Here is a 70,000-nt window from a genome sequence, read left to right on the forward strand (position 1 = left end):
GTACTAAGATCAAACAAAAACCACCGCCCTCTCGTTCACCGATGATGTCTGTTGTCATTCGAGGCGTTCTGCCAGAAATAACTGACGAAGAAGTATTAGAGGAGCTTAAAGCCGAGGGCATAGAGGTAGCAAAATGTCTTCGAATCAAAAATAACAGTGGTCCAACTTATATGGTTCGGGTTTTGACCATGTCTCAAATATCAATCGATACTTTGTTGCAAGATGGTGCTTACATCTTTAAAAAACGACATCGTGTTGAGCCATCTCGTACCAGTTCTCCTCTTCCACTTAGATGTGAGAAATGTCAAATCTACAATGACCATGTTACTTCCAAGTGTCCAAATGTCCCCAAATGTGGGTACTGTGCAGGACAACATGAAACAAAGGACTGCTCAAATACAGGGAAGCCACCACATTGTTCAACATGTTCAAGTAATGCACATCCTACTTACAGTTATAAATGCAAATCTAAGCCAGCAGCCAAACCAGATCACCCGGAAATGACTGTTCCGCTCCGTACAACAGACGCTTCTGTTCCTTTTTCGCAATCTATTGCTTCTCCTCTCACCGTTGAGAATTTCCTGCGCTATATTACTCTTATCTTGCAAAATATATTTCCATTTCAACGACAGCTAATTCTTGACCATGTTATTGCGGCGGCCTCAGTTATATTTCAAGTTAATCTCTATGCTACCTATTCTGGTCCGTATGTTCATTTCCATATTGTACCACGTGATACCGCAGTTTAAACCCAAAGCTTTCTGTCTCAGTATGGCTCTCACTATTCTTTTTATGAATATTCGGTCGTTATCTCAACACCGAATACTATTTGAGCAGCTACTCTTAGAACAACATGTTGATATATTTGCTTTGAATGAGACAGCCCTTAAGCCCACAACATCTATACGCCTTCCTAGGTATCAGTTACTAAGACATGATTACGCAGATACTAACGCTCGAGCACAAGGCGGCGCTCCTATTGGAATCTACCATAAACTAACTTACAGAGCTCATTCTATTCCATCACTTGTCCCCTTGCCTGAACATTTGGTGGCAACCATATATCTACCAAATATGGCTCTAACCGTAGCTACAATCTATGTCCGTCCAGGGCATGATATTCCGCTCGATTTCTTCCAGTACCTATTCTCGCAGTATCGTCAATTATTAATACTAGCGGATATCAATATTCACAGTCGATCCACCAGGGAGAAAACTCAGTTTTCTGATTATATTTCCCTAGGTCTGCATGGCCATATATATCAACTACCCAAACATACCAGGCCGAGTAGTCAGACTACTCCTGACGTTATCATTAGCACAGCTTCAATAGTTGCTAAAACTTCTATCACGGTTCTTGACTGTATCGGCAGCGATCATCTACCAGTAAAAGCGATAATTAACCATGCACGACCACCATCGTCTCCACAATTAACAATAACTATTTTCTTATATGATAAGGCTAACTGGGAACAATATCGGACTGATATCAATACCGCAATAGATCAGTTACAACCGCCAACCTCTGAAGCTGATCTGAACAATGTCGTTCATAGCATTACAACTGCTCTTAACGACAGTGCTGCATAGAATATCCCTACATACCATGGGAAAACATATCAGCCAATATTACCACCGCAATATCTTACACTTGTACGAAAATCCAGGCAGTATTTTCGTGAATATGAGAAGACAAGAAACCCAGAATATTTAGCCCAAGCACGTCGATGGCAACGCACAGTTCACAATTATATAGTTTCCCATAAAAGACTTACGTGGACTAAAACGTGCAACAAGTTGAACACCGAAACACACCCCACAAGATACTGGAAACAGTTTCACCTGTTAACTGGGCAGAAAGTCACTACTTCGTACCCTCTTGTCCAGGACGATCAGCCTTTGCACACTGATCAGGCGAAAGCGGATGCTTTCGCATCTCACTTACAAACAGTCTTTACGCCGCCTCTATCTACACATCGTTTAAGTCCCCGCATATCTGAACCAGCAATCAACCAACTGCTCCAACCATCAATCACTCATGAGTTGGATACAACACATCCTTTAAATCACGAAATTACCTCAGATGACATAAGAGATGCTTTAAAGCGTAAACGTAATACAGCACCTGGCTTTGATCATATATCTTATCGAATCCTCAAAGAGTGCTCACTAAAGTTTTTTCTCTTCTTGGCAACGATTTATACGTTTATTTTAAGAACTGGATATTATCCACACGACTGGAAGATGTCTAAAGTTTGCATGTTCTTAAAACCAAACAAACCACCTCACTCCGTGAAGTCATATCGGCCCATACAACTGACATCTACTTTGGGAAAATTATTTGAGAAAATACTGGTGCACCGTCTCCATCCATATCTCAATGATCATCACCTTTTACCTTCTCATCAGACAGGATTTCGTCCATGTTACAGTCAATGATCAATTACTCCGTCTTACCACTATTATCACAAATCATTATAACAAAGCACTACCGTCCTGCCTCATACTCATGGACCTTGAGAAAGCATTTGATCGTATATGGCATTATGGGTTATTCTATAAGTTGCTGAAGCTCGGTGTTCCTCTAAATTATCTTCGAGTTATCTACTCTTTTATATTAAACCGTATTGCCTATGTTAATATCAACGGCTCTCTATCACATCCGATTTTCCCCTATACGGGAGTGCCACAAGGGTCAAGTTTATCACCTCTTCTGTATATCCTATATGCCTCCGATTTACCATCTCCGGCACCTCATACATATCTCTTCCAATATGCGGATGACACTGCTTTTCTTACACTCGGTAGAACAATTCAGCAGATTAACGTTAATTTGCAGGTTACAATTACGGACTTTCTTCGCTGGTGCAATAAGTGGAGACTTACTGTGAACGAAGAAAAAACACAAACTTTAGTTATTTTACCGCCCAATTGCCGTAGTAAAGTCCATCGTAATCCGAATTTGCTTGAGATACGTGTTGGCGATCATCTTCTCCGACCAACTAAAACTGTTACTTATTTAGGTGTCATTTTCGATGATAAATTGAGATGGTCAGCACAACTACAGAAGCTTATTACAAAAGGCAAAAATAGACTTCAACTTCTTCGTCGCCTTGTAGGTCAAACCTGGGGTTTAAATTCAACATTGCTACTGAACACTTATAAAGCATTTATGCGGAGTATTCTCACTTTTGGTCATGTCGCCTGGTGTTCAGCCCCTCAAAAGTTTTATAACAGATTAGAGATACTCGAGCGTCATGCCTTTCGGCTAGCATTTCGTATCAAACTACCTTACCATAATCAAGATCTTTACGACAAGATAAACTTTCCGCCGCTTGTACAACACATTGCACACTTACGTAGAAAATATATAGCTAAATGCCTTCACAACTACAAGGATATTTTTCTAGACACGATATTTATAGATTTGGAGCAAGAATCGCAGTTCAGATACTTTTATACGCCACTAAGCATCTTACTTTCCATTTATGCTCGCACTCTACCGGATGATCAGCATCATGTCAGATTTTTCCAACGACAACTCATTCATCATGATATTCCTCATCTTTTTCCATTATAGCACTGTTTATTTATCACACCACTAACAAGGGCTTCCCAGTGTTTTCTCATTAGTCTTGAGCCGCCCCAAGACAGAAGACTAACCGGCATTCGTCATACTTACAACTTTAATCGTTTTGTGTTGTGATGTCAAGTGCACTGCATTCATCATCATCATCATCGACTGTCGTTCTTCCAATTCGACGCTATTTGAATACCATTATTGCTTTATATATTTGTACATTCATTTCGTCGCATTCTTAGTACCTTCACTGTTCTTTATCACTTCACTTCATTATATATTTCATATATATTAGTTACTTATATTTTTCTTGACTTCATTATATATTTCTTATATATTAGTTAGTTATATTTATCTTTCCTATGTTAATTTTTCTTTATATTTATGTTTTCTCTTAACTTATCAATATATATGTTGCTGTAATGTATTAGTGTCTTTGATATTTATTAATTATTAATCACCTGTATATTTCTTTACAGCTCAATGCCCAACTATAAGTAAAATAAAGGCACAATTGATGCAAACACACCCCATGCCAAGAGAGAGGGCGAAACCCTCTAGTGGCAGATTAATCTCATCCTCTGCTTTTGAAACAATAAAGATGTTCCCCAAACCTGCCTCCCTAAAAAAAAAAAAGCGTTGCTTGTCACAACTAAAATGTAATAATTATGCTTATTTTGGTGTTTTGCGAAAGCGGATCCGAGACTTGGGTGTTTTCACGGTTGTGCATTTGCTTCAATAATTGGGAAGGGAAGGGAAGGGAAAAACATATTGTAGCATAGATTTAGTCAGACAGTTAAATTATACTGTTTTATCTATTTTCGCTTACTGAAATATTCCATATAACTTGTTTGGCGTGTTTTCGCTTCCAATAAGCTTAATAAAGCTTGCCATTGATGAGAATACGCTTATACTTGGATTGCGTTTGAGATAATTTGACTTGTGTTTAACTTGTGAAGACAAGCTTGTGCAAGCCTTGCCCAGATGTAACTAACTACCTTGCCACAAGCTTGCAGCAAGCTAATTGGCTTGCATAGTATAGCTTGCGGCAAGTTAATTGACCTTGCCACAGCAAGCTTGTGGCAACTTGCAGCAAGCTTAAATTGCTGTCTGGGTTGGAGAAAATCTGTCAATAAAAGCAATGAGTTACAAATATTTATTTCCAGCAGTTTTTCTACATTTGATATTTTCATCAACTTTCAAGTATTTTCTGATTCATGCGTGGTCGATATTTTCATTTCTCTCAACACATAGTATATAATGAAATAATACATTACATACACAGCAATATTGATGTTAATATATGGTGTTCATTGGACAACACGATCCGAACCATAGAGATTCATCTTAGACTGGAGAACTGTTTCATTAATCACCTACTTTACAATTTTGCCTACATAAACACCTGCCTGAGTGCTACCAACTGCTGTCAGTGCCGAGAAAATTTTTGTGTAAGTTGGGTTGCATTGCCCAGGCGTTCTCACAGCTGCAAATGATCTGGACCCCATGTAATGGAATTTGAGCCGTCATGGTGGAGACAATTTTATTGGTTGCTCTACAAGTCATCAGTTGGAAATATTGTTCAAACGATAACGTCTGGAAGCGCAGAGCAGATCAAAGAAATTACAGTTAGGTTATGGTCTTCACTGAGTAGTTTTGCATATTACATGGAGCCGATATGGTGACAGACTGGATGATTGGTTTCAGAATCAAGGCTATATGAGACATGTTTCAGAATCAAAGCTATATGAGACATGATTCACTTACTAAGACAATAGACTTATTGGAATCGCTAGTGAGATTTGTGTTCTAAGAATGTATCCTCACCGAGAAATGAACCTGGAAGCATGCTCATACGAAGCATGTCTGTTAGGCACTACGTAACAAATTATGGTAAACGTTTTAGATATACGTAAGAATATTAAACTGCCTGTTAATCCACCTTACCCCACTTGGTTATACCTTCGGTGATTTCTTGTTGTTTCTAAACCTGAAAGGTTTTTGTTCAAGCAGTTTTCTACTGTGAAATGGAGTTCATGTTTAAATGAGATCCCTCAAAAGTATTCTCATAGCTCTTTGACAGTTGAGTTAAGACGAAGACTACAAATTTAGTGTAGAAGTAGACTGAAATTATGTTGAAAAGTAACAGAAAAACATCACTCATAAAATAAGAAGCCTGTGTGATACATGGGGAAACAAAATCTATTTTTCGTACATATACTGTATACCTCAATTTACTGTATATGAAAATATAAATACAATCCTTAGGGTGGAGTGAGTTACAAAGATTGTATTTTTTTAATTTCAAGGTTGTATTTTTATTTTTAACTTTGATATAAAAAATATTCTTACATTTAGTCAAACAGCGCTAGATTCAACTTCAACTCAACTAGATTCAAAAGTATTCTACGAAGCTGTGAGGACATAAATAAACTCGTCATTTTAAACAATTCTCTTACCTGCTGTTTCAATCACTGTTATTTATCATTGACTATTAATTGTTTAATCAATTTCTTGACTTAGCCGCTCCCGCTCCCACTGAATCTGAAACATAAAAACTTTATGGTCACTACTAGTTTTTGATGAGAGTAAGGGAGGATCTTAACAACTTTAAACGTAACATATATTTATATAATTCTTCAAGAGTAGAAGTAAACAAGAATATCGACTTTCCACTTTCAGACGGACTTGGACCCCGAACGACTACCATATTTATTATCTTCTAGATGGATGGTACCTACAGCGTCTAATTTTCCTATCAATAAGTTTCGAAGCCGTAGAAAGAATCGTTTCTAAGGAATCTGAACTGTGTAGAACAATAATATCTGGCAACATTGTGCACAAGAATTGCACCATCATGATACAATCATACATGTCAGAAAAAAGAACTTCTTGCAGCATCAGCAAAATAGCATCACATGCGTTTATGCTGTATATATCATTATTCTCGTTAAGAAGTGTCGTTCAACATAGTATCCATCATAACGTCATCATGGCTACTTGTTTCCAATTTCTATATTCATGTGATCTTTTGAAATCCTTTTAAAATAATTTCTACTTTATATCAGAATGCACCTTATAAAATTATATACTTCCAAGTCATTTGTATAAAGTTTGGATCCAGATTACTTATAACTCTGGAAGATGATAAATATGTTATTTTGTCTCGAAAATACCTATCAATGGAATCTGAAAAACAACAGGAAGTATTGAGGTTTTTTAATACCAGTATCATTTACCTATTGAACAAAGGGCCCGTTGAAAGATGCCTTCAATTTAGATTTTGTGCACAAACACTTAAAACGCAAATACTTGTTGAAATTGAAAAATAATGCTTAGTGGATCTGTTTGTGTAAGTTAACTAGGATGGTGAATATTACTAGGTCATCATAACATAGAGTACTTGGTGATAAAACGATACTTCTTCGAAAAGAAAATACAGTGCACGTACAGCGAAATAATGTGTACCTATCACAAACTAAGTGCATCAAATTTAAAAGTGCATTGCCATGTGTGAAACAATCTGTTGCAAGAGAAGTGTGTCAGGCTCATATACAAGGGGGACATGGTTGGCCGGCCCACTAAAGTTTTTCTGGCTCCCTAAAATTTTCACGTAGGTTTGCAAATGAACTATAAAATGATGATGAGCTTTAATATGTTTGGGTCGCGCTCTCCCAAACCCCTACTGCCCTCCCTACATTAGCGGGCTCGCTACAGACCTGAGTGTATTTCTGAAAGAAAAAAAAAATCATAAATACTGTTTTGAAAACTGTATAGTGCATCACGTGAGCATTTGTGCAGATGTATGAAACTTATCGTTATCATTCGTGGATACATGCATGTGTTAATAAATAGTTCCTTTATGACAATAAAGACACTGACTTTCTATCTATAGACATTGGCATAGACTTGAGAAGGTTTCAGCTTAAATTAGAATTATACTGTAGAGAAAAACCGTTAAAAGGAGTACAAAATGAACTGAATAAACAATATATAATTTTTTTGTACAACATGGATGTTTGCGGTTAGCAAGAACAATAATCAACTAGTGTATTCATTAGAAAGTAAAAATAGAACTATAATTTTAGAAAATGTGTATTTTTTTTTATTTCAGTACAACCTAAATGTATTAAAAGCAATAATAAATGTGTGTAGTTCAATTCTGCTAAGGTTGCAAAAACATGTCCTGGCATGTGTGACTGAACCATGATAATGCGTTGCTTGTGTACAGTGTCACCAGCTCCTTTTTGTTTTGTTTCAATTCTTTAGAAACGATTTTCTTCGACTAGGTCTGCGATACAAATTTTCAAGTATGATTTAGAATAGGCAAGAAAGGACAAAAGAAATGTCATCTGGTGATTGAAGTAATGCCAGATATAAGGAAGGTATTAATAAACAAAAACAGAGTATACGTGGACTATGAGTCACACAAAGTCAAACATTTCATCGTAGTACAACAGCGCTATGTTTGTCAGAATTTTTGGCAATGTAATGAAGCACTGTGATGCTAAGGATAGAAAAGTGTGCAGATACTGTGGCTCAAAAAGAGACAATAACTTAGAGTGTGAAGATAAGAATAAAAATATATGCGTACCGTGCAGACTGAGAGACAAGGAATGTCAAACACCTAACACGGAAGAATGTGTATCGTACAGGATGGCACGAGAACGGATAATAAGCAAGATAAATTATGGATAAAAGAGCACAACTAAAAAATAAGAAATGCAACAAACCGCCCAGTAAGAAAAAATGGCATAAACAAAGATCATAAAATTTTTTAAACAGAAAGAGAAAACAAACTTCAACAAAGGACAAATTTATTCAAACTGACATAAAAGAAGAAAAATAATTAAAAGAGTCAATTAGGAAGACTAACATGGAAATGCAAGCTGAAAGTAGAATAAAGAACACAAACTTCACACCAACTGAGAAAGGAGATACAAAGAAGAAAACATTAATCTCATTCACAGAAGGAGAACAGAAATATCTCTTTCCACCAAAAGAGAAAAGGATACAAGACAACACGATAACATCTACTGAAGAAGAAGAAAACACAATATTTAAAGAGCCTAAAATGTTGTACCCCAATATGAACCATTATACAGATTAGCCAAGCTTGAAGACAAAAACGTACTAAACATAGCATTTAGACAACTAGTAAGAGAGATCCATGAAAAAGGAAGAACGATTACATATCCGGTCTTAGAAGAAATAGATTGATTGGAATTAAGAACGTTTGATCTGCCAGCTAATGAGTGGAAGTTGCTAGATCTAATAGATAAAATATACGAAAGAAGGGGCATCCACTGGGATCTGGAGAATGTATAAACAATTGGTAAATGTGCATGGCACTATTTGTTTTGACTATAGTAAAACGGGGATGGATGCCTACGTTTATACCAAATATGCATAACACGATAACAAAAATCAAAATAGTACAAAACAACTCGCACAAATCAAAAATAGCAACAATGGAATGACGAAGATTTATAGAAACAAAGAACAGATATCTTAGCCATACAGGATCCATTCTACATAACAACAAGTTAACAACTTTGTCTGTAACAAGTAAAATCATATACGGAAAAATGAAATGAAATCTTTAAGTTTAACGGCCCACGGTTATGCCGGTTAGGCTAAAAGAGACGGTGAAAAATGAATGAAATGGTGGAATGAAGAAAGTGGGAAGAAACGGGAGAACCCCAAGAAAACCCACGAGCACGGTGTTTGTCCACCACAAAGTCCACTCGGCGCGAGCTGAGATCGAACCAGGGACCCCAAGCACCGGAGGTAAACGCTCTGCCACTGAGCCACCGCGCTCCCCCCGAAATCATATACGGAGGTGAAGAACTCCAAGCAGTTACAGTAATAATGAACAAGAACATTGAAGCTTTAAAACTTTCACAATATTGTGACAACTGGATAATCTGTATAGAAACAACAAAAGGAACAGACACCTTTTGGATAGTTAATTCATATTTCCAGTATAGCAAAGACATTGAAATATTTATAGATAAACTTCAACAAGTCATTTGGCAGAACCCTGAAAAGAAAATATTGTTTGTTTTGGACTCGAACGCCAGGAGCACTGCTTGGGAATCACCCTTTACATATACTAGAGGAGAAATTATGAAAGACTTTATAGCCCAGAATGGATTGATAATCGTAAACACTGAAAACAAAAAAAAAAAAAAAAAAAAAAAAAACGTTTTTGAGCTCCCGAGGAGAATCTTATATTGATATAACACTCTGTATCCCCAAACTTAGCTGATAACATTACAAATTGGCATACATGGGATCGAGAACAACAAGCGATCGCGAAATAATAACATTTAACGTGGAACTAAATACACCCAGTAAGAGCAAAGAAAGTCTAAACATTAAAAAGATAAACTGAGAAAATTTTAAAAAGAAGCTTACCGTACCACAATTGGACTAGATATAAGCAGTGACGAATTGATGCAAACAATTAAACTGTTTACTAAATTGGCAATACAGGCATTTACCCCTAAAACCATGCAGAGAGTAAGATACGGCAATTTTTGGTCACCTAAATTGGAAAAATTAAGAATAATCGTGCGAGAAAAAAAAAAAGTTACCAAGCCACAAAAATTCCAAATTTCAAAGAAAGAAAACTCTTAGTATACCCTATATAGAAATGCCAAAGAAGAGTATGAGACAGAAATCATAATCACACATAAATCATAAGAAATCATTAGCTCGCCTGTGATGTGTTGCTTCCAAGCGGAGAGGAAAGAAGCTACTACCTCACGTCCCCATGATGCTCTACAGTCAGTCTCCATGTGATTGTGACATTCGTTCTGTTGGTAGACGTGAAAATCTGATTTCTTATTCAGGAATACTTTTACAGGTAAGTGGTTTACAACCTGTATTTTCCTATTGAAATGTAATAGAACAACAATTCTTTATTTACTATTACGTTGAATATACAGAGTGGTAGTTTGATAAGCGCCATTATCCTATACGCCTTCGAATGCGTTTAACAGCTCTTTCGTTTCCAAGCTGGCCTGGAGGACAATATATAATACCCGCAAGAAAAGCATGGTATTCCGTATTCCGTATGGTATTCCGATTACAAAAATATCTATCGGTATTGGGCAATTAAACATACATTTATGATGACAACAATGCTAAGTGTATTTTTTATTACAGCGAATTGTCTGATGATACAAGGGGTGAGCTTGGGTCCAGCGTTCATCATGTTTAATGTGAGCACACAATGACTGTGCCGATCCTGAAGCAGAGTATTATATTTATGACTTTTGCAAGTAATCACAATCAGTTATGGGTTGGCATTCAGAATTTTCATATATTGTCACTATATTCATTGTATGTTCAACAGAAAACTTTTTTTCTTTTCTATATAGCATTTGTATTCCATATTACCCGACTATTTCATATTACCCTCCAAAGTGGTTTCTTTACAAATTATAAATTTTCCCCACCTCCGTAATGAAACTTCTTTATCAAGATATACATAAATAAAGCCAAATATGTAAGGCGTACACTTGTTTTCCTTTTTGTTTCAATGTGCAACTATTAACTGAGTTACAAGCGAAACAAAAATAGTATTCCATAATACCCGAACTTCCTCTATATATACCTAGGTATAAAATACTTTAAAAATGTATTGCGTCATTCCTATTTAGCCTAGAGTCATGGTTCAAACGCCATTTTCTTTAATATAATAAGCCCTTTCCAACGGTATCACTCACATGTCCGTATCATACACCTAAACCAGATAATTAGGGAAAAACTTGGAAGTATTTTTACAAATCCAACCAAAATATTTTACCCCTCTGGCCTAGGCCTGAGTTGACGTAGGGATCTGAATTTTTTTCTAAAAATACATTGTCATGTACATAATACGTGCGCAAAATTCCAATCTTGTACCTTAAAAACAAAGGGCAGAAAAATTGTTGAAAGTCTGAATTTAGGCTCTCTCTTTATACACACACATACGTATATACTAATTAGAAAAATTTACTGCGTCATTACTATTTAGGCTAGAGTCATGGCGTAAACGTTATTTTCTTTAGTATAACAAGCCCTTTCCAACGGCGCCACACACATGTACGTATCGTATTCCTGAACCGGAACGTATTCTAAAAAAATCAGCCCCTCGGAACATTTGCGGCCCTCGTACGCGGACTCGGCTTCATGTAGAGATCTCAGAACATTTGAGAAATATCCAAAGGTACATACAATTCCAATCTGATATCGTGGAAACTACAGGCGTGAAAAGTTTTTAAAATTTGCCTTATGAAAAAGTAAAAAGTCACACCCTTCCGCACCCACTTGGCGCAGCCAAGTTGATCATCTGGTTCCAAAACGCATATGGGGCGTTCTTTGGTCCATCCTTGACTTGACTAATAAAAAAATGACTTAAGTACCTGTTGTAGAACCTAAATTAGAGGTCAAAGACCATAGTACGCTATGGTAACAAAAGTTACCAAAAATCCTAAAAGAGTTAATAGAGCACTGAAGCTTCAACCAACACTATTGTAACACTGATATGAGAAGTGAAGATCAATGTGGTGCAGTGAAGTTCCTAGAATTTGAACCTGAATTTGTTTTAATGCGTTCGCACAAATTTGACTTAGGTCATGAATTTAGCAGCGCAGCGGATGCAACAGACCGAGATCTGGAGGGATGGGGCCTTTATTCAGCAGTTGATAGAAAACGGGTGAATATGATTATATATTTATTCATTGTTTTGCCCCCCCCCCAATATTTTCCTGAAGTCGGCGCCTATGATCAGGGAAACAAAAAACAATAAACTTTTAACTCGAGAAGCAAAGTTGTCGAACCTAGAACCATTGGAGTTCGAAATTAGAATTCCTTAATAAACCTATCCAACAGATTAAAACATATCTCAAAATATAAAACCTATTTAATGCATATCCCCACGTCCCCGCCGTGATTAAAATTCAAGACCTAACAAAAGAATTCTCATCAGAAAACGATTCTTTAGTTATCTAGCAAAAGCTCCTATTCCCTATCCCCGGTCATTCCGAAAGACCATCCTACTCTGCCAGCCTTAAACAGCATAGTTTTAAAAAATATGGTTGATCCAACAGACATTAGGACTTTTGGACGAACGTAACCATGTAGTCCAGAATGTCAGAAGAACCTCGACCGAGCGAATCAGCTCGGTTTATATACGGTTCTGCTCACAAGTGGCAGCATCCATGAAATATATATATATATATATATATATATATATATATATATATATATATATATATATATATGCATTTAAATAATTATCCAGGCCTTGAATTAATGAACCTTAAACTATTAGATTATATATATTTAACCCAGATATCTTTATACAGTTAGCTTATTACAAGTAAGTGGAACGAAAATGTCCACTTACAGAGTAATAATTGATGAAAACCTGAACTATGGTAAACACAAGAAACCGTTACGAGAGAAAACAAGGTGACCAAGAAATTGATAACCCTGGGTAAAACTAGATATAAACTGTCTAACAAAATACTGTATTAAAATTGTACCACGAAATCCTGCTATGCGCTACAATTACTTACGGATCTAGCATATGGGTGCACAGACTGCTTCAAAACAAAAGAATAAAAGAAAACTTTATTTTTAGACCATTAAGAAACCTTCTGATGAGATTAAGTGGTGCATATAGCAACACCTGCAACAATGTCCTGTGTTTGTTACTTGATGTCAAACCTTTGAACTTAATAGCAGTACAAAGAGAGGCAAATTATTGGATGAAGAGGAATAATAAAAGAAGAGGTAAGAGCATTGTTGGGAGACGTTTTTGAAAGAACCCAAGAGATTGAAGAAATAATTAAAATTATGTGGAATATTGAATCGACACACTCTGATAAGCCACAAAGACTTAGAAATATTATACGAACGGTAGAAATCAGAGAAAAAATAAAGTTTCTTGACCCAGGCCCAGGACTCATTCATTTCTTAACGGGACATGGTCCATATGAAACCTACCTACAAAAAGTACAGGCCAAAGACGATTCAAATTGTGAATATGTGAAACAGGGACACCGGAGCATCATATTCTCTGGTGCTCCTTGCTCAAGGAGTTATTTAAGGAAAGAGTGGACATAAGACAGAGGACGATAGCTGATATAATGAGAAACGAGAAAAATTACAATATCCTAAAGAAAATAACATACCTTTACTCGGAATTAAAGAAAGAACAATTCTATAGAGACAAACATAAGAAAAACAAGAGCAGAATGAATGTGGAAGGATGAATGGAATCCAGTTTCTCCTCTTGACCGGAGAACTCAGGATGTCTCGTGGAAGATGCAGGAACTTCGTATTTGCCAGGGGGAATGAGTGTGATTATGCTAGTGCTTCCCCAGGCATAGGTGCCTTGTAGCGAAACTCCGGACGCACTAGAGTGTGTTTTCGGAAGTGTCTTTCCTTCGGGTGGCGGGTTCATCTGGTGTGAACGTGTGCATGTTGGTTGTGACTGTGTCCCCATATTTCACAAGTTTGACTTTGTGAATGTCTCAATTACGGCATGTTAATAAAGATTGATCCCTACATCGGCAGAGGTGGAAGGATACCTCGGACCAGGGTCCACACTAAGTACTTTGAGTGGGTCCTAGACCTCAAACCTGTGTTACCAGGGCAAAAATCTATTCCAACCACGACAAGATTCAATAAACAAAGACCCAAAGAACTATCAAGAGGAACGTGTTAATGATAAGTGTAGACTAGTGTGGTTTAATGTGGTTTGGTGAATGTGGGTTAAGTGTCAAGTTAGTGTTCTTAGTGCTTTTAGTGTGCAAAATGGGCAAAATTAAATAAAACACACAGGAGAAAACCAGTGTATAAATAATGAAAGAATTAAATATGATCACAGGAGAGAAATCTGAAATAGTAGTTGAAAACCAAGCTCATACAGGGAAAACCTGAAGGTAGAAGAAGAAGTCCACCAAAATAAATAAAATTATACATTAATAAAAAATAAACACTAAATAAACATCTAATCAAAACATAAACAAAATAAATAAGAAACAGAATAAATAAATGAAGCATAAGAAAATTTAAAGAAGAATTAAAACATAACAATCATAGCCAATAAACATGGACTCAACCAAGTTAAATCAAAAAATAACGTATAAATAGTTTTAAAAATAGTAATAATAATAATAATAATAATAATAATAATAATAATAATAATAATAATAATAATAACAGAGACATATAAATACCAAAAATAGAAGCAACTAGATAGTTAGAAGTGTCTAACTAAATATTTCTAGGATTAGGATTAAATAAATAAAAATAGCAAACAGAGGTAGGAAATGATAGGGTAGATCAAATGGAATTTAGATAACTTTGATTTGATTAGTAATCAATTTAGTATTAGAATCTGCTAGGGTCATTGGATATCGTATTAGTCGATAGTTGAGTTTTGCATAGTTTATTCTTTGTTTTGTTTGCTTTGTCTTGTCTTTTTGTTTCCTGTTCGTAGTTTTGTTTCCTTTTCTTTATCCAAATCTCCTTTTACCAATACCAAAATGAAAAAAAATAAAGGAAAGAAATAAAAGGCAATAATGATAACTCATACCGGTTTTAATTTTCAGATACCGGCTCTGAAAGACGGGCCTGAGTCTAAAAAAAAAAAAAAACTACTCTCAAGCTCCCCCTCCGCGTTTATTCAAAGTCCCGTTGGAAAAAGTCTTCTGAAACCATAATTGATTATCACACTTGAGTGATATGTACTCAGCAGATTGGTTCTCCTCACAATTAGTGCTGGCTTTCTAGATCGGAGTGCGCTACTTCCTTTTTCAAAGCAGCTCACCAATTGTCCTCACAACAGGCTAGATGGATGCCGCAATGCCAATGTTATCTAGCGAATATCTGGGTTTCTAGAGCCACCAAAATAGTGTTGTCTGTGCTAGGCTCTTTACTACTGGGACTTTATCTAATACAGTTAAGTAGATTTAACTTGAAAATAAACTATTGAAATTTATTTAAAATTATAATGTACTTAAAAATTAGTATTACACCATTGAATATTTTGCGGTGATCCTGGATTTTGCTGAAGAAAGTTTAGGAACAGCTGTTATAACCTAATAATGTAACTTTAAAATTTATTGAGATTAGTGTCCTCAAACAGTTCTACACAGTAGTGCTAAAAGGAAGCACTATAGAGTTGTAGTTGTACATTCCTTTTAGAACTGGCGCAAATTTAAAATTTGAGGAAAGTAATAAAATTAATCTTTTAAAGCTAATTCTCGTTGATAAAATTAAGTTTTATAAGAAAGCAATAACGACAGTAAGAAATGAGAGAAAATAAAACAGCCGTAAAACACTTAAAAATAAGCTAGAAACATGGTTGTTTCACTTATATTCTCAGATATATATTCGTTACTGTCTTACGTCCGAAACGTCACATTTCTATCTTAGTTTCAGCCGAAGCAGTCTTCCACTTCATTGCGCTGGTAATGTCATTGCAACTAGGTTGGTCAACATGAGAGCAACGCTCAGGGTCATACGCCAGTAGGGGTGCCGCGTACTATAACATTACAATTCTTATTATAATAGCTCTTAGAGTGATTCTAATCCAATTGCATATAATGAAATAACTACGTATTAATAGAATGAAAACAACTATTTCGGAAAGAAAGAAACGGATTCACATGTACATACCCTCCTTAGTCTTAGATCAGAGACCAGTGCAAGTCTTCTCTTAAGTTCGTCCATTTCCTTTTCTTCATTTTTAATCATACGCACAAGCTTTTTCTTGTCTGATAAAAGTTGTAAAATCTGATCTTCCAGTTCTATCTAAATAGGTATACAAAAACACAAATTATATTGAAGTAGTTATTGAAGAGTAACAAAAACAAATATTAATTACTCTATACAATGAAATAATAAAAGACTTAAGGGGGCAGACTACTAAATATTTTTTCAAAAGCTAACAACTTTTCTTATTTTGTATTTATTTTGTAATAACTTACATAAGATTTTACAAAATAAATTATTTCCAAATAAATACAAATAATATTTAAAAAGTAGTTAACAAGGAACACAGATATCATGATAAGTCATCAATTACCGTTCAGTTTATTTTTCTAGTCTCTGACTTAACCAAGATTTTTGGGTACTTCAAATTTTGGCCACACTGTCATTTCTATGGATGGCAACACTGATTATTGTTCCGATTCGTATTTTCAGGTGTAAAATAACATTATCTATTATTGTGGTAAGTTACCTTTCATTTTCTCTTTTCACCTACGAAAAACGGGCAAAATATTTGGTAGTCTGCCCCCTTAAGGAATTTACGTCTGAACTGCGGAGAAATGTTAAAAGGCGAAGATATATTAAAATGAAATGAAATTAATAGAAAGTTGGCAAAAGTTTACGGGGACTCTGCCCCTTCCATGTCAACCGTTAAAAGGTGGGCAGCTGAATTTAAACGTGGTTGTACATCCCTCGAAGTTGACTCACGTGAAGGAAGGCCGAAAACCGCAGCCACACCGGAAACAATCGAAAAACAGGCGAGTGAAGGTGGGTGAGATAGCTGAGAGTGTGGGAATATCGGAGGAACGGGTGCGAAACATCTTGCACAAAGAACTAGGGATGCGAAAGCTTTGCGCAAGATGGGTGCCGCATTTGCTGACTGCTGACCAAAAGCAAATGCGAAAACGATTTTCGCAGCAATCTTTCGACCGATTCAAAAGGGATTCGACCGATTTTGTGCAGTGATTTGTGACAATGGATGAGACGTGGGTTCACCACTACACGCCAGAAATGAAACAGCAGTCCAAGCAGTGGGTGTAAGCTGGTGGTGCAGCGCCGAAGAAAGCGAAGATGATCGTATCGGCCGGAAAGGTCATGGCCAGCGTGTTTTGGGATGCGAAAGGATCCTGTTAATTGATTACCTTGCAAAAGGAAGAGCAATTATTGGCGAATATTACTCCAACCTTCTTGACCAGCTGGATGCCAAAATTCGCGAGAAGAGGCCCGGCTTGAAGAAGAAGAAAATCATCTTTCACCAGGACAACGCATCTGTGCAAAGGGGTACGTTGGCGATTGAAAAACTGTGGGATTTGCGGTACGATTTGCTCGGTCATCACCCATATTCTCCTGATTTGGCACCATTTGACTTCTATCTATTCCCAAACTTGAAGAAATTTCTTTTCTGGGAAGCGTTTCACATCGAATGAAAAAGTTGAGAGGGTCGTGGATGACTATTTTCACGACTTTCCAGACTCGCTCTTTCGGGAAGGAATACTGATGTTGGAGAAACGCTGGACCAAGTGTATTAAAGTTAAGGGAGATTATGTCGAAAAATAACATCATTTTCAAACTGAAATTCGCAGTCTTTCATCGTCAGGCCGAGAGAAAAAGAGCCGAGAACTTTTCACCTCTCCCTCGTATTTACTTAAATAATGATTATTCTGCTTCTATGTAAAATACCTGCGGTAAAGATATTTTCATAAATGTAGTTTCTTTGAAAGTATATATCTAGTAATCATGAACTCACTTCATATTTGTTTTCTTCAACGAAAGATAGATGTGAAGTTCGGCAGTGATCGTGGAAATGACAATATCCTCTATTGTGATGTCAAGTAGAGGAAGGGAATTTAGTAAAAGTTTCACACTTTACAGTGCTCACACACACTTACAGTTAACCACAAATACATCTTATATATATATATAGGTGCCTTTAAGGACCCGCGCCAAGGGCCCTGAACGTGGCCAGTTCGACACTGCAGACAAGGTTAAACTTGTTGTAGATAGATCTCAATTTTGGTTGTTGTGATAGTCAGTTTTAACATTTGAGCCAATCTGGTAAACCATATATTTTGGAGACTAATTCCACATTAACCCGTAAATTATGGATAACCATATCTAGCTTATTAGACTGGCCCAGGAACTATAAGTGGCGAACTTATATCTATATCTATATCTATATCTATATCTATATCTATATCAATATCTATCTATCTATATATATATATTATATATATATATATAAACTTAATACGTCAGTAGCAAAACGTGGTAAGTGACAACGTTATATTTTCTGTACTGAATAAATATGTAGTACAAAGCAGGTCGAAAAAAAAAACAATACTGAGACAATCAAACGTAATCGTAAAGTTACTTCGGGGGCCAATGCTAAGTCCGAAGTTTTACTGGCTTATGGGACCGTACTGATATGAGCAAGAGAGGTCCGAGAAGACTTCTTTCGGGAAGACGAACTTAGCCTTCCGCAACCTTTTTGGTAGGAAGACTCAAGAACACATTTGCAATCGCGAAAATTCGACCAAGGCCTGCGCCTCATGATCCCTGCGGGGCCCTACGGGCCTCGGGCCCTTGGCGATTGCCAAGTAGACAACGTGGCCAGTGCGGCACTGCTTGTCTGTCAAATACTTCAGTAGCAGTGTTAACATGATGCTTACAGGTTATTGGCAGCCAGGGACACATAATTGACTGACACAAAACGGTTAAATAACTATCCGAAACAACGAAAATTTTGGTTTTCATGTACACAGAAGAAAATGTTAAGCGTAAATTATTTGTTTCTGTATAATTCTTTAAGGAACTCGGGTTGAATACGAACACTGAGCCTTTCTTTCTTGTATGATACAATGGGCGGAGCCACGTCTATCGATGAAATTCGTTCGCCAATTGTTCCAAGGTGCATCATTTCCTGTAACGGTGACATTCCGTGGCCTGCGAGATCCTCTGATCTTAGTGTGTGTGATTTCTTCCTATGGGGACATTTTAAAGGCAAGATGTACCGTACACATCCTGAAACAGAAGATTGAAGGCGAAATCACTGCCATTCTGCGATATATGCTACACCGAGTATTCTGCAGTTTCTATAACATGCTATTAGTATGTGAACCACGAAAGGAAGCACATCATTGCGATGTCATCTTTAAGAAGTAAAGAGATAGTTTGTGACATTTTGTAATGAAAATATAAATGGCATACTGTATACATGCTAGGGTTATGTTCCAACTTTTACAGAAATAAATTGCTTGGTTGATATATGTATATGGAGTGTTGTGAAAATATACAGTAATGAAACTTTTAAGATAACAAGCAAATAAGACGGGCTGGATTATGTGCGATACTTTTGGAATAACAGGTAACATACTTAATGTTCTAAATGTTCTTCTCAGGAACATTTATAATATGCTTGTCCAGGAATTCTGTGAAACTCTGCGATTTCCATTATTTATTAACTATGCATTACCATTTGCTTGTTCCGGGCTAGCACTTCGAGGGTATACATGTTTTCCTTTTCTTACGTATTATTCCCAAAATCTGACGCCAAGTACATAATTTCTTCATATTAGTGATGTCTTGTAATTTTCATAGCTTTACTGTTATATTACAATCAATCCGCTATGGTTGACTCCGAAAAGTTCCCGCTTCACTATTAGTCACACCCATTCCATCTTGACCACTAACATATCCCCTCTTCTGCAAGTAGTATATCTCGTGTTAATTCGCGATTATTCTATATTTGCTTAACACAGAGACTCTGTGTGAGGTACCCAATGCTATGACCGAGACTTGAGCATGTATCTTAATGTTGCCTCCTTGGTTGTAAAGTTGTACGCAGGATATCACACCATAAAAAGGCTTTTTTATTATTATTGATGTAGCAGAGTCTTCTGCAAGATCATATCCAGAGATTTTCTGAGGATATTCAAACATCAATTCTCACAACTACAAGGGAAATTTCTTCTGAGATACTACCATGATTATCATCAAATTCGAATACTAAAAAGAGGGTAATATCACCTTCACCCATTGTCTAAAAGCTGCAAACAGAAGCAACTGGCAACCCTTAGAGTAATTCTGTATGTAATTAACAGAACAAGACAATCAAATTTGAAAGAAAGAAAGGTGTTCCTCACTATGAGCAAGTAACAAGTGTAAGTAGAAATGTTTGAACCTTCAAGTGAAAAGACTAAAGACATATACATTCTGTTTGTAAGAAACACAAATCCATGACCATGTAATTATATACCATTAACTGAATGTACTGTAATATGACGGATTTACCATTGTACTTTTGTGAATTGAGGCTACAACCTTGAAAAATACTTAGCATAAAATTAATAAATTTCGAGAATTATTCTCCATCACCGGCATCGAAAGCTGGAAAATGACTGAACACGTCATTCAATAATATCTATTGCCGAATACATAATAATGAAAATTATATTAGATGTAGATCTATGGTAATATTTGAAAGAAAACATGAACACAATTTCATTTTCTACAAAATACAGGAGAGCAGGATGGGAGTTAAGGAATTTTCATAATATTCTAAGTCTAGCATTGTCACTGTATTGTTTCAGAGATTTTACTGTACCTTCGTCAGTAGATGCAAGTCCATTCTTTTCCTCCCTCTTGTCGATATTGCTCTTGAAAAATCTAAATTCAAGTACCACGAGTCCCTCCGAGCAAATGGTTTTGTTTCGAAGACGAAGACTCTAATCACGCCTCTTCTGCCTCTTCATTTTCATATAAGGTAAATCCTTAAAGCTCGAACCGTCCTCTCAAAACGTATTTGTGATGTCAGAAAGTGAACGGTAGTGAGGGCGAGTCTTAGACATTAATGCTGGGGTGTCAACCTCAAGCTTCATGAGTGGTACCTTTCTGAGGAAATCGAATTGAAAAAAAACTAACCTCAGCAAATAGAAATACATTGATGAAATCCAAGTTCGAAATAATCACAGGGTTGATAATATTACAAATCCTTAATATCGCAAGGTCTCTAACAAATTTGAAGAGTGCAAGGTGGTCGGTGATTTGTTTTTATAAAAGGGTCAATCCAAGCTAAGTGATCGAGAAAAACGGAAAATTGGCGCTCGAACATCTCCAAAAAATCAATTTTTTAAATGAATATTTATCCTATATTAGAGTACTTCAAAATCGCAATTAATTTTTTTTTAAACATCGCATGGCGACGCAGCGGCTGCCGCCATTTTGCGTTTTCTGTATTTTAAACATTTATATTGTTTTGAACATCTCAGCATGTGTTTGTCCTACCAAATTGAAAGTTGCTGGACGTCTCCAACTTGTGCAGAGCTAAAATTTTGATCTCTTAACATTTTTGCCTAAAACCACTTAAAAGGAGTGAAATTAGGGCCTTTTAGCAACATTTTTGGATATTGGAGACATGTTTGGGAATTTGTGTGTGCATGTAATCCGGGATCATAAGTTTATACTCAAAAACTTGCAGACCTGTAGCTGCTCCCAAAGGAATGAAAAAAATCGTCGTAAAGTTGGAGAATTATGCCAATTTGGCACATTTCACTGTCCAATATCTCCAATGGGCCTGGATAAAAAAAATCTGAAATTTTGGGAATAGTTAGTCCTTTAGCATGTTACATTTCAACGATAGTGCTTTTAATTAAAAGCTAAAATATTGATTTATATTTTAATATGATACGAATTAGACTTACCTGTCTTTTTGTTTTTACCCAAGGTGAGAAATTAGATCTTATATTCTCACTTGTATTTTGGCGTTCAACTCTTAAGTCTCTTGTGAATAAATCAATTCTGTATTGTAATCTTCTCAGGGCTGTTTGATGCCTCTCTAATTGTGGCATTTTGCCTGCATCAAATAAAAATCACAAGAAAGATAAGTATATACGGAAATTAACAGCAGAGGGAATAGAAGTTGTGAATAAGTACAAAAAATTTATTCTTTTCTGAAAGAGAAATAGAATTGACTAAGTAACTAACTGTATGGCCTATGGAACCCGAAAGTTCAATGCCGCGTTCACAAAAACTAGTGTCTTCTATCCTTAGCCAATTGGATCCAGTTTTTATTTTGTAATCCTATTTCTTCGAGATCTAACTTAATATTGTCCTCCCATCTGTGCCTCGATCTTCCTAATAGACGTTCTTTGCTTGGGTTTCCAGTCAAACCTTTGAAAGTGTAACTACTTTCTTCCATTCTAGCTACGTGACCTGCCCACACTGGGCCTCTTAGACTTGATGACCCTAACGATGTTTGTTGAATGGTACAAATTACGCAGTTCCTTATCATGAAGTTTCTGGCAATCATCATTCCCGTTTCCCTTTGGTCCGAATATTCGTCTCAAGATTTTATTCTCAAATACTTCTAATCTACGTTCTTCGCTCACAGTAAGCACGCATGCATACAACGAAACATGTATGATTGCCATTTTCTATATTTTACGCTTCAAATTCCTCGACAGAAGACGAAAGATTTTGAACCGAATAATAACACGAATTTCCTGCTTTCAGTAAACATTTAATTTCTTCATGGATGTGGTTTTGGTCTGTTAATATTGTTCGAAGGCATCTGAAAGTATCTACTTGGTAGAAAGCATTATTTGATATCTTGACGAAATTATAATTTGTAGTATTACCATTCTGGCGAACTTCCATGTATTTAGTGTTCGCTGCATTTATTTCTAAAGCCATGGCCCTGCAAGCGTTTGATAGGGCCTCTGCATTTCTTTCTAATGTTTATTTATTTGATTGTATTCTTTCAATCATATCTATATGTTTTAGTGTTGTTGGTGACCAAGACAGAGTCGCATATTCTAATTGCGATCACACAAAACAGAAGTAGAGTTTCATTAACGTAACATCGTCTTGAAACTCGTTACCTATTCTCATAACAAAGCCAAGATTTCCGTATGAATTATTAACAATTGATTCAATATGATAAGTAAAACTTAGTTTAAGATCAAATAGCACTCCTAAATGTTTAATTAAAGTAGGTGTCTCCAAAATAGTTCCTTCAATAGAATAGCCATATTTAATGGTGTTTTCTTTGCAGGTAAAGGAAAGAGTTTTGCATTTATTTACGTTCAACTTAAACTTGTTATTGTCACACCAGTTCTTAAAGTCTATTTGTAGTTTTGTACAGTCTTCAAGCGAATTAATTTTGGAGAATAGTTTAAGGTCGTCAGCGAATAGAAGAGTGTTAGAATAATGAATTGTTCTCCTACCGTCCCCTATCAGATTTATATCATCAGTATATACCATAAATTGGTGAATACCACTCAGCTCTAGGTCTTCGTTGCTATCTTTAATTTTCCTTACAGCGTATTCCAGAACAAAGTTCGGTAATAATGGTGACAACGCAACTCCTTGTTTTAGACCATTCTAGAAGTGAAACCCCATGGACAAGAATTTTCTTACTCAGACTTTACTTTGGGATTCATTTAAATATATCTTAATTAATCTAACCAGCTTTTTAGGTATTCCAAATTCTGTAGGAATGTTGTACAGTATTTCCCTCTTAATCGAGTCGTAGGACATTCTAAAATTATTAAGTAATATATGTACCGCAATATTGTATTCCCGCTTCTTTTAGAACATCTGTAACAAACTTAATGTATTAGACTAGTTGAAATACTTTTGTTATATTAACATTAAGTGCTAAGCTATGAAGATTTGTTCCAATTTTCATTTTTTCAGATTGCTGTGTGAACAGCAATAGTAAAATAAATGTAAATAACTACTTTATTCATATTTGATACTTGAATAAATTTGTTAAACATAATTAAATTAAAAAGTGGATGCATATTGTATGGATTGATTGTTCATATCATCGATTCCTAGAAGGGTTAAATAATGTAGACCCGCGACAAAAATCTTTGAGACAGATAATAGTTTTTTTTTTTACCACAGAAGGTGTATCTTTTAGATTTCGGCGTGATTAATTGAATACCTACCAAGACACACAGGCTTCTATGCGAGAAAATGAATATTGTGTCACACTCAAGATTTCTTTAAAAGGATTGTCCTAATAGAGCCTTAGCTACTTAAGCCTTCATTCGGCAAATTTTCTGTGTTTATTTCTGTATTTTTATTTTTTAAATCAAACTTTCCTTCCCTTCTTTCTCTCTTCGACCATTATTTCATGTAAGGTGTTATAAAGGCACTCGGCTAGAAATCCTGGGGTATTGAGTTCAAACCCACTGCACGTCAAAATTTAATTTGTTCTTGCAAGGTATATGATGACTTCTCTTTGTTCCAAGTTCTCTATCTAGAGATAAGATGCAAGAATCATGCACATATTAACCGAGAGAAAGAGAGAAAGAGTAGATATATCTACAATTGAAATATTATCCGAAACATTCATTGATATTCATATTTGATTATGTTTTAGTTCATTTTTGTTTATTCTTCTTTTACATAATTACAATTCTCGATTACTTAGAATATAGCAAGGGATAGTGAATGATAATTACGGCGTGTTACAAGAGAGAAGTCTTATTCTTCTGATATCGTATATGCTTCTAATAAAAACATGCTTGTTATTAATTGGGGATTAAATTACACAAACCCATGTACACACAAAATATGACTATTGGTCATATTTATAACATATGACATGTTTTCTATTGATGCAGTGGTTTTAGTAAATTGAGCTGACACACACTGTATATCTTGTGTTTAATCTCTTAGATTGTCTTTCTTTTTCTTTTTTGTTTCATTTTCCGAACACACTGGAAACCAGTAACATAACTCCAGAAAATATTCTTGTTAGCTTTAATGTGTAAATGGAAAACAATAATAATAATAATAATAATAATAATAATAATAATAATAATAATAATAATAATAATAATAATAATAATAATACATTTTATAAAAATAAGAACTACGATGGATTTGCTGATAAAAAAATATTCTCGCAAAACAATGATGGAAGTGAAAACACCTTGACCTGATATTTTAATTCATCAAGTTTTAGTACAGTAATTAAAACTGATAACTATCAAAAGTCAAGGTAACGTTGAAACGAATAATGTAAAACATTCAGAGATTTTACAAAATACTGTAACTTGTGAAATGAACGTTTGACCAACAATGACTTTTCCTTGTATGTCTTATGTTAAATAAGATTTCTTTGTAACTTTTTCATTATAGCAATTGTTCTGTAAATACTAAACGGTGTCTTCTACCCGATTTTTTATTCCTCGCAGAAGCATGGATATTTTTTGCTGTTTGGTACACTGACATTTTTCAAACAAACTAGTGCACTTGTAGGACACCTTATGTAGTTCTCAAGCAATCAGGTTTATCTGCATTGTTTGTTGTCCAAAGTGTGAATGCACGTTTGCTCGTATACATATAAAATAATTAACTTATTCGTACAATAGTAGCATACCTGAAATAATATTTTCAATCGAACGTCCCTGCGCTTCCAGGATTTTGAGGTCTAGCTCGTATGCAGCGTCAATATAAAGAACAAAGTCTAGGTAGAAATATGAATAATAAGGCTCTTCAACTGGATGGTCAGGTTCAGGATTATCTGGTGATAAATCATCCACTAATGGATTGTAAAAAAGTTGTTCCCTTTGAATAGTTCGATCTCTATTCCGTCGTGACCTGATCCAGGATCTTATTTTCGAAAAAACCTGAAATAAAACAAACATATGAATACAAGTATCGAAATAGTGAAGCATGAGTGGTGAAAGATATCTTCTGTTAGTCGCTGTAAACGAAAGATATCTTTAAACTTGTCGATATCACTGTCCGATATTGCATACAAAATTCACAACTATTATTGACTAAGATCGACTAAGTTAAACTCGGAAAACCAACCGTTGAATGTTATACTTAGTTCATCCACAACTTTATTGATATATAACATTGAACGTTGTTCCTACAACAAACATTTTCACTGAAATTCATTATGAATCTCATTCAACAGTTGAACTTTGTTGGTGAACACGGCCATCAATTGAACTTACTCGTAGCTAATTATTATTAATTTAAAAGGGAGTTTCTCGGGACTGAAGAAGATAAATTGTCGTACAAAAGTTATAGCATTGTCCCCAAATGCATCAGAGAACTGAACTGAAGATTCTAACAATAAAGATCTGCGCCTTGAACCAGACGAAGACCATGCTATACCATTCAGATACGGCAATCAAAACTGTAGTGAAGGAAATGGGGTATCAAGTGATGAAAGCGAATATCATAGTCAGAGACAGTCAGCAGTTCTTGTACATTACTTGCAGAATGCTCCGGATGAGGCTAAAAGGGAAGTCTTACTGGGGATGTACTTGAACCTGAACCCACAAAGTGGGGGGGAGTGATGTATAAATTTCCTGAAAGCTTGGATCAAGGTAAGATCAAAACCTGTTGCCAAAATTTGGGAGGTCTGATGCATTCCGCTTAGGGGCAGCACTTTACTCATTGTTCTTAAAATCTTTCAGCGTGTCCATAAAGTCCGTTGCAATCTGAAAAATCTGTAACGGTGAGACAGATACGAGAACAAAAGACATGTCTTTCATCACTTCAAAAGTACAACGTATCAAAGTAAAATAAATTGTCCCATGGTCCCCAGCAGGGTCCCAGACGGGGTCCAACTCAAAAATTTTAAACGGAAATGCTGGTCAACTTGAATATCGTATAAAAGTTGGTGTTAAATGAAAGAGGATAAATGAAGTCTCGACTCTCTACAATAAGCCTGTGCAAAATAGCGGTGGGCCAAAATATCAACACAATCTTCGTTGCAAAGTCTATGGCCACTCGTATGAATTTGAAACGGTGGGATAGTCTAGGTGTAAAAACAAAAACACGGATATGTCATTATTTCAAAAATATAATGATTCAAAGCAAAACAATGTTGCAGATCGTCGTAGGTCTCAGATGGGGTCCAACTCAAAATGTTGAAATGGAAAAGGGGTTCAAGTTGTGCATCGTATAAAATCTGAATTTAAGTGAAAGAAGCTGAAACAAGTCTCGACTCTTGATGGTAAGCCTGTGCAAAATGGCGGTGGGTCGAAACATCAACACAAGCGCCATTGAAAAGTCTACGGACGCTCCTATTAATCTGAAACGTTGAGACGGGTGTTAAAACAAAAACAAAAACAAGAAAACAAAAAATAGAATATATCAAAGTAAAAACGAAATATCCCAGGGCCACCCGCAGGATCCCAGACGCGGTTCAACTCAAAAGCTTCAAATGTCAAGGGGGTAAATAAGCACATAATGTGAAACCTCAACTTGAACGCCATTCCCATTTCAACATTTTTTGTTGGACTCCGTCTGGGACCCTGCGAGGGACCCTGAATTTTTTTCTTACTTTGAATCAATATACTTTTGAAATAATGACATATCCGTGTTTTTGTTTTTACACCTATCCCACCGTTTTCAGATTCATACGAGTGGCCAAAGACTTTGCAATGAAGATTGTGTTGATATTTTGACCCACCGCTATTTTGTACAGGCTTATCGTAGAGAGTCGAGACTTGATTTATCTTGTTTCATTTAACACCAACTTTCATACGATATTAAGTTGACCACCCTTTCGGTTTAAAAATTTTGAGTTGGACCCCGTCTGGGACCCTGCTGGGGACCATGGGACAATCTATTTTACTTTGATACGTTGTACTTTTGAAGTGATGAAAAACATGCTTTTCTGTTCTCATATCTGTCTCACCGTTTCAGATTTTTCGAATTGCAACGAACTTTATGGACACCTTCAAAGATGTTAATAACAATGAGTAAAGTGCTGCCGCCAAGCGGAATACATGATACCTCCCCAAGTTTGGCAACCGGTTTTATTTGATCTTACCTTGACCCAAGGTTTCAGGAAATTTATACATCACCCCCACTTTGTGGGTTCAGGTTCAAGTACATCCCGGGTTAGATTCATTTTCATCATCGGTAGGAGGGCAACCGGCTTAAATACCTGTTATAGAACCAAAATAAGCGGTCAAAGACAACAAAGCCATGGTAACAAAGTTACTAAAAATCCTAAAAAGGTTAAAGCTAAGCGTTCTGGTATAGCCATTACTTCTCATTTTCATCAAAAATACTTCAAAGATAGTTTTAACCACAGGTAAATACACATACGCTGCTTTTGCGAAGGACAACATACTAAAATCCGGATCAAATATTTGTAAGAATAGCAAGAAAGCAGTAGCTGGATAACAAATGTATTATGGAGCTGGTTCAGGGACGCCGATTTCTCTGTAAATTTGGAGGAGGGGGCATTCAGATGCAGAAGGCATATATATGAAGATTTTAATACAAATTGCATTCAAATTATGCCAAATATTGTATATTCATAAATAAAATTAGGGGGCCCACATGATCTTTGGGGGGACCCGGGCCCCCTCGGCCTCCCAGGATCGGCGCCCTTGTGCTGGCTTAAAGTTGAAAAACGAGCAGCGAATGAATCTGAGAACCGTTCACTTATTAGTACCTTAATTTGGCATTCATAGTTTCATTCATTCAATCATTATTTTGCCATTTATTAACGTCCTAGTTTAAATTTTCAACCTCGTTTACAACGTTGAATTCTCTAAATATTCTTCCAGTTCTTTTCTGGAGAAGAAAGTGGCCTGCAGTGGAAATCAAGGAGAACTGATTTCCGAACAAAATGATTTTATTAACAAATCAATTCCCGACGTCATCTACAGGTGACAATTTCAAAAAAAAAAAAAAAAAAAAAAAAAACACTGAAATAAATTCAATTCGGGGTACTATTTTGTTGCTCGTATTCCTCTATTAAGTCTATAGGTGAATTCGCAGCATTACTCCATCGGGCGGCTATTTTAGAACCTATTATCCAACATGGCGGAAAGCAGTTTGTCTTCTGTGGCTATACATCGAAATGAATCGTCCTATCGTGACAAGAAGGTAATATTTTTTGAAGAAGTTATAGTATTTAGGGAATGTATAAATTGAGTATTTATTTTGATGTAAAATAATGTTTTTCCTTAATTTTTCTAAGGTATAATTTGAGATGTCAGCTACAGATGACAATCGACATTATGTATCTAGTTCAGTCAGTTATGGATCAGCATATTTTACAACGATTGAAGTTAATTTCTTTTTTCTTTTTTTCAATGTCAATGATTCCTTGTAAGTAAATCGATAACTTTTTGTTTAGTGTACTTTCATTTGCGTTTTATATAAGCCGCTATCTCCATACTTTTTAAATAAAAAAATACTAGTTTACGTTTTATTCCCAATTATTTATTACTCTCTCAATTTACAAATAGTATTTTTATAAAACCGTTTCTAATCACTCTATTAGAATCTTGAGTTTCTTCTCTAGAATTGTTGGAAACAATGGAGAGTTTTATCTAGATAGTATAGATGGAAGAATATTAAGTTCTATTTACAGAAATACATATAAGATAACCAAGAAAGTTCTCTCGCTTTTTCACTCACCACCTTCGAACATCGATATGTCACCTAGGATGTACCTGGAAGATGAAAAATAGTCCCCATCAGCATCGACGACCTTCTGCCAACGTTCTGGAAGGGCATGGATTCCGTCGCGGTAGATCTTGATGGGCCATGAAACGAAGAAGTTATTAAGTGCATTTTGCACCTCTATTAGGGATTTGAACTGGCGTACTCTAGGATGATTGTCCAAATAATGGAACAATTAATAATCGAACGGTGCAATGTCAGGGAAGTATGGTGCATGCAATAGAATTTCCCATCCAAGGCCTAGAATGATGTCCCGGGTCACCCTAGACACCTGGGGTTTAGCATTGTCCTGTAGCAGGAGGAGACGTTTGTGATTCACAAGTGCTGGCTCCAGAGTTTTTAGTTTTTCTTGAACACGGCTCAACTGCTGACAGTACACAGTTGCATTGATGCTCTGACCAGCTGGTAGCATTTCTCGATGCACGATGCCGCCTGCAGTCCACCAAACACACAGGAAAACCTCCTTCTGGTACAGTTCTGGTTTCGACTGTTTTGGAATCAGTTCATGTTATGCTAACTAATGATGACGTCGCCGTGGAGCTTCGTACAGGACCTTCTTCTCATCACATGTCAACATTCCTCCTCAGACTCCTCCTCAGGAATGGCGCCTTCCTCAGACGAAGCAGCAAAGAAACACAAGTGTCTGTTCGCGTTGCCTTCTGGCCCGGAGTCAAATCATGTGGAATCCATCGAACCAACTTTAAGTGCTTTACAAGTTGATGGAGGTGGTGCCGAATGGTTTCCCCACTCACACTGAATTGTAGTCCCAGTTTCTCACATGTTTGGTCACTGTTCGCTTCAATTGCTGCCTGAAGATCTTCATTTTGTACATGTGTTGGTCTTCCGGCACGCGGTGCATCTTCGAGGGTTTCGTCACCGTCCTTAAACTTGTTAAACCACCGCTGCACTGTTCGCGTAGTTACGACACCCTCATCAAAGACTTGGTATATCTTCCGCCCCACTGCAGCAGCATTTGACTCCAGCGTTCGTACAGCATACTTATAACGCTCTGTGGTGGTCCCTTGCTCATTCTGTCCTTACTCAAGTTCACGGTGTAACTACTACAACCAGGTAATATGTTGGATATAGCGACACCAACAACTGAACTTCGCCTTCTCTCGATTTGCATTCAACTCACGCTGTGAAGGCCAATTGAACACAGACCTCCACAAAATGCGACAGAACTTTCTTGGTTACCTTTTTATAAGAAACATTTTCATTAAGTTTTATTTTTTGTTTCTTCATGTGGTGCGTATATGACACTATCCATGGGAACTTCTTAGGAACATGATACGTAATCAAATGCAGCTGAGTTCGTTTCTCTAGTCCCTGCGTTAACTTAGATTTTAGGGAAATTGTTATTCTGGCAACACTGTAATTTCTATGGATGGCAACACTGAAAATTCTTCAGGTTCATATTTTCTGTTGTAGTACAACATTATCTATGATTGTGGTAAGTTGCATTTCATTATATCCTTTCACTTATGAAAAACAAGCAAAAGAAAAATGGTAAATTTTGCGTTATTTTTAATAAGGCAGGCTCTTAACGATACTCACGATTTCTAATGAGTCACGAGATTTCAGGGTAAGACTATGAGGGAAAAAAGGCTCTTCCCGCTATTTGCTTTTTATCTAAATGCAGCCTGTCGAAATGCCTGGCAAATTCATCAGGTTTATGTTATATCAACGTTAGCAAGGAACTAACCGTAGGAGTACTGTTAAGTGCTTTTCAATTGGAGCATGCCTATCCGGCGAAAGTGAACAGTACTCATAATGTTCTGTTCACATCTGAGATGTACATTATGTCACAAATGCATAGAATTCTGTGCAAAAAATTAATGTTCAATTACATACGCTGGTACAACCTCATTCAGTCTGTACAGTTAACTTCAATGCCAGTAGCAAATTACTTGTGAGGATAAGTCCCTAAATTAAAATATTAACAACTATTACAGTTGTTTTTGTAATATATGAGAATAAAAAAACGTTATTATTGTAATGCCTTAAGATATCACAAAATGTGATATTTTGAGATTCAGGATACCCCTTATTTTTAATTCGATTCAATTTGCAGCCATATGTCATTTCCTTGTTCTCTCAAAAAAAAAAAAAAAAAAAAAGTTCAATATGAAATAAATGGGGTATAGCTTTTTGGTAGTATGTTGGAAAGAGTCAATATTACACATAATGTTACAAACATTTCTTATATGTTTCTTTAATACAGATGGGGGAATTTTAATTTTTCTTAAATTTTTTATCACTGTCTGGGATTACACGCCTCAGATCTTGATTGTGCTATAACTATGTTTTCTTTATACGCATTAGTCCGCTGTCATACTTTTGAAATAACGTACAGTATCAGAATTGCTTTCAAAATGTACTTTTAACTGATTCAAAACCTATTTTATAACTAGGAAGCATTCTTGTTTTGATGAACTTAGGAATACAATTTGTGATTGCTTACTAAACTTCTCGCAAATGTGCAAATGTATGTTATTATATCAATGTGATATATAGAGTACCTAAAGCTGAATTTCAAGATTCAATTTTATTGTAAATCGGTTCATAAGGTATAAATAAAGTATAATAGCATAAGGAAAAGGTAGATGCTGTGATACTTATCTTTTAAGAAAGGAGAGATTTAGGTGTGAAATACTTTTGCCACTTATCTTCTGAGCATACCGTCTTGAAATCGTCAAGCATCTCTAAAGTATATGTATGTTGAGTTAAGTATTATTATTATTATTATTTTTAAAGATGAAAACTGTTTAAGCGCATTTATTCTACTATCTTTATCAAGATTTGCTCTTGTACTGTTATATATCGATTGCATAGCAGTCATGTACTTGTTGCAAGAGAGAAATATGTAGAGTGCTATTTAGTCGAATACGTATGAAGACAAGACAAGATACAGAATAAAGTTGATGAGGCCTCACCGCCACGAGAACAAACCCTTCCATACCCTCGACTAATTAGGAAAAATGTTCTCCAATTCCACGTATAAAACCTGGATTCTGGGGATGAAGGTTCTGTTCTAAGAAATTAACGGTTAAGAAAATTCGAGTGAGGTGCGCGGATGAAATTTTGAAAGATTATATTATTGTATGACAGAATTTATCATTATTACCTTATTATTACGTATCTGTAATTTAGTCTTCTCTTCCTTTTTCTACAAACTTCTAAATAAAGTACAGAAATACCGTTTAAAGGAAAGAGAAAACTTATTAACACGAAAACTATGCTATTGGAGGAAAAGGTAAACTTACGGTTCCCATCTTCGATGTTTCAAGGATTCCTTACTTTTGTTTTCTGTTTTTTATATATCTCTCCTATAATTCGTTCGTGTTACTTCTTAAAATGATTTTTTGCAACATAATCGTTGTTTAGTTACTTTAATATTACATTGTTGTCTAACAATAGTATAACATTATTTATACCTCTAAATGCAGTAAAACCTGTTTCTTTTAATTTGACAATTATAGTTGAAAATGCCCAATTTAATCAACTTATAACTCATCATTAGAGACTGGTTGTTTAAGTATTTAAAACCTGGAAAATAGACAAGCAAATAGGCACTTTCAATTTTAAAAATTGGCAGTAAAGTAGGCACTAAAATGTAACTCGAAATAATGAAGATATATACTGAATGCATTTAAAAAATGAATTCAAATTATAGATAATGTTCAAAGAATAGAGAAACATACCGGTACCTCTTTGTTAATAACTTCTTTTGCTGTATATATAAAAACGAAGCTTGACATGCATTCTATGTATATTTGGTAAATACATTCTAAACAACACTTTATCACTACACATAACAGTCCAAGTTTTAATAACTTTATCAGTAAACTTAGCAGTCCAAAGTTTTAGGGCATTTTATCAATACAAACAGCAGTTCGTAACTTCAGTACACTATACTTTAAAAAGAACGTTAATTCTTTTGTGTATATGTGGAATGCTGGATCATACTGTGCCATTGCTTTCAGCAACATTCTTTTCTTGTAGCGGAGTGAAGCTTGATCTTAACCTGCCCATAAGTTAGTTTCTCTTAATCTTATGTTTCTCGGAAGAGGCAGAATCTTTTCTTGAAATACGAAATTATATATTTTCTCAATTAAATCTTACCTTAAAGAAAATGCATAGAATAGACAACATTAGGCACTAAAGTAATTATTTAGATAGTAAGAGGCGAAATAGGAAAAATTGGCAAAATAAAATTGGCTTAAATTTAAACTACAGGGTTATTCAAAAAGAAAGAACAGATTTCAAACATTTATTTCTTCCAAACTACAAAAGATAGAAACATGATTCGAACGTTACTTGATTAAGAAAAGTTTACAATTTAAACAGCCCGGATATAAGTTCCAATCACGGCTGCATTGGCGCTATTGTTTGTTGTTGTTTGTCTGTAGTGAAATGGCGGCGTCACCACAGGAAAAGTGTTTTTGTGTGCTACAATTCGCGAAACTTGAGTCCATTGTTGCAGTTCAGCGAGCATTTCGCCGTCAATTTAATAAACAACCGCCGCAGCATCATAAGCAAATTTACGAGTGGCATCGAAAATTCGTAGAAGGTGGTTGCATCTGCAAAGGGAAAAGCACGAGACGTCCACGCACATCGAACGAGAATGTCGAGCGTATTCATACACTTTATGAAAGGAGCCCAAAGAAATCCACATCACGAGGAAGCAAAGAACTTAACATTCCTCATCCAACAGTATGGCGAGTTCTAAAATATCGTCTGCACATAAAGCCATACAAAGTGCAGTTATTGCAAGCATTGCATCCTGACGACCACAACTTAAGGTACGAATTTTGCATTAGCATGTTAGATGATATGGAAGAAGACAATTTTGCTCAACGATTATTTTTTTCCCGATGAATCCACTTTTCATCTTTCTGGTAAAGTTAATCGCCATAACGTTAGAATTTGGGCAAGTGAAAATCCTGTGGCAGGTATTCAACATGAAAGTGATTCACCAAAGATGAACGTCTTCTGTGCGATACCTGTAACCAAAGTTTATGAACCTTTCTTCTTCATGGACAAACCTGTGACAGGATTAACCTATCTAGGCATGCTTCAAAACTGGTTATTTCCGCAACTTGAAGATGATTCAGATGACTTCATCTTCATGCAACATGGTGCCTCGCCTCATTTTTCTAACCACGTTCGACGTTAGTTGAATGACACCATTCCAGAACGTTGGATTGGAAGAGGAGGAGCAGAAGATCAACTTTATCACCGGTGGCCTCCCAGGTCTCCGAGTCTCACTCCGTGTGATTTTATGTATGGGGTTACGTAAAAGACCGTGTTTTCATCCCTCCTATGCCTGACACTCTTGAAGGTCTTCGACATCGAATTGTTGAAGCTGTGGATTCGATAACTAGAGACCAGCTGATTCGTGTATGGCAAGAAATGAGCCACCGTTTTGACATTTGTCATGTAACACACGGTGCTCATATTGAATGCACACCATATTTACTAACAATAAATTGTAAACTTTTATTAATCAAGTAACGTTCGAATCATGTTTCTATCTTCTGTGGTTTGGAAGAAATAAATGTTTGAAATCTGTTCTTTCTTTTTGAATAACCCTGTATAATCCTCCATATAAACTTTAAAACTTTATTTTTCATCATATCTTTAATATTAAAGAATAGGCATTTTGCCTAACTCCCTGTCTCTACTCACCATATTATACTTGTATGGCTCAACGACAATTTGGCGAAATGAAGTCGGAGGTTCAACTGATGTAGGCTTTACAGTAGAGTGTAAGTGTCTGTTTTTTGATAAAGCTAGCATTAACAGCTAGAGATTTTATATTTGAGTAAAAATTGAGACTGTTAAGTACTACTAAGTTCAATTTTAAAGACATATTCAGATGGATCTTCAAAAACATAAATACAAATTTCATTATCTGCATCTCTGAAAGTCTCCCTAGAAATTAATTTTTAGGACACAATTCTCCACTTGAAATATAGACACAAACATAGGATACGTTCTTCTCGAAAGTAGAAAAAAACTTCAAATGTTAATATATTGTTATAGTAAGACAAAATTTCATACATGAAAGATTCATTCCCCGTGTGTCTAAAGCAAGTCTGTTATAAGCGCAACGACATGACGGGAGAGCAAAATGCTACACCAGGAACCGCCAACTTATTGTGCATGTTAACAGCAATAAAGCAAGTATGTACAGGGTAGCCAAAAAGTCCCTTTACATCTGGACTTATTTCATCCGTACGTAAATAATACTTTTGCAGGATGAAAGCATTACTGACGCACTAACTACTGCACACGTTTCCTTTCGGGTTGACGGACGACCAGAACAAAGCCCATCCAAAACACTTCCCAGACGAAAAAGGTTTATTCTCCCATGTTATCAAAGCTGACGACTTAGTGGCTACTTACTGAACCGTTCACGAAACCTATACATCACCTACGGCATATTTTTGTTATTGTACTTCCTTTAATGAACCCACACACTTCCCACTAATTGTTCCTCCATAGAGAAGTAAGTGATATCTGCCATTGCTGTTCACAAAACACGGATATACCAGACAACTAACTGGTCAACGCACAGATTTTATTGTCATCTGTCCGCAGGTAGTCACGTGATAGTTACGCAGCAATCATGTAGCAAATCGTGTGAGGACCAACGTTTCCATATCAATGATTAGGATGGAAGGTTCAAATATTTACAACTTACATTGCAAGACGCATTTAGTTCACACATCCACAAAACAAGATAACGCAACGCTGTGTCGCTCTTTGTCTCAATGGACATAAGGGATATGACCGCTCCGGTTTCGTAGTGTTTAATGAAAACTAACATATGCAAAAGAAAACTCTGGCGAGCATACAGTTACATGTGCCACAAGAGGAAAGCACTATCTTAAGTTGCTGCCCAAAAATTTGGGAATGTATACACAACTACAAAAGTACACTCCCACCAGCAATAGTAGGCAACCCAAAAAGCAGGGTTGTTGGGTGGTTGAGAATCAGAAAGGCGTTGCATCGAACCTCTATTTTCTTTGAAAAATATCAGTGTAGCAAACTGCAATTAAGACAATAAAATAAATTGTTAAGAATGACGATTTTATTATTGTAAAGGCAATGGACGACATAAAAACTTACAAAATAATCTTACTTAAGCAGTTCAAACAACATGAATGGTAAGAAATAGATATAAGAGAAATGCAGTTTCTCTCCTTTTTCCAAAATAGATCTCGTAAAAAAAGATTAAATAAAGTAAAGGATTAATACAAAAACCAAACAGCATAAAAAGAAGTATCCACACGAAACAGAAAGAGAGACAAACAGAGAACAAGAGACATGAATGGCGTAGCAGACTTGCGGGCCTGCCAGGCAAGACAAACAGATGAAACAGTAGTTGTAAACTCTATTGTTGTAATAATAATAATAATAATAATAATAATAATAATAATAATAATAATAATAATAATAATAACAATAGTTATTATGATTATTATTATTATTATTATCACTATTATTATTAAGAACCAATTTCCTTTTCAAAAGCTCTGACTCTGCCTAAGAACATGTCTGCATGTAGTGGCCAAATGTGCACATTTTCTCAATAAGCGGCCCCAAAGGCCAAAACAGATGGAAATTTCCGAGAGACAGGAACAAAAACTTTCTTATGATAAATTCGAGGTCAAAGTTCGAAGCACGTGCTTTTGACAGGTTCTTTTTGTTTCCTTTTTTCGAAATAGAAAAGTTTTTGAGGCTAAGAAATTACAGTATATAATATTGCAAATTTGGAAGTGTAATTATTTACATTGCAATTTTTGAAAATAAAGGAATTGTCATTAGAATACGTTATTCTAAAAATTAAGTTTATTTCTTCATCCATCGCAAGTCTTAGAGACCCCTATACCTCGGTCCCCGAATATCGATAACGAAAATTTAAGATGTCGGTATGTCGATGTCGATATCTTTACGATACCGAATGTTGATATGTCAATATCGATATCCACGATATGGGTATATCGACACGTCGCACCACTAGATCAGAGAAAAGATGCTCGAAATATACTGGATTCAACAATCGACATCTTTATACATTCCTCCATTTCTGTACCCATGATTGCGGGGTAACGGGATGAACCCGAATAAAAATTTTAAGCCAAAACAATTTGTTAAAATAGAAATAGTTATATTTTCACCTTAACAGAAAACTATTACTGTGATTTACCTTTTATTTTTGTTTCTGATTGTCATCATAAATCAACGACAGTTCACATACTTTATAGTAATATACTCTATAATTTTTTTACAACTAAGCCAACTTTAAGAAGAAATTCTTGTAATATTAAAGTGGAATCTTCTATAAAATAACCATAATTAATTGTCTTTATTTAGGAGGGCGCTGGCTCAGTGGTAGAGCGTTCACCTCTGGTGGTTGGGGTCCCGGGTTCGATCCCAGCCTCCGCCAAGTGAACTTTGTGGTGGACAAACACCGTGCTCGTGGGTTTTCTCGGGGTTCTCCCGTTTCCTCCCACCTTCTTCATTCCACCATTTCACTCATCTCTCATCATCACCGTCTCCTTTAGCCTAACCGGCATAACCGTGGGACGTAAAACTGAAAGATTTGATTTCATTGTTTTTATTTCTATCAGTATTTTGTAATAGACTGAGAGCTACAAGACTAATAGATCTAGAAATAAGATATTACATTCCTATTTTCTCTCAGACTAAAAGACTTCTGCATGTTGCTGTGATTGTCACTTTTCAAATATGTCCCCTATTCGGGGTAATTCTGGGTACTGCTGTTTCGAGGTAATCGGTACCCGAAAGTGCAAATTTGTCGACTCTCAAATCTCGACACTTTGTTAAACGATATTTCACATTTCATGTTATTTCTTCGTTACAAAAACTCTTCTGATTATCTTTATTCATGGTGAGTTACTGAACTAATGTACTCCGCATAAAAGAAAATACAAGGAAATAAAAAAATGCGACAGCTAAGCCGTGAAGCAAGGCCACCGAATATATACCTTCTTATACCATAGTCATGTCTGCTAAAGACACCTCTCTCTCTCTTCCTTTCCTCTCTCAAACTAAAATCAGCAGCAACATGAGCACAATTCTATTTTCGAATTGTGCATGTACTATCATCAATAAAGCAAAAGAATAAAAATGAGACGAAACAAAATTCATAAATTCATGTAGAGAGAAACTTAAACACATTCAATGAAAAATTGAAACGAATAAATACCTGTTAGATGTACAGAACTGAGACAGAGAGAGAAGAAAGAGGATAGAAGAAGAAAAAGAAAAGGAAGCAGATAAAAGCATTGGATTTAAACGTATTAAGGAAAGAATCTAACATTATAAAGTTTCGTTTCCGGAAATCCAACAGTAATATAGAAATAACGTTTGTTTTTTTATATTCTTGAGAACCATTCGAATATATAGAGGATGCTTGAAAAATTCATTAAATCGCTTTTAAAATGATACAAATACCGAAATGGTTGCAAGTTCGGTAGTATTCATTAAACATACCGATCCGAAATACATTATAATAAACCCAGTAGCTTATACCTTTCTTCCAGACTACAAATGCAAACTGAGCAAAAAAGAAAGAAAGAAAGAAAGAAATAGAAAAAAAATAAATGAGTTCTATTTCATGCGATAGGAAAATAAAAGAAATTTTACTTATTTCTTTGACAAGATGTCTGTGTGTGTGTGAGAGAGAAAGAGAATTCGACTTGCGGGGTTAAGTTTTGTGTAAAAGCAGTTAGTTGCGGGGTTAAAAAACGTTCGGAGACAAAAAATCGCGTCCCGCAAATCGGTCTTAGTTTTTTCTTAGTTTTCCTGTATCTTGCATGTTCATTTAAATAATCTATATTTTGAATAAACAATTTGAACTTTATACTTCCTAATTAGTATACTTTGCAGCAAGGATAAATAGTTCTTATGAGATTAAAAGTTTATCATTTAGAACCCTACGATTTACCATTTAGTTACGCTTAAAAGTTTACCATTTAGAAGACTTCTGCACAGCTATTTTTGTAGATTGGCAATTTCCGGGGTCGCTTTTTTTTTTTTTTTTTTTTTTTTTTTTTTTTACGAAATAAAAATTATTTAGGAGTGTTTAATTTGCATAAATAGACATTTGATAACTTTAAAAGTATTCTTTTAAATCTTACACAAGTTCTACTTCAGTATGCTTTATATACTTAAACAAAACTATACACACATTTGCCTCAATTGCGACGCCCACTCCATGTCAGTCATACTATGAGCAGGCTTTGTCACTGCATGGCTCCTGCCACTGCCCCCGGCTTCCTCTTGTCAATCATTGCCAATGTAACACGTGGATTGAACTAAATTGTACGTACAAATCAATAAAAACTAGTGTAATAACTTCAGTTGTTGCTTCTTTTTAAATGAAGAAAATAATTAAATGGGGCTTTGCTTTACGGGAAAAACAGTAGTTGAGAAAGACTATATGTCGGCATAGCTAAAACTAACTAACTCCATGGCCTATGGAACCTCTGAGATTCATTGCCGCGTTCACAAAAGCTCTCCACTGACTTCTATCCTTAGCTAATTGGATCCAGTTTCTACTTTGTATTCCTATTTCTGCGAGGTCCATCTTAATATTGTCCTCCCATCTGCGCCTAGGTCTTCCTAATGGTCGTTTTCCGATTGGTCTTTCAGTCGAGACTTTGAAAGCGTTTCTACTTTCTTCCATTCTAGCTACATGATCTGCCCACCTAAGCCTTCTAGACATGACGACCCTAAGAATATTGGTAAACCGTATAAATTATGTAGTTCCTCGTTATGAAGTTTCCGCCCTTCCCCATTCCCGTTCCTCTTGGGTCCGAATATTCGTCTAAGGATCTTGTTCTCAAATACTTTCAGTCTATGTTCTTCCTTCAGGTAAGCGACCACGTTTCGCAACCATATAGAACAACATGCATGATTATCGTTTTATATATTTTAAGCTTCAAGTTCCTCCACAGAGTTCGCGACGACAAGAGATTTTGAACCGAATAGTAACACAAATTCCCTGCTTTTAGTTGACATTTTATTTCTTCGTGAATATGATTTTCGTCTGTTAATATTGATCCTAAATATTTGAAAGTATCCATTTTATCAAAAGTATTATTTAATATTTTAACGCATCCATAATTTGCCGTATTACAGTCCCGACGCACTTCCATGTATTTAGTTTTTTCTGCAATTACTTCTAAACCCATGTCCCTGCAAGCGTTTAATAAGATCTCTGCATTTCTTTCTATTGTTCTCCTATCATCCCCTATTAAATTTACATCACTAGCATATATCATAACCTGGTGAATACCGTTTAACTCTAGGCACTGGTTGCTATCTTTGATTTTCCTTATAGCGTATTCCAGCACAAAGTTAAATAATAATGGCGACAACACATCTCCTTGTCTAAATCGGCACTGATAATCTCCAATAATTTCATATGTGTATGGGGTCAATCTTGCTAATAGAATATTTGAAAGGATTTTATAGGATGTTGACAGAAGAGAAATGCCTCGATAATTATTACAGTCAGTTTTGTCGCCTTTCTTGTGAATTGGAACAATGATTGATTCTTTCCATTCTTGTGGCAATTCTTCCTTGTTCCAGATAACGAGAATGAGTTTGTGTATCTTGTTCCACAATTTTTCGCCTCCAGCTAAAATTAACTCAGCCGGAATTTCGTCTACACCCGGAGATTTGTATTTCTTTAATGTCTTTATAGCGACTTCTAGTTCTATTCAGTTGGGTTCTGGAATATACGGTTCTGCGGTGTGTATCTCCTTTTCACCACGCACATTAGTTTTTGGCTGCGTGTTCAGCAAATTGTCAAACAGATCTTTCCATTTATTTAAGATGCTATTCGTATCAGTGAGAACTGTTCCGTCAGCTTTCTTTAATATATACGCACGAGGTTGATAACCTTTCTTAAATTCGCTGATTGCCTTACACATGCCTCGAATATTTTTATTTTTACTATCATCTTCAAGTTCCTTAATTTTAGCTTTCAAAAAATTGCGTTTCTTTGTTCTAAAAGTTCTCAAAGTTTCCCGCCTGATATCTGCGAAATGTTGTGTAGTTATTTCATTCGGATTTTGTAGCCAGCGTAATTTTGCCTGTTTTCTTTTCTCTGCTAGTTTAATGCATTCCTAGTCGAACCATGGTTCATTCCTACGTATTTCCGCGTGTCCAAATTTGTCTTTTGCTGAACTTTTAATGCTATCTCTAATTTTAATCCAAGTATTCTCAATACTGGGGCACTCCGAATCTTCTAAAACCGAGAATCTATTCGAAACTTCAATCTGGTATTCCTCTCTTACCTGGCTCTCTTCTAATTTCTTTAAATTAAATCTCTCTGTTTTCGTACATTGAATATGTAATGCCCCGCGTTCTGCGAGCACATTACAAGAGTTAAATATTGTTTCATAATTGTTTAATTTGTTGGTGAACAGGGTCTAACTGTGCACCATAAAATTTCAACATACGAAAAGGAGAAAGTAAATAAAATTAGATGTTATAAATTATTCTTTTGTTGAATAATAAACAAACTAAAATAAGAGATTTTAATATAAATATGAAGTTGAAGTACTGGATGTTTTAAATAATACACCGTGCAACTGGAGAAGTTTGGATGATTTATGTAAATATATATTTGATGAAAGTTTAAACGTAGAATTACATCTAACCATATATAGAGTTTATTTATAAGGTAATAGTACACATGAGAACCCCCTGATCTGCAATTCTTCTGTGTTCTATTACCAATTCTACATGAAATACCATAAATTTTGTACGTAGTGCAATAGTAAGAAGTATCCATGTGCACAAGACATGCGATATGCGTTAAATTTCCCCCTCCCCCCACACACATAATCATAGATAAAGTACAAGGGCACTACACATGCAGATATAAAGTACAGGTACGTTCTTTTTTATTTTCGTATCAGTCGATAAGTAAATAAAAGTCGCTTTGTTACCCTCTTCGTAAGTTCGTACATACTCAATGAATAATCCCTAAAAGTATGAGCGTCCTGCTCCTTCGGGAACTGATGCAGCTTCATGTATAGGTACTATATCCATTTATAATATTATCTAAGCAAGATGGAAATTGAAGAAATGAGGTGCTAATAGCTGAACCCACTCCGGGGTCTCATTAACAAAATCAAATGTCTTTTAATATGATCTAAATTCTGTTTGGGACTTTGTCTAAATTTTAAGTAAATGATGACCCATTATCTGTCTCAAAATCAGCAGATGGTGTTGCAAGTCTCACCAACTTTTCTACGTAAGATGTTGCTGATAAGATTAATGATGATGGTGAAGAGGTTTGAAGTCGACTAGAAGATATACACATGTTTCATATGTAGTGCTATCTTGGGAATCTTGTGCTGGAGCTGTTTTCTTTTAATTGCTTGATATAAAAGTTGAGGTATTTTTATTTATGAGTAGAATAAGGCAACGAAGTGAATTGAAAAGATGAAATATTTTATTTATGTTTCCGAAGGTTGTTATAAAATAATGAATATTGTGTGATAATAAATAATAATTATATAGATATAAAATAATGAAATAATGAAAAATAATAATAAAAGTCTACGAAAGCGAATATAATGCATAAGCATAATGTTTACTAAACAGCATACTAATCAGCGCTATTCTCTAATAATTACAGGATGAGCATTACAAACTACGTCAACAAATAAAATATATATTACATTACAATTGAAATGCTAAATAAAATAAATAGTTCAATTAGAATTGTGTTTCAAATCTAGCGACTTACTTATCTATTCACTAATAAATTTAATACCACCATTAGTAAAAGTAAGAATTACTGAGGAACATCTTACTTTTGTTAATTGTCTTGAACTGTACATTACTGGAACTTCTGTTTGTGAACAAGTCAGAGATAGAAAAGAGAAAAATTAAATATTGTGCTCAGATAATGTGATATGTTGTTTATGTGAATATTTATGTTTTGTATATATGTATGTCCTTATTTACGAATTTTATTTCAGGTCCAATCTATAATAATATATGTTGTATTCTGATCAATGTTTTGATAATCTAATTAATAGATGTTCTTTCTGAATGTAACTATGGCAATGTTCGATTCCTTGGGGTACGGACTCTCTACATTCCGAACGTGGATGTATTACTGTTGCATGGAGTTATGCTCTAAGCTGGCGACTCGGGCCATTCAAAGTCGCCTAGCACGGTTTTCTTTGGATTGTGCATTGGACGACTTTAATCCTAAAAATCTATTTCCGTTGAACGTTAACATCAAAAGGAAAAGCAGGACAAATATTACCGTTATTCAACGATAATCTCTCTCATATTATCGCTGCTACCAGCTAGTGATCAGCGTCACAATCAGCCCCTCTAAACGACCAGACATCAATTATGCTAGATTGCCTTCTTCTATCTACTAAAACGTGATCAATTTGATTATGTGTTTTTCCGTCTGGTGATGTCAAAGTGTATTTATGGACGTCGCGATGTGGGAATTTTGTACTCTTCACGATTAGGTTTTTGGATGTTGCAAAGTTCACGAGTCTAACACCGTTGTCATTACTTTCCTCATGCAGACTTTCGTTCCCTATAATCGGTTTGAAAATATCTTCTCGTCCTACCTTCGCGTTGAAATCCCCTAGTAGAATTTTCATATGGTATCGCGGGAGTTGGTCAAATATCCGCGGGAGTTGGCACTTCTTCGTAAAAACTGTCTTCTACATCGTCATCCTTATCTTCAGTTGGGGCATGTACATTTAAAACAATCATATCACACCACCGACCCTTAAGAGTAATAAAAGAAAGTCTGTCAGTAACAAATTCAACCCGTTTAGTTGCTGGTAATATTCGTTTGTGAACGAAAAACCGTGTTTCTAACTGGTTACTTTTTATTTCCTTCCCCGTAAAGGAACGTAAAATTTTCGGAATTCATAGTTCCATTTCCTTCCCACCTAACTTACTGAACTCCTACTAGGTCCATCCTGTATTTCTCTAACTCACTCGTTACGGATTTTAACGCGCCTGCCCTATAAAGACTCCTAATATTCCATGTTCCAAATCTCATGTTCATTTTCTTTTGCTGAGGTCGAGCCAAGTTATCAGTCCTTGTCCGAGGCTTTTGTGGATGTTTCTGAACAAGTGCCTTTTTTTACAGGATGAGGTTGTTAGCCCTACCCAGACCCCCAAGCTGGAGGACCACTCCCAATCGTCTGTCCGCGACTGCTTATTCAGTATATTCGCAGCTAACCTCTAAATATAGAGGCCTTCTCCTCGATCCGCAACCTGAAGACGGGCCATGCCGTGGTGACACGAACCCACGTTACATAGCTATATGTCGGCATAAAGAAAATTATTCAGATATATTATTTTTATGTGAAAATAATTATGTATTATCAAAAATGATGTTCACTTCGTTGACGCATGCACATTTCCTCTGACTAGCTTTGCTCAGATTTGTAATATGATGCATAATGGTAATGATTACAAAAATTCTATTATGAGTTTGTTTGCTTGTGATTGTGTTTGTCTCTCTGCCTGTGTGCGGCCTGGGGTCGAGACGAATGGGCCGAGAGTTATCAAATTTTCGTCACCGGTACCTTGATCCAGGCCCCAGATCAAGAGGGAGCGCTTTTTTCAAAATTCGAACCAGGGGTCTGAGGGGGTCGTTTACCGGGAAATGTAAAAGTAGTAGAAAATGACAGATATTTGTGTCAAATTCATAGTTTTCGCGGTTTATGAGGAATGATGAGACTCCGATCGCATTAACTTCAAAATTCAAACCATTCGGCTGCGGGCCTGGGGAAGGGGGATACCGAGCATGTAAAAATAATCCAAAATGACCGATATTAATGTGAAATCCATAGTTTTCACGGTCGCTGAGATCAATAGTGACACTTCCATTAGCGATGACGTTCAAATTCAGCTACCACTGTACCGATTCGGGTGGTCACCGTGGGGATACCGAGCCATATAAAAATAATCCAAAATCACCGATAATAGTTTCAAATCTATAGTTTTCGCGGTCGCTAAGATCGATAGTGACACTTCTATTAGCGATGACTTTCAAATTCAGCTACATTGTATAAGGACCGGGGGCATCTGCAGGGGTGGGGTACCAAGACATGTAAAAATAATAGAGAATCACTTATATTAGTGTTTAGTCCATATTTTTCGGAGTCGCTGAGCTCAATGGTAAAACTCAACATTGCGTTTAATTTCAAATTTAGACCTTATTAGCTAAGGAACCGGGTCCATAATAAAAAGGTTACCGAGATGTGTAAAAATAATTGAAAATGACCTATATTAGTGTCAAGTCCATAGTTTCGCGGTCACTGAGGTCAATGGTGACAATTCCATTAGCGGTGACTTTCAAATTCAGCCACCATTGTATGCAAGCTGGGGTTTCCTACTGGGGGGTAAACGACATGTAAAAATAATCTAAAATGGCCGATATTAGTGTGAAATTCATAGTTTTATGCACATTTATGTTGGTTTCTTCTGTTTAGTAGTAGATGGTTTTATTGTGGTTTAAAACAGGTTAGTTAATTGTTGTATTAAGTATAAACCATGTTCACTATTAAAATCATCCCAATGAAAACACATCTACGTTGTAGGATATGCATTCACACAAAATATATCCAATTTCAGAAATGTTTCTTAATTGCTCTTTCGTTGTTCAGTTTGTTTACATCGATATCACTAGTTAACAAATTTAAACTTTTTGTTTGTTACATGAGAAAAATCACCTGATCTTAAAGGAACTTTTTGCGCTGAATTCGAATATGCACTCGGTTTCTCTCCATCACGTACAGTTTTCCCGTAACAGAGGGATTTTCGGGAAATTCCCTCAAAAATTTCCCTTTTTCAGATATTTTATTCCCCTAGCTCCTGTCCCCTTACATATAGTAACATAGAAATTATGCCTAAGTATACCTTGATTTATATTTAATAAACCCTAAAAGTTTCGTAAAAATCGCTTTGTTCTTTCTAGAGAAATAAATATATTTGTATGTATACTGTGTGCACTGTTTATTGCACCTGATAGTAATGCTTTCAGATCTCCTGAGTTGGGGTAAAAACGATTTGCTTTATTACTACAAACACAGACATAAAAATGAATATTTACAATAGTCAACAACACACTTGTATTGCTTTCTCTAAATTAGAAACGTGTATAAAAATAGAATGTATTTCCAACGTATATTTTTTTTAAACGTACAGTATATGTATATCTTAATACATATATATATACAATTCTCCAAGTTTTTTCGTTTTGTTCATGAAATGGTTATCAATATTTGTTATCAAATGTAACAGAATGCAAAAGAAAGAAAGAATGGAATACAGACTCATTGTTGACAACAATGAACTAATGCAGTCTGAATTTTCCACTATGGTATCGTTTCCCCCCCTCCCCCCGCGCATTTCTTTCTTTCTTGTGTTCTTGACACCTGGTGAGGGAGTTTTGTACATTTTTATATTGACGTGTGGTTTAACACTACTTCACTTTCAAAGTTGTCTTTGCTGCTAAGAGTGCTTTCATGTTTGATCTTATGCCCAACTATCCAACGGCATTATACCCAACTAAGACCAGAAGTTTAGTTTGTGATCAGTACAATGGCGTCAAGAGGACGGCGTTCGTGTGTTAACTCACCAAATAGTTTTTGTTATGTGTGTGGCCAGTTTGTAGTTAAAGGACAGTGTAGATCCATTACGCCATCGGTGAAACTAGCATATTATATATATTTCGGATGTCGTGTGGGAGATCAGGACAAAACTTGGTCACCCAACATAATTTGTGCGTCGTGCTACGTCACTTTACTTGCATGGGCCAAAGGGAAACGGAGGTTCATGAAATTTGCTGTACCAATGGTGTGGAGAGAACCCACCAACCATCTGGATGATTGTTATTTTTGTCTCACAGTAGTTAAGGGACATTCTAAAAAAAAGCAAATACACAATAAGTTATCCCAACGTTAAATCCGCAATTAGACCTATTCCGCACGGGGATGAACTTCCACTTCCCGAGCCCCCTACCAACTGGGAAGAGATATGGCCAAAAGACTCTGATGATGATCATGACCTTGATGAACCATCGACATCAACATGTACATCCAAGGATCCAACGTTCATCCCTGACTGTGTTCGCGAGCCACATTTCATCCGGCAATGTGAACTTGACGACCTAGTCCGTGATTTGCACCTGACAAAACAAGAGGCGGAACTTCTGGGATCAAGGCTCGAGCAGTGGAACTTATTGGATGCAGAAACGAACATATCAGTGTACAGGAAAAGGCATGTTCAATTTTCAAGCTATTTCTTAATGAAAGATAATGTGTGCGTATGTACGGATATAAATGGGTTGATGGCGGAGCTAGGAATTCCTTACGTTCCAGAAGAATGGAGGTTATTTATCGACGCGTCAAAGGTCAGCCTTAAAGCTGTCCTTTTACATAATGGAAATAAAAAAACCTTCTATACCACTTGCGCACTCAGTGAAGATTAAGGAACCCTATAACACCATGTCAACTTTGTTAAATCTTATAAATTACAAGGACCATTGTTGGCAAATATGTTGTGATCTCAAGGTAGTTGGTATTTTATTAGGACTGCAGTGCGGTTACACGAAGTACCAATGTTTTTTATGTTTATGGGATAGCCGAGCTGATGACAAACATTATGAAGTGAAGGAATGGGAACCTAGAGTGAATTACGTACCTGGAGAATGCAACGTCAAATACACTCCTTTGGTAGATCCTAATAAGATATTACTACCGCCACTTCATATCAAGTTAGGACCTATGAAAAACTTTGTCAAAGCCATGGACACATCTGGTGAAGGTTTCAAGTATTTGCGAGATAAGTTTCCTAACCTGAGTGATGCTAAGATTTCAGCGGGAGTGTTTATTGGTCCCCAAATTGGGAAATTAATGCTTGATGATAGCTTTGATAGCAAGTTAAACAGTGCTGAGCTAGCTGCCTGGACAGCATTTAAGTGTGTTGTGCGCAACTTTCTGGGCAATAACAAAGCTGAGAGTTACACAGAAGTCGTACAGGACATGATACAGAAACACAAAGAGTTGGGTTGTAGGATGTCTTTAAAAATCCACTTTTTGCACTCCCACCTCAGCTTCTTTCCTGCTAACCTAGGTGCTCTCAGCGACGAACAGGGGGAAAGATTCCACCAAGATATAATGGCAATGGAGAAAAGGTACCAGTAACGATGGGATCCTTCAATGATGGGGGACTATTGGTGGGGTCTTGTTAGAGAATGCAACATTTCTTACAAAAGAAGGAAGTAGTGTACGGTTTTGTAACCCAATGGAAGTTTCATATATTGTGATAGTTTTGATTGTCTTTTCATTACCTTTTGGTACATTTGTATTATTGTTTATTGTAAATTGTCACACTTGTAAATTATATTGTATTATATTTTATATATGTGTTTGTGGTAATAAAGCAAAACGTTTTACCCCAACTTAAGAGATCTGAAAGCATTACTATAAGGTGCAATAAACAATACACACAGTATACATACAAACATATTTATTTCTCTTTAAAGAATAAAGCGATTATTACGAAACTTGGAGGGTTTGTTAAATAGGAATCAAAGTATACTTAGGTATAATTTCTATGTTAGTATATGCAAGGGGACAAGATCTTGGGGTGTAAAATAAACGAAAAGGGAAATTTTTGAGGGAATTTCCCGAAAATCCCTCTGTTACGGGAAAACTGTACGTGATGGAGAGAAACCGAGTGCATATTCGAATTCAGCGCAAAAAGTTCCTTTAAGAACAAGTATTTCCTTTTATGTAACAAAACCTTTGTTAACTAGTGTATTTTATCTGATCCGTGCGAAGAACGGACGTAACAGCTAGTTTATAATAATTTAAAGGATATTTCATAAAAACAATAACTTTCTTATATTCCGCACACAAGAGGTATATCGTAATTCTTATGTAATTTTTGAGATATTTTCTTCTAATGTTGTCCACATGAGAAAGACAGGAAATAAGGGTTTATCGCCTCGTTTCAAACATATCATAGAAGATTTATCGCCTTGTCTTGATTCTTAAAGAGTTCTATCTTGTTTCGTATTGATTAGCTTTTCAAAATTTCTCGTCTTGTTTTGTAAATGTTTTTCTTGTCTTGTTTAATGTTTTTCATAGTATTAACCTTTAAGATCGATACACTTTTGTGTATCCCTAAATCAATTTTGAAAGCAGTTTTTCCACTTTACTCTAAAAACGCTGTTCAGAATGCGTCAACAGCTACTTCAGGCTACAAAAATCGCTAACCATGCATCTTACTTTTCATGTATGGGAACATAATACAAGTCATTAGGTAAGTACGGATAATGAGTCACTAATTCGATATTTTTATTGGATAAAAAGTCAACAGTTTGATGTGTTGAGTGGGAACTAAATTTTTAGTGGTGAAGAATGGTGCAACAATTTAGGTTGTTTTACACAATTCATTGTCGACTTCCTGCCAACAAATTGGTGTATACCATTCAACATTTACAGTCCTTAAGTAATAAGTAATAACTTGATTGGCAGCACTCCTCGAATGAATAACTTCTGTTCCTTTCGGTTCTCTTTGAAACACCTAAACAGTGGGTTGCTGTTTACTTTCGGGCTCGTATGAATTGATCCAAGTTTTGTCCTCCGTAACAAATGTTGCACACTAAATTTGACTTACGTCGGTTGAATATTTTGAGCATTTCTTTACATCAATTGATACGAACCTGATTTTGAGCTTCGGTCAAGTTGTGTGGGATTCAACAGCTTGAAAATTACTGTACGTTCAAGTAACCATTCAAAATTGTATGTACTGATTTCGTGTCAAGATCAAGTATTCCTAAATCTCACCGTATGTCACATACCAATCTCTCTTAATCGTTTCACACATTGCATTGGTACTAGCAACAACGGATGGATGACTTCTACAAATTTCATCACTTACAAATATGCGGCAACGATGGAATACAGAAAACTAATTGTACACAGTACTATTAGATGGTGCTGGATGTCCAAAAGCAAAATGAATTTTCTCGACGTATTGTTTCGGTGTGTACATTATTTTACATGAGAAACCGTTATCACGACTCACTTATCTGCTTTCGATTTCGAGCCATTTTGAAAATCGGCATTTATTTTCGCGTTTCTAAACAGCTGAAAACGGAAAGGCACTAAGTGACTTGTGATAACGGTACATCACGCAAAATAATATTGTCTAGGGCGCTCGCTTTCCATATTTCAATTATCTTTTATCTATTTGAAGATATCACATAATTACTGTAAAATTAGCGGTATTTTAATTTCGCCGGGATGAAGACTCTTAAGATTATAACATCATCCTCGTCAAAAATGTGATTAAATTGAAAATGGTTACTTCACATAAAATTGTGCGATTCGGGGTTCGAATAGTTACTTTTGAAGCATTTATTTAAACTTACTTATTCCATTTTTGGTTGAGTCGCCATGATAACATGACGATAACATCACTGCGAAGGAACAACAAATTCGTCGTGAAACGGAAATGCGCTATGGCCGTGATCAGCCGGTTGTCAAATGTGGTTCATTTTAGAAACCAGATTCAACTTAGTCTACTTTCCACGAAATTAAAAAATAATCTGAATAGAATAGAGAATAGAACTAGTAAGAGGAAAGATTACCGACATTTAGGACCGGTTTTGAGGTTGTATCAGACACCGGACAAGGAGGTAAAAAAACGAACTGTCCGATAAAATACCGGACGATTGGTAACCCTACCAGAGAGTCCATGCGCCAGAAGTGAACGCTTTACCACTGAGCCATCATGGCCCCTTTGGTTGTTTTAGTTAGTAGTGGACGCAATAAGTGCCAGCAGACTACCTAATTCTCTGGAATATGAGGTGACAAAAAGTATGATCTGTTTAGTTGTTATTGTTGTTCAGTTTAGCGTCCCTTTCAGCAGCGAGGCTATATGAGACGTGGAACTACTGATTAACGTGGAATCCAAACCACAGGAGCTCCGGGCGGGGAATCGAACCCGGGTCTCCCACGCCACAGGCGCGTACGCTAACCGCTTAGCCACGGATGAGCTTTTGATCTGTTTTGTCCTATATAATTGATAGGATATATATTAGTATATAGGATTGTCAGATACAACAGAGTAGTGTTGTAAATAGAAAAAAAACGGTTCGTATTTTTTCACAAATGTTCGTTTTTAAAAAAAAAAAACATTGCCTCTCGTTTTTTTTCTAAATTTCGTTTTTTTTTTCAAATAGTCATTTGTAATGCATCTTACGTCTATTTAAGTATGAAATATTTTTATGTTGGTGTAATCACCGTAAAATGCAACATAAATTAAACGCTAGATACTGATACGCTACAAATATTTTACAATTTACATGAATACCATACCTATTAACAATTCGGGTTTCAGCAGTTTTCATCAATATCAACTAAGAAATAAAAGTAGAAATGAAATTTTGTTTTTTGTGAAAGCAGGCATTTAATAAGTACGAAAATAATGTCCAAACAGTATAAAATTCCAATAACTTGTCTAAAGGTAAAAACTAATACTAATTTGCCTAATAGTAGGGGAAGGTCGTCTGGTATCGGACACCTTAGCTTTTTCTAGTTTGTCAGGCTGAAGAATAGCTATATCAAATTACTTAATGCACAAAATGATACCTTGGTATCTTACACACAACATGTTAAAGGTGATTGGACAGGTAAAAACTAATAATATATATTTTTGTAAAAAATCGAAGGTAACACAAATTAGCGTCTTTAAAAAGTGGAGGGTGGTATCGGACAAACATAAAACTATAGAGAATTAGTCTTTTAAGGTAATTTAATAACAGAACAAATTGCAAATATTAGTTGTTTACTTACAGGAGTTCTTACACAGAAAATACAGTTTTATTACGCTTTGAAATACAGCCTAAAATAAAAGTTAAAATACATCTTAAAATTCTTAGTCTCATCAAGAGTTGTTATTTTTTATTCTGACCCAAATCACAATAATAAAACAGCCTGCCTTCAAAATTTGCACATTGTTCATGGACCAAATCTTTACATATATTGCGCTGTATCCAATCGTTAAAAAACTCCCCGCAGATTATAATGTTCAGTTTTTCAGCAAGTTTGTAAACTCGTTTTAAAATTTCTGGTATTCTTAGTGGCATTAAACTAGTTAACTATACAAAGCCTTTACATGATTGTATAGTGCTTCTTCTTGGTCACGTTCTACTAAGTTTGCCTTTGTTATCCGAGCGGCGAGGCTTAGCTGTTGTCTCCTTCCCTTCCGACAATTTTTCGACACGATCTCCTAATGTGCTCTAAAGAACACCATATCTAGCACTGGCCTCATGTGCTTCTTTGGAAATAACTTTGTCCATTTCCAATCTCATATTTTCTTCATCCAAATTGCCACGTATTTTCCCCATGGTTTCTTGAAAAAGCCAGAAACCATTAAAAAAACGTCAAGTTTACTTTGTTTTGTCCGATACCAGCCGAAAGACTTGCAACTTATGAATGGCTATCTACCGGCTTGTAACAACATGAATGCAACTATACGCCTAAATTATAATATATATACACTCTAATAAATGCTGTGATAGCAACAATATATAAATACATTTACTTTGTGACAAGTTGCAGCCACACAAATCTATCTCCATGCACCTGATTACTCACAAAAGTACAAAAACCTTGAAGCACGAGATACACCGCTCATCGGACAAATTCACTATGGCGTGGGTTTGGCTAATTCATTCCGATCAACTCACTGTATGCTTGACAGGTGCCGCCTTAAGCAGGAAATAACGAAATCTGCTTTTGTCCGATACCACCCGCTGTCCGATACCAGACGACTTTCCCCTATTTTTCTAAATGTCAGATATAATTAATATGTCGACTAGATATATATGATATGCAGAGCCGGCTCTACCATATATGCAGTGGCGTATTTACGATTTTGTTTCGGGAGGGGCTTTGCTAACTTTCGGGGAGACTTTGCCTGAAAATGTGAAAATTCTGCAAGATATTTCATATACTTTACTACAGTATGTAAGATTTCGGGGGGCTTAAGCCAGCAAGCCCACCTAAATACGCCACTGCATATATGCAACACGTGCATTTGCGTGGAATGGCAAGCTTGGATGGTCCGGCAAAATCTGTCACAAGTATTTTATTTAATTAAATATTTCTTGTTGGAAACAGACTTCATGATGATGGTAGTTATATTTACTAAGCTGACCTTCTATTTGAATACTACATTCATAAATTATGTTTAGGCTGCATTAGTTTAAGGCCACATGGACAATGCTAAAGCAAATGGTCGAATAAATCCGAGCACAAATTGCTTGATTGTTGTCAAATGCAAGAATTCAATTCTCGAATAGTAGTGAATATCTGTTCCATTTAGTAAGTTATCACAGTTTTGATATGAAACTAGTCTTGTTTTTGTCAGAAACGAGTTCCTTATCATTGAAGATAGAAACAAGTTTTTTTTTAAAAAAAATGTTAGAAGATGTAGAAGAAAAAATCAAGCAATAAAGATAAGAGAGCTAGTTGCACTGGAATTGCAAACTGATACATTGAGATTGAAGCTCGATGGTGAATTCTATAAAAAGGATTACCATCTTTCCTCTGCAGGTGTGTTTGCTTTATCTTTCACTAACATAATAGATTAATATTTAAAGGAAAAAACAGACACAACGGAATTGCATTTTTAGTAAGTATTTAAGCCTTTCTGAGTGCAACTGCACTTACCCTCGCCTTTGTTGTTCATGCTGGAGTAGCATACTTAAAATCATGACTTTTAAGATTTGTTCTTTCTGGAGAAAGGGGGAGGCGGCAAATTATGCCATTGCACGAGACGACAAATTGTCTAGGACCGGCCCTGATGATATGTATATAAAAGACATGAATATAGGATGACTCAATTTGAAGTAATGCAGGGTGTTTCAAAATTAATATTAGGGTTTTGAAACTTTGGAGTATCTATTACAATTAACTTACAATTATAAATATTATATCAAATGAAAGAGCAACTCAAACAGTTTTGTACGCACACATGTACATGCATTGTTTCTTCTGTCTGCCGTTAGAAAGAGCAAATAGCAAAAATGGAGACTAGAGAGCAGAAAGCTTTTTGTGTTTTAATAAAGACTGAATCTGTACAGTGCAACCGTCTGTGTGGAGAATATTAAGGAGACGCTTTCAACTACGTCTTTATCGTTTGCAGTTGCTACAGGTCTAAAGCCTACAGACTACGGTTTACGTGCCAATTTCGCAAGTGAAATATTCCTGCATAACAATGAAGATTTTCTGGATCGTGTCGTCTTCAGTGATAAATCGACATTTCACCTAAGAGCTAATGTGAACACTCATAATGTTTGCATCTGGCCGTCAGCAAATCCTCAGGAGATGGTACACTTGAAACGAGACTCCCCTAAATTGAATGTGTTTTGTGCCATATGGCGGAAAGTTTATGGGCCTTTCTCGCCTATCGACTAGATGTGTGCCGTGCGACGAATGAATCTCACATTGAACACTTGCAGCAAAGACTGTTTGAGGTGCTCTTTTACTTGATGCATTGCTTATAATTGTACGTAAAATGTAATAAGTACTACGAAGAGTTAAAACCCCAAAATTTATTTTGAATCACCCTGCATTTCTCACCAACAGTGTTGGAACTAAGATGTAAAAATGAGAGAAAATTTTCCTTATAAAGTTATTGTTTACAACGATAGTATTATTAGTCGAGACTATAACTACAACAACAACACGAGTTAGTAATAAAAAAAATGTAATCAAATGTATACTCTATGGCCAAAGTGGCACACACAGGTGTGTCACTTGTTTAATCTGCTCCTGTATGGACACTAATTAAGATATCGGGATATTATTCTTGCAAAACATGGTTGGACTATAGTTTATCATATTAATTTCTTTTTCTTCTGGTGTCTAATTTCCTTCTCAAATTTCACCCCAGTGAAAAATTCGAGAATTTTCTAAATTCGAATTTCCTTTACTTTTCTTCCCTGTAGCTTCTTTCGTTGTAGAAAAACATACATAAGACTTGCCAGGTAGATACCTAGAATGGATACCTAACTGTTCACATCAATTGAACGGACCTGCGCGCAGTGTTGCCAATTAGGGAAATTAAAATTCTCCTATATTTGGGCAAAAAATTAGAAATTTTTGTTTATAAATCCGCACCTATACGCCCGAGTGCAAGTCAACTTACGCCAATCGAATATTTGTCCTTACTTAACAAACGAAAGTACAGATCGTTACAATGGGGTAATTAGGGGGCGCACGCAAAATTCGTATTTAGGTTCTAACCCTTCATGTTTCTAGTTTTTCCTTACTTTTCTGTTTACCGGAATATATTTTTGGTAATTAGAAGCTTTGTTCCTTAAATATCGCCATAATACTTGTAGGATATATTAGTGGTGTACCAAAGTTTAATTTAAGATAGTTTTCGTCTGTCTGGTAGCAGTGTTACAAGCTACAGAAAAATTTAATTCGAGATTTTAGGGGGAAATTTTGGAAAAATTATGTTTTGTCTATATTATTTCCCACTTGTTGGCTATATCGGAACAAATGTACCAGTATCTGGAAGTCTCGTCTTTGCTCTACACAACGCACTATAGAAAGTTTCAATAGGATAATTAGGGGAAGTACAGTTGAGGTTTACAGTAGACCTTGTTCTCTAATTGGAAAGGTAACTTGTGATTTTTTTAAAGGTAGAATGAGATATTTTTTATTGACATGCTTACTTTATTATATATCGTCATAATACTTGTAGGATATATTAGAGGGATACCAAAGCTTATTTTAAGATAGTTTGTGTGTGTCTGATAGTAGTGTTGCCAGCTACAGAAAATTTTAATTCCAGATTTTAGGGGCAAATTTTGGGAAAAAATTCCCTTTTTTATTTCTATTATTTCCTTCTTGTTGGCTACATTCGAACAAATGTACAGTGTCTAACAGCCTCATCCTCAGTCTACACAGCGCACCATAAAAAGTTTCACTAGAATAATTAGGGGAAGTACAGTTGAGGTTTATAATAAACCATGTTCTGGAAATGGTAAGAAAATGGTGAATTTCTGGATAAAATGAGATTTTTTAAAAAATTTCATGCTTATTTTGTTATATATCGCCATGATACTTGTAGGATATATTCTTGGAGTACTACGGTTTATTTTCAGATAGTTTTCCTCTGTCTGATGGCAGCGCTTCCAGCCAAAACAATTAATTCCCGCTATTAGGTTAAAAATTCGGAAATTTTCCCTTTTCCCCTCTATTATTACTCTCTTACTGGCTACATTGAAACAAACGTACCACTACCTGAAAGCTTCCTCTTTGCCCTACAGAACGCACCATAAAAAGTTTCAATAGGATAATTAGAGAAGGTGGAGCCCGGAATATTTGATTTTTGCTTCTGAGGCGTAAAAAGTTTTAAAATTTCATGTGTATGACAGAATTTTTTCTTTCCCTCTTTGAATGGAAGCCAGCGACTTCAGGATTTCACTGTACCTTGTCAACACACCAAAGATTTGTTTGAGTGACTTGAACCCATATAGCAGCAGTGGTGCTAGATACAAAAAATTTTGAATTTCGGTTAGGGAATTTTTTGTAAATTTTCATTTCTACATTTCCCTCAATAATTTCCCACCTGTTGGCAACACTGCAATGTAACGTACACCAAAAAATAGCCACATCTATTTTCTAAAAAACAAGGCCTTAGCCATATCAATCGAATGAATAGTTTTTGAGCAATAAGTCACTAACTGGAAATGTAGGAAAACCCCAAAAATGACCTGGGGCCGAAAGGAATAATCACACAATTTTGCTCGTACAGGTATCCTCGTCGCCATAAGTGCCTTTACATCGCAGTGACGGGTATGTTACCGCGCAGTACTCCAAGGAAGGGATGGTTGTATAAGAATTTTTGATTAATTTTGAAGAGTTTTTATCGTATTATTTTGTAAAATCGTGTCTGTAACCTATTGTCAAAACATTCATCTCAAGACATGATGTAGAGAAATAAGAAAGAGATAAGACATCTGTAATATATGTATAATTACTCAATAAGTAATTATAAGTAAATTAGACTCAATAAGTAATTGTAGAAATTAGTTAAAGGACACGTAAGAGAGCGAAAAGGAGGTCTAGAAGTCTGAACTTTTTAGAAACGTCCTAGATAGGTGAAAATAAAGTTAAAAATTGCAAAAGGTATCATGTAATTTATCTTTCTTTTCTTATATCCTAGTATACTTTTTTCTTTCACATCCAAATATCTCTATTCAGAATTACGAGATAAAGGTGAAGAGAGAAACATTTCCATCTCAAGAATTATATCAGAAAAAAATCTTTTGACTGAGGCTAGATTCGAACTCGTAACCATTGAATCCAAGAGTGTGCGCTCTACCGATTGAGCTAACAATTGCTGTTGCAAAAGCCTGATTTCTACAACTACCGGTTACTGAATGGTGTGTATTAACGAAATTGGCCGAGATAATTGCTTCATATAGCTATTGCAATAATAATAATAATAATAATAATAATAATAATAATAATAATAATAATAATAATAATAATAATAATAATAATAAAGAAGATGATGAACAGAATTTAAAAAGTCGAATTGTTAAAACTTTGGTGTGCGAAGTTAGTCCTAATATGAGATTTTATTAATTATATATAATAAATGTAAGCGTGGTTTATTCGTGCGTGCTACTCAAACTGCGAACTCATAAGGGTTGTACGCGTATGGTACAGTAGCCTTCCGTCCTCCAACCGTGAAGAAAGATTCGGTTTGAATCTATGCGTGTCCTAAGAGGAAGGAGGAGGTTCAAAGAAAGAAAAGTGGTTTAGAAATTATGCAAAAATAGAATATCTCACGAGGTGAGGTGATATAGAGTTCAGCGTGTCTTTCAGCTGTGACTCTATACAAGATATGCATCTACGACGTACCGTGGAACCCGAACCACACGATTCCTTCCGGGAATCGAATCCCATATCACCTCTAGCTCTATCATGGGAGACACAGAGACATGTAAAAATAATCGAAAATAAACGATATTAATGTTAAATCCATAGCTTTCGAGGTCCTAAAAATTCCTAATTGAAAGATATGAGTGTCTATTCAATAGTTTTCGGGGTCGCTGAAGTGAATAATGACACTTCGATACCATAAAAGCCCAAGTTTTTATTCTTCGTTAGCGGCAAGTTATTTCATTTGCTCCTGCTGGGAATGGATTCGTACTATTTCATTCCGATTCAAATATATATTCTACTGGGAAAACTAATCTCAAATATATCTTTGAAATATAAACCTATTCTTCCCGTGTAACGCCTGGTATTTCAATTAGTAAATAAATAATTTAAGAAACAATGAGTATATTTAATGGAAACAGACATATGTATTTTTGAATGTTGTATATGAATTGCTAGTTCATACTTTATCTAGTAGAAAATGGTGCATCCATTATATATTCTGAAGCAATAGGGAGAACTATTGGGGGTGTATTTTATTTATCTACTGTCGAATTTAGTGTGGAATAATTTCAAATAATTTATTTCGAAACTATCGAGACGAGACTGAGACCGCTATTTGTCGGTTGAAAGGAGACTAATACTGTAAATAGTCTCGTATTGTCTCGTTTTGATACCAGTCCTACTTCGGGGTTTGTTCTCTAGTAACTGATTGCGTAGTGCACCTACAGTATATAAGACGTCGTATATTTAAATGTTTGAGAACTTACCCCACCTCCACTTGACGGATCGTTCTAACTAAAACTACCAGACCGTTTATGTAATTTTGCGTTTAAGTACAGGTCCTATCCTTATGTCAATTATTTTCTTGCAACAGAGAATGAAAAATGTAACAGTTATAATGTTGATCGCGCATAATCCTGTATAGATAAAAGGAAAAAAGAAAAGTCTATTTGGACAAGTTTCCCCACAACTCTAGAGGTATTGTCTTGGGTGCGCTTTTCTTTCCTTTTCCTTTAGGGCCGCGGTGGCTCAGTGGCAGAGCTTTCACCTGTTGTGATTGGGGCCTCGGGTTCGATCCCAGCCCCCGCCAATTGAACTTTGTGGCGGACGAATACCGTGTGCGTGGGTTTCCTCGGGGTTCTCCCATTTCCTCCCACTCTCTTCATTTCATTCATTACTCATCATCACCGTCTTCTTTAGCCTAACCGGCACAAGCGTGGGACGTAAAACTTAAAGATTTCATTTCATTTCTTCAACACAAATGCAATTAAAACCTGACTCTGAGAGCGCAACAATGTTATCTTGTTCGAAGGGTCAGTGATTTTGTGTCGAAGGTAATGTTACGCGAAGAGACAGGCTGCTTCATCTTACGTTTGGCAACATTGCTCTTGGTCAAGTGGCCTATTGCTTATGCCTTTAGGTATTTGCCCTAAAGCCATACAGCGAGCTGAGTGCGTTCTGTTACTCCCTCCCTGCCCCTCGCGGTGTTTGGGAAAATATTATTTGCTTTTCATGCATTGGGATAAGGGGTAAGACATACCTTGGGACAATGGAAGTGAGTAACATATAAAATGATCGAAAACGACAACCGATGTTAATGTAGAGTTCATAGTTTCGAAGTCGCTGAGATGATTAGGCGTAAAGCTATCAGCTATTTTCTGTTAGTGGTTTCTTCATATACGTCTACCAAGTTAACGAACCTTGACTTATCCGCGTACAGTAGTTGGTTAGTGTGTCCTCGATGGCTATTTTTACTTTTTCCATTATCATCCCATACCATACAGTATTTTTTTATGTTTTGAAAAAGCTTGATTTTATCAATTCGTTAAACAACAATGTTTCTTTTTTTCTAACCATGTTTCTTAGTATTATCCTCTTCATTCTAACTAATTTAAACATTTTCAATAATTCAGAATTTTAACCAAAAATGTTACAATGATGAAGATTTGTATAAGAAGAGAAGCCTTCATTTCTAATCATTGTCATAAACGGAAGGTAAAACTTATAAAAAATTGAAATAACTTAGTAGACGTAGAAAATTGATAGAAATAATGAACATCAACTATTAGTTGACTGTTAGAAGTATAGTAGATATAGTTCTCAACCCAAGTAGAAGATGCACTCTTTGCTTCATGAAAATAATAAACATTTTTGAAAAATAATTACAGAAAAGTAATTTGAAGACATTTACTGAGCGAACGAAGGTTACTGGTTAGTGTTGACTCTTCGTAGTTGAGAGTCTTCCGGTTCAAATTTCGATACGAGGCATCCTGACTAGTGATTTTGCAGTACCACTGGGCGAATACCAGGATACCTTTAATACATAAGCTTTGGCAAATTTTCTTGAAATCTTTGTTCTTATGTTGTTAATGTTTCAGTGTGAAATGGCATTTAACTGCATGGAAAATATTTTTAGTAAACAAAATATAGTAGACGAATGGTTATTGTAAGGGACTCCTACTTGTATGGCTTAGGTTCAAAAATCCCGACTGTTCTTATTGATTTTTCTTTTAGCTACGCTTTGTGGTGGAGAAACACCGTGTGCGTGGGTTTTCTCGGGGTTCTCCCGTTTCCTCCCACTTTCTTCATTCCACCATTTCATTCATTTCTCATAATCACCGTCTCCTTCAGCCTAACCGGCATAAGCGTGGGACGTAAAACTCAAAGATTTCATTTCATTTTCTTTTAGCTACGCTCATATGTTGCACTCCAGAAGTTCAATTTTGAATTAAATATAGTCGCAGCTAGTTTAAACTGAAATTATTTTCAAAACTATTTGCTATTACATGTTTTTGTTTTACTTGCGATGTTTCAACTTTGATATTAGATCTTAGAACCCTAATGTAACTCATTTCCCTACGTCATATCGTGATGAATGTTTTCACAACAACGATAGTCGGGCGGTAATACAGAATTTCATTGTTACTGCAGGGCCGGATCTTGAAGCCTGCGAACTACGCGTTCGCAGGAGGCGCCAGGTGAACAGGGAGCCAAATTAGAAAAATGAATTTTGTTTTAAATGTAAATATTTATTTTTAAAAATGTTATGATGAAAAATTTTCCTCATATAGCTTCAAATAAATATTGTACAGACTGAGATACAGATAAAATACATCAAAAGGACAATAAAGTCGAATCTTTGCGTGGTTGGCTGTAAAACACCCTTTACAAATGAAATGGACTCGTACATCAATTGATGCCAATACCACACGCACAAGTGATGGTAGTTTGAGGAAAATTTCCTCGGCACAGGATAGACCTCTTTAAAGAGGGAAAAGGGATATTTTACGAATATGAGATAAAATGAAGGCAAATTTAGCTTTCCAATAGATGTTGTATTAAGCGCTATGACCGTAGAGCTAAAGACACTGGTATTCTTTCCACAATCCCACCATATGCACAAAATACAAATATAACAGACTCTTCATTCCTTCCTCAACAATCCTTCGGACACCTTGCTAGAGAATATCAATGCCAAATATGTCTTTAAAATCCGAATGGATCAACAAACGAAAGGAATTCAACCGCAAGTATTGTTTATGGATTGGGTGGTATTATCACAGTAGAAAGAAATGTCTCCAAGGGTGCTCCTCCATCTTGTCTTAAACAGTGTCTTCGCATAGTACTTTGGTTCAATGACCTCAGTTAAGCGTTGAGAAAGATCACCGTAAATGAAATTCACATTATCAAAGTTGAAGAAGCATGGGCGCCCAAAAGGGGACGAGGGGGCCGGACTCCACCTGGTTTACGACAAGTATACTATATATGTATAATTTCTTAAGATTTTCTTAATACAAATAAAAATACCAAAGGTAATATACCAACCAGGAAGATGACCCTTCTAAAAAATTCTTCGGGCCCCCATGCAAGCAAGTAGACTTTTCTTGTCCATTCGCCCAGGGAGTGTAACGAATACTAAGAAAAGACGGGCGATACAAATGGATTTTTTAAAAATCATTTCTGAGGAAAATTTTAACTTAAGTTCCTAATGGCTCAAATCGCTGTCCACTGCTTAATGCTCACTTTGTTTAATATCTATTAGTTCATTTGTCGTTCGTCAAGATTTTCATTTCTATCCTAAGTCATTTCCTTTTAGTTTTATTTTTTAAATTTATAATGATGTGTGCTTTCACTTTTTAATAGTACTTTGTTTTTCATGTAATAATAGTGAGCAACGATATAAAACCAAGTGAGCATTTTATCGGAAAAGAAAGCTACAAAACATGACAGAAGATAAGAGGCAACCGAAGGCTCTAAAAGGTTTATTTCGCGTTCTGGACAAAATCATACAAATGTTGAGGTGGGAAGTTGTCAATACCAGTCACTGTTAACGAAGCATTTGCAGGTCGACATTCTTTTGAAACTGTAAGGTTATTTTACCTGATTGCAGTAATTTAATTGTTGAATTAAAATGGGACGATACGGTCATTTCTGTTACGGGTCTGAATTAAATTCCATGTATTTCAAAATATGTTTGAATACAATTAGTTTTCACGCGGCATATAAGTATATAACTTGAAAGGATACAATCGAAAGCGATGAAAGGTCATTTGGATGACAAGTATTTTTTTTCAGTACTCTCACTTTCAATCACAGCAGCATATACAGATACTTGTTTTATTATAACAGTATAACAATAATTATTAATCCATTCTCTGTTATTAAATTTAGATGGAGCGATATTTTAAATTAGTAATAATTCTAATGCAAAGTAGAGTTTTGATTATTAGTTACTTGTGTTCAGGGATGCACCGACATAGGTGCTAGGGATGCGCACGAGACGAATCGAGACAGGATTTTCCAGACAAAATTCGAGTCGAGACACGGTTCTTCCAATAGAGAAATATACATTTTTCGAGTCGAGACATCACTTTTACAACACATTTTCGAGACGAGACAGCTACACATCTTGTCTCGTGGGCATCCCTAATAGGTGCAGTGTTCCTTTCAGAAAAAATCTTCCGGGGGGTACACTTAGTATTTAGAGGGCCACTGCTGCTACTCTTTTATTTATTATTATATTACAGACGTATTATTTTGATCTCCTCCCGGGGGAAAGTGGCCCCCTAAAAATATGTGTGGACGAAACACTGCACAGGTAGTCTGAGAGTCTGGATCCTTCAATTAGCACAATTTCAGGGGCAGATACGCAAAATTATTTGCATTTGTAGGCTATTCCGAAAAATCTTCGGACCCAAAAGAAAAATCTTGGGTGCATCTTTGCTTGTGTTTACATTGTGTTACTGCCTGATCTCGTACGTTTATGTTGGAAAGAAACATGAAAGAATTGAATTGTTCTATAGGCCTAAAGGGCCCTGAAAAGAATTTTTGCGAAGGAACCTGATTTTAAAGTGCTGCCACTGGATCGAGGACAAATTAAATATCAATTAAGACACACACTTTTGTCATTTGTTATGTATTGAACTAGTTTAAATAAAATTAATAAATAATTATTTGAAATCAAGTATATCTCAAGAACGATTAAATGGACTAGCTTTGATGGCCATTGAAAATTACATTCTGAATGAAATTGATATTGATGCAATAATAAGAGATTTTGCCAAATTGAAAGCCAGAAAATGTCTTTATAACATGAACTTTACAGTAACAAAGAAAACGAGAAATTAAGCTAACTACCATATTTGTATCACTAGAAAACACTATTTAAATATGCTTTTAATGAAGTGTAAGAGCATATCTCTTTGTCAAAATCAAACCTTTGATAATGTTAGACTTAAAGCTCATTAGTTTTATTCTATTTCGACTTTTGTTTCAACTGTATTTGTCAAAATACATCTTAGGTATACATTTTAGTTGTTTCCTGTGCTTATTTCATAAAAAAAAATATATAAATTATTAAAACTGGAACTTTGGTCATGATTCATCCATAGTTAATTAGGTTTAATTTCGCCATTTTCCTTTAATACTCACAGGAAGACTGAATTATTATATATTGAAGAAATTTGTAATTGTAACAATTATCTGAAGAATTTTTGTCCATTACAGCATTCTATTCTTTTATTATCATTTAGGCGGGGGCGACTAAATATTGTTTATTTACACTTACAAAATGTCTACAACCGATCCTGTTACTGTTTTACATATATATATATATATATATATATATATATATATATATATATATATATAGAGAGAGAGAGAGAGAGAGAGAGAGAGAGAGAGAGAGTTTTGATTCAGGAAAAAGTACAGTTGAACGTACGATGCAACATGGGCTCCTGGAGGGATTTCAAACTAATTTAGTATACGTATACATTACTATCTGAACAATTTAACCCTAAAAATGCTTTCGATCACTGAAATAAATTCCTGCCTACGCTCCTGTAAAGCAGTAAGAATTTTTGGTGACTTATCATGGGGTAATGCCTCCCTGGAGCAACGACAGTTCCCCAGAAATCATACCTCTGATAGGTCCGGATGTGACACCAGTATTTGTGTATTACCACTCCTCACTCTAAGTGTATTGAAACTTAAGTCAAAGGAACTGTTCTGAAATCTTCACCGGTTCTCTCCTCTGAAACCGCATGCGAATGGGGCCAACCTTGGTGATATACCACATCTGGAACATTACCGTTTATGTCAGAGATCCCGAAAAATATATATTCGACACAAATAAAGGATGTTTTCGATTTTATTTATTTATTTGCCTGTCACCCTCCCACTCTGACCTCCATGCCAACCAAGGCTTAACTTGAACTTGAGCAACATCGACAGCGTCACTATTCATCTGCGACCACGAAAACTAATACCATAACGATTTTGATATTAATATTGTTCATATTGAGTACTTTTACATGCCACTTGCCCCCTTATTACGGATGGCTTCAGTGTCTCGCCCCCACAACTATGGAGCAATTTCAACAAACTTATGTATAGCTATAAACCACCATCTGTAAAATAAATGTGCTTTTGACCGAATTCATTAGCTACTTTTGCAATATAAATGTGGTGGCTTTTTTCTCTTTCCATGCTAAAGATTGCCGAAGAGCTCAACTGCATTTGCACCACTGTCCTATGAATATAGATTTTAATGGCATTTACTTTACTAAGTGCTTGCTTAGGTGTTACAGGAAAAGTGAGATTCTGTTATAAATGAGTAGGGGTCTAAACAAATACGGAAAACTATTAGCAATGACACTACTCGAAATGAGTTTTCGCAATATAATGGAACAGTAATTCGAATGTTTAGGAAATCATTGCATAAATTGGCCCTTCCCCTCCTTAGAAGTCTAAGCTACAATACGTATCTAATAATTTTGAATTAGAAATATATGCATCGAGTTTCATATCCTTAACTTTAAGGTCTCCTGAGTTAAGTAAATGAATAACCTTTCTGCTAACGAAAGAGTAAAGCTTTGGGCTTTAATGATGTCTGGAGTGTAATTATTAATTTCAGGAACCCCGAAAACTGTTGAATAGACACTCATATCTTCCAATTAAGAATTATTAAATTTTCACCCCTCCCATTAACACTAGAACGGCGGTGTTTTTGATACTCCCTAGAACGGCGGGAGTGGGTCAAAAATGACCCATTCCATTTTTATTAAATATTTGTATTCTAAACCACTAATATTTATTGCATAATAAAACGTGACTTTCATTCAATAAAACAAAAAACTTCTTTGTACTCTAGATTAATATTTATTGATCAAGGTGTTTTTTGCCAATAATACAAATTTAAGAAATATGCTATTTTCTATGAATATAATATTATTAGAATGATATTATTGAATGTATTATATACAATGTAAATTTATTATATAGTAATGTTATATATCATTCTAATTCCTACATAGTTATTATTTTTAGATAGTTTGTCCAAGCGCATGACCTAACTGAACTAAACTAACCTAATCTACACACATCTAAACTTGCAGTCTTACACGGAACAAAGTTCAGTCACTCCTCTACAAGGAGAAGGGTCATACAAAAACATTTTTCACAAATAAAAACGTGATGTATTACACAAAAAATATTTACTAATATGGTTGTAATACGCACCTATGCATTTCTATAACTTTCCTCTCCCTATTTAGCATTTGTGGAAACACAACCTAAAATAGCATCCACAGTCGTAAACTTGCAGTAGTTCAAACAAGAAAAAGTCAGTATAGAGTGATTGTTTTATAAATAAGATATGCTAGGTTCTAATCATGAAAGCTCTGATATGAAAAGAATGGTAAACTACCCGTTCTTTCGAACAACTCCGTTAGAGATTCTACTTCTTTGGTTGAAATATAATTTATCGAAACATACGAGAAAGTAAGTTGTCCCCCATTTAGACCTCTAAACTTTTTGGTTTCGGTAGCTTCGAAATTTCTGGTTACGCCACAGGCTAGTAGTCTAAGAATTCTTTGCAGTGCCGGAAATTGAACTCGAAATCCCTCAATCCGTGCTCAGCCACGTTCACCACTAGCCCAGCGGGGCGGTCATATAGTGGCGATCACAGTAAGAACTTCGGCTTTCTTCTCCCAACCCGTCTGGTATATAGGAACCTTGTCCCAACTCGTCTGATCAGCGTGGAAGCAGGTAGACCAAGTCCTCTCTCCGGGGAGAAGCCTCATCCAATAGTGGATCGAGTTGTTGAGTTGAGTAGATTTCAGTTTAGCGTCCCTTTCAGCAGCGAGGCTATATGAGACGTGGACCTACTGATTAACGTGAAATCCGAACCACATGAGCTCCCGCTGGGAATCGAACCCGGATCTCCCACTCCAAAGGCGCGTACGCTAACCGCTTAGCCACGAACGAGCTCCCAATAGTGGATCGAATATGGCTGTGGTTTATTTATGAATATTATTTATTTGTGCTATAAACGTCTTCTCATGAAACATTTCAATATAGTGATACCAAAGAAAAAAACTAGCTATATATTTTCACAATAACATGCAAATTGTTTGCAATTTTTTTTGTTAAAATGATTGAAATTATTATGAATATTTTGTTACGGTGTAAGACATATAATTTGTGATTAATAATAATAATAATAATAATAATAATAATAATAATAATAATAATAATAATAATAATAATAATAATAATAATAATAATAATAGTTTTACCTATTTTACGACGCTTATTTGCAGAAGTATGGTTTTCTGTGCTTATCTCTTCCTCTTTCAATATTTCATTCGAATTATCATATTCGTTGTTATTCGGCAGGTACTCTTCATCTGAAGAAATATCAAAGCGTCAGACTCGGCTCACTTATATCATTGAAATTTGCAAGTATTTCATCCAGTGTCATCAGTTTCTTGCTCATAATGAGTGTTTGAAATAGCACATCAGTCCGAAAATAATGAGATTCTCCTATTAAACAGACTTTCTAAAGTATTACTAACTCCAACTAAACTGACAAAATTGCTGAGAAGCTGGTCTTGAACACGAGGTGGAATGGGAGAGTATTATGAGAAAGAACGGTCGCAAGATAAAGACGCTAGCCAGCAGTGTTGCTACAATGCAACAAAAGAGTTGGGTCAAAATTGACCCACGCCGCCGTTCTAGTATAATTGTTTGTTATTTCGAAAGGCAAAGTGTGAATAAGAGTGATACTTAGTACAAATATTTCTTCAAGAGAACAAGTAAAAGTCACAAAAAATCGATCCGATTCGTAAGAAAATAGAAAAGTTGTTAAAACGTAAAGTTCGAAATGGGTCAAAAATGACCCAGCCGCCATTCTAGTGTTAAACCTCCATGCCGATAATGCTAAACTTTGATGTGAACGATATAGAAGGTTTCATAATTCACATACTCAAAAGCTATGGATTTAACATTAATATCGTTTATTTTCGATTATTTTTGCATGTCCCTGTGTCTCCAGGGGCGTCCATTAAGGGGGTAAGAGGGGACGATTGCCCCGCCTAGAGGAAATTATACTTTGCAAGATCGAAAACCCAAAAATTGTTTGAATATTTACCCCAAAATTTGCAACTATATTTGAAATGTCGCTCATACTTGCCCCCTTTGAAAACCACAATATGGGCGCCCTTGTGTGTGTCTCATGATAGAGCTAGAAATGATACGGTTTTCGATTCCCGGAAGGAGTCGTGTGGTTCGGGTTCCACGTTAAGTCGTAGATGCACATCTTGTATAGAGTCACAGCTGAAAGACACGCTGAACTCTATATCACCTCACCTCGTGAGATATTCTATTTTTGCATAATTTCTAAACCACTTTTCTTTCTTTGAACCTCCTCCTTCCTCTTAGGACACGCATAGATTCAAACCGAATCTTTCTTCACGGTTGGAGGACGGAAGGCTACTGTACCATACGCGTACAACCCTTATGAGTTGCGCAGTTTGAGTAGCACGCACGAATAAACCACGCTTACATTTATTATATATAATTAATAAAATCTCATATTAGGACTAACTTCGCACACCAAAGTTTTAACAATTCGACTTTTTAAATTCTGTTCATCATCTTCTTTATTATTATTATTATTATTATTATTATTATTATTATTATTATTATTATTATTATTATTATTATTATTATTATTGCAATAGCTATATGAAGCAATTATCTCGGCCAATTTCGTTAATACACACCATTCAGTAACCGGTAGTTGTAGAAATCAGGCTTTTGCAACAGCAATTGTTCGCTCAATCGGTAGAGCGCACACTCTTGGATTCAAGGGTTACGAGTTCGAATCTAGCCTCAGTCAAAAGATTTTTTTCTGATATAATTCTTGAGATGGAAATGTTTCTCTCTTCACCTTTATCTCGTAATTCTGAATAGAGATATTTGGATGTGAAAGAAAAAAGTATACTAGGATATAAGAAAAGAAAGATAAATTACATGATACCTTTTGCAATTTTTAACTATATTTTCACCTATCTAGAACGTTTCTAAAAAGTTCAGACTTCTAGACCTCCTTTTCGCTCTCTTACGTGTCCTTTTACTAATTTCTACAATTACTTATTGAGTCTAATTTACTTATAATTACTTATTGAGTAATTATACATATATTACAGATGTCTTATCTCTTTCTCTTTTCTCTACATCATGTCTTGAGATGAATGTTTTGACAATAGGTTACAGACACGATTTTACAAAATAATTCGATCTGCGATATCAGTGATACATATTGTGGTGTTTAACTTAACATATAAAACAATAAATAGAA

The 70,000-nt window shown here is 35.7% G+C and overlaps 1 protein-coding gene across 1 annotated transcript; it reads right to left on the reverse strand.

Annotated features, from left to right (window-relative positions):
- Window positions 1-3,686: 3,686 nt before the first annotated feature.
- On the reverse strand, window positions 3,687-33,709 carry LOC145676840 (uncharacterized). Its single transcript, XM_081747627.1, has 5 exons — window positions 33,532-33,709; window positions 25,752-26,001; window positions 22,057-22,208; window positions 16,265-16,399; window positions 3,687-3,764 (listed from the first exon to the last, which is right to left on the reverse strand). Exons 1-5 carry the CDS (start codon window positions 33,580-33,582, stop codon window positions 3,687-3,689), a joined length of 666 nt encoding a protein of 221 aa, XP_081603753.1. The 5' UTR covers window positions 33,583-33,709.
- Window positions 33,710-70,000: the final 36,291 nt, after the last annotated feature.

The sequence above is a fragment of the Thermobia domestica genome, unplaced genomic scaffold (assembly GCF_964235325.1).
Source record: "Thermobia domestica unplaced genomic scaffold, izTheDome1.hap1.1 HAP1_SCAFFOLD_418, whole genome shotgun sequence".
NCBI lineage: Eukaryota > Metazoa > Arthropoda > Insecta > Zygentoma > Lepismatidae > Thermobia > Thermobia domestica.

Bases quoted from the DNA above. Each gene is read 5' to 3' on its own strand.
- LOC145676840 (XM_081747627.1), bottom strand. From the start codon at position 33,582: ATGTCAAGCTTCGTTTTTATATATACAGCAAAAGAAGTTATTAACAAA. The intron at 26,002-33,531 runs GTACCGGTATGT...GTTTTATTTCAG, and splicing joins AAGAAGTTATTAACAAAGAG to GTTTTTTCGAAAATAAGATC. The intron at 3,765-16,264 runs GTATGTACATGT...GTATTCAAATAG, and splicing joins CTGATCTAAGACTAAGGAGG to CGTCGAATTGGAAGAACGAC.